Source organism: Galendromus occidentalis, unplaced genomic scaffold, assembly GCF_000255335.2.
Source record: "Galendromus occidentalis unplaced genomic scaffold, Mocc_1.1 scf7180000075992, whole genome shotgun sequence".
NCBI lineage: Eukaryota > Metazoa > Arthropoda > Arachnida > Mesostigmata > Phytoseiidae > Galendromus > Galendromus occidentalis.
Genome location: NW_003803982.1, coordinates 142,416 through 194,791, shown reverse-complemented (window position 1 = coordinate 194,791; position 52,376 = coordinate 142,416). Strand labels below are relative to the sequence as shown.

General features: G+C 52.8%; 1 protein-coding gene across 1 annotated transcript; it reads right to left on the bottom strand.

The window, feature by feature from the left end:
- Positions 1-13,968: 13,968 nt before the first annotated feature.
- Positions 13,969-35,757, bottom strand: Eph (Eph receptor tyrosine kinase). The gene is made up of 10 exons (XM_029113046.1): positions 35,670-35,757; positions 34,494-34,573; positions 26,230-26,577; positions 24,380-24,692; positions 17,357-18,260; positions 17,150-17,226; positions 16,809-16,847; positions 15,222-15,730; positions 14,450-15,088; positions 13,969-14,259 (listed from the first exon to the last, which is right to left on the bottom strand). The coding sequence occupies exons 1-10, from the start codon at positions 35,755-35,757 to the stop codon at positions 13,969-13,971; spliced, it is 3,288 nt and encodes a 1,095-aa protein (XP_028968879.1).
- Between the last annotated feature and the right edge of the window lie 16,619 nt (positions 35,758-52,376).

Below are 52,376 nucleotides of genomic sequence, written 5' to 3'. Positions count from 1 at the left end.
TCCTACACGGTCGCTGATGAGGGCATACGTGCACTAATGCACTAATTGGAGTTGCCTAACGTGATAGACACCTGCCGTGATGATTTCATCCGAGTCAGTGATTGTTATCTTTTTCTCCCTCTCTCCCCCCCCCTCACGCGACCTTCCCCGATGCGCGACATTTATTGTTGGACTCTGTATAGAAATATATGTATGGATCCGGGAATATGCACAGATTTGAGCCCTCTTCTACACCATACGACGACTCGTATGTGACAGAGGGCTCGTCCGAGGTGACCGTGAAGCATGGGAAAGAGCTTGTGAGGAGACGGAATACGGAGGAATACTTCGCCGCAAATTATGCCGAAGTTTAATAACTTCTGGGTGGCTTCTGCGCCTCGCAGGTCGCAGGACGGAAGTCCGCTGTCCGAAAGCACGCAGTGCCTGGACAACTCGGAGAGCTGGTCGCTTTTTTCGTTTCGCTTGACTTTCTGATCACAGAGCGTCGAACGTCCCACGTCAAATGACCTACAATAGCTAGGATGATGCTTGGATGGGGTGAAGGCGAATGTTCCAGGATTCTCCCGAATTCTCGGAGCTCTACCCGCAATCAGGTTCGTCGTAGACGATGCTTCATACAATCTGGGAATTCTGAGAACTTCGACCGAACTGTGCGGGAAGGTGAGACTCCGTGTGTTCCCTGAGTTGAGGAAAGCTCCTCTCCCGATCTGCCATTCCTCAAAGTTATCTCCATCTAGCCCAGCCGATCCTTATTACTCTGATTGCTGCACTGAGAGAAGCGGGAATCCACTCGCCCGAGCGCGATACGGAATAGCACAATGCACAGCATACAAGTGAAGCACGAGCGATGAGCCGCTGTATTCTTGGCGAGATCTCTCCGTGGAAATTGCTCTGTGCCCATGACGCGATTCCTTCGTGAAAGCCGCTCTGTATCCATGACATGATCTCTTCGCGAAAGCCGCTCTGCCTCCGTGATTTTCCTCCTTGAGAAGGCATAGCTCGCTCCAAGCGGGATGGGGTTACCTCGTAGCTCCTTCCAAGGCTTCCGGTCGGGAGGTCGAATCCCGACTCCCTCATTGGGAACACATTGACTGCGTGATGCCCCTCGCAGTGTAAAAGAGTGATCGGCAAGAGCATCCCCATCCCCGACGCGCTTCGATCAATGAAGCTTACAAGGTCAACGCCAGTAGCACCATCGCGAAGCCAACGAGACAGTTATCGGTTATCGTTAGGGCTAGGCGTTTGTGGCGGACTTTTTTCGGGAATATCGCGGACCTGTGGCGGATCTCCCCAGCAAAAATCGCGGACTTATGGCGGATGCTTTGTCGACGAATCGCGCTAACTCGGGAAAAAGACAAGGGCAGCTTCATGGCTCCGAACAAGCAAAACGAAAGCTCATGCTTATGTTTGTCTGCTGTCGTCAATTACCTTATGGTACTTAGGAGGCTTGAAGCTAGGACCAGAACTCACAGTGCGTCTCTGTTATTATTAAGCATATTGTACATGCTGAGATTCTTACTTTTTATACTACGTCTATCATCTCGTAGAACAGTCGCGTGTTTCCTGAGAGATCTCTCAGCCGAAACACTGTTGCCGGGTACACTCAGACAAGTCAGAGCGATCTTCGTCAATTCGGGAAAACGAGCCGTCGCATTCATCCACAAAACTATCGGATCAGACGAAGCCTCGAGTTTTCTCTTGGCCGACAAGTATAGTCGGAGTTCAGCCTTCCCTGGATCGTTTCCCTCAAACCACAGTATATTTTCGATGACGTAGCCGGCTTCGATCTCGATTGTTTTCAACTTCGCGGGGTCGAATACGCGACAGGCGCGGAAGAACGGATAAGGATATCTCGCCATCGATGGTCCCCTTGGAATCTATCGAACGGGATGCGGGGCTGTCACGGGAGGAGTCACACTGACCATGTTTATCCCGTGAAAAATACTCCGAAATTCGCGGAAGGTGGGCATTCCGGCCGAAAATCGCGGATTTCATGGCGGATGTGGCGGCCGCCACAAACGCCTAGCCCTAGTTATCGTTTATCGTCCATCGTCTAGGTCTAGGGACCGGAGCATGTTGTGTTCTCAGCAGAGATAGACCGGTAGTCGACAAAGAAGCCAATAAAGATGGTTCCCGCACCCCTTCCTCTGCCCGGAGTATTCCTTCCCTCCTCAACCCGGTAACTGGTGCCGACGGGACAACGCTGATCGGAATTATGAGAATTTGAGAAAAGATCGTTCCTTTCGACCGTTTATTACCATTTTTTTCTTTGGAGCAGTCTATCGAACACTACCCACAAAATACGGCTTCATGGATCACCTTCATGACAAGGAGTCTAGCTGCGCAGAATTTTCGGCGCACGGTCACTTCCGTGGATCCGTTTATCCTCGGCTTCACTACCGGAAAAGCTTCCGACTTCCTCTAGGAAGCATTACTCGTCCTCTCCCTGAATGTCCCGTGCTCAACGCGGCTCTTCTTCATGAACGAGCGTTACGTTGCGACCTAGGGAGCACGGCTTGTGAACCTCCCAACAATCGCTCAAGCAACGAGCGTCCGTGACGGGGCTCGACCAAGCTGAACCTCCGTGTCTGTGAGTCTGGGACCTAATGAGAACGTTAGTCCCGGCGAAACGGAATCAGCGACAACCTCCGTTAACCTTATTCACTCCACAGACGGGCCGTCAGCTGACCGGATAGAGGAAGGCAGAGCTATGTCACGGTCGTTAGACCACCTCATTAAGGTGCGCGGAGCGTTGTTCCAGGGGAAATCTGACAGCGAGTTCTACAGAGCAAGGGACTTTGCATACCAACACTCAGTATTTTCGTAGCGATCCAGCAAAGACAACGAGCGGATGAAGTTTGTGGGTAAGAAACTCCATCTGAGCCATAAAAAATATGCGCGACTGGGATATAGGGCTCGCTGTTCTCTCGGAACGCTTTGCTGTGCCGTGTATGGACAGACGCGACTGAGACAGGCTGTCAGGATTCTCATCTCAATGAGGGATTTACTTGACCTCTATGACAGAGATGCGGATAAGAAAAGCTCGCTCTACCGTCAAATAGGCGTCAGCCCTTCGGTAGATATATTTCACGTGCAGATCCGAGTTGCGGCTTTGTATTTTCGATTGCCCTACGAGAGGGATGGAGGACGGGCACCTGGGAATATGTTCTGTTCCGGGGGGCGAGTTGACACGAAGATGAGGCAGAACGAATTCTTTCTCAGTGAGACATACGTCCGCAAGTTTAGGATGCCGAGGTGACTAACTGACAGGCGTACTTTCTTCGCCTGCCTGCCAGACCGAGGACGGCTTGCCCATCACGGGCAATTACACGGCGGGAATCAAACCTAATGAAGCAGCAGCAACACCGCCCACTGAAAACGGACTTCCGCTCCCGGTACACCTTCGGTCGACATGGTCGGCTGACAGAAGACGCGCGATCATCCTGGGTGAAATATGCGGGAGCTAGTGTCAGTCCGCTCTCCTGAAGATCGAGAAGAGGCTTCGAACCCTCCATCGATCGCGGTGCGCGGTCCCCTGATGTTCAGGCTCCCTGTGCTGCTCCCAATATGGATGCGAGACTTTCACAGTGGATGGAACTTTTCCTTCCCCTATTCCAATTTTTTCCCGAAAGAGGCACAATTTTTCGCCTCAAATGTTCGGGAGCAACAGCGCTCCGAAAACAGAGAGCTGCCTCAGCCCTTCTGCCTTAGCCCCATGATCGTGGGGTGGAAACCTGAGGGCGAGATAAAGGATCTGGAATTTTTGTTCTTTCCCCGAATTATCCCGATCGATTGTGCTCCGATAAAAAAGTTTGCCGACAGCTATGACGCGGAAATTCTTCGCTCTCATCGAACAGCGATTGTGAACTCTCTCGACCTGCCTTGAGTTGCTGGCGTGTTGTCGACGGCATCGTTGGTGTGTCGGGGGAAGTCTTATCAGCGTAGTTTTCGGCACCTTGACGTGGTGATCATCGCCATCGGCTGCCAGCCGAAAGTTTCGCAACTTTTCCTCTTTCCCTTCGGCAGGCCGCGACGGGGGAATTTACGGCCTGTGTTTGGAAGCCGCAACCAAGTACTCGCCGAGATACATTTCAGCGTCAGAAAACTATAAGTCGTCGTACGAGTCTGGTCTCGCGGAGCGATTCTCACAAAGCCAGGTTCGACCCTGAGAGCTCCTCTGTGTTCCGGGGAGTTCGAAAAACTCTCAAAAGTATCGATGGCAGCGGGAGAATTCAGATCGAAGATTTCACGCTCGGTCGAGGAGGTTTATGAAGCCTTCCGAAAAAGTTCCCGTGCGAACCCCGAGCACATGTTGGCTTACAATGAACTTGAATCTCAAGGGCTTCCGCTAATTAAAAACGGCTTCGCCGTTCCCGAGCCCTCGCCGCTTTCTCTTCTTGTTAGCATGCTCGCCGCCTCCGCTGAATTCCCCAAGCCCCCGGCCAGCCCCAATTTGTCGTTTGATCCGCAGCGGAGTCGACGAACGACAACCCTCAGCATTGTACGAAAGAGTCCCTCTCCTCTCTGGAATTTGATCCAAGAAGAAATGCATTTTCGGTGGCAGACATTGTTGATGCACGAAATATCGAGTGAAAAACATGGATCGTTTCCCGGCCGCTTCGGCGCGAATATCGGAATCAGGAACGTGTTCATCCAACCCGAAGGTCCATGACATACAGCAAACACAAATCGGAATGGAGCATCTCGGCTATTTCTCCTACGTGGGTAGGCGTATCGCACATCACGCCAAACTTGATGATTGCAAGGCGGCAACCGTTCCTCCGAATCGGGGAGCTCGGCGATACAGCTCTTCCTTCTTTCTTTGTGCGGCTCGGTAGCTGGTGGAAGAATGAGTAGACGGACCGACGGAAAAGCCGGCTGAGGGACCAAGTTAGTTAGTTAGTCGACTACGTGACCTGTATGGAGCAGAACTCGTAGACAACTGTGTGGAACGGAACAAGCGAGCCTCGGACAAAGATGATCCAAATCATCACGGAGACCGTCGGCGGATACATCACTGAGCCGAGGAATGGTGTTGCAGAGAGGAACTTACGGCCTCCGACGTATCCAATCGGCAGAATGCGGAGGAGACCGCTCGGGCAATGACCGAAGAAGCGTATCGGTAGAACCATCCGGGAGTTTTTGTGCCGAGTCAGTGATCTCTTGACGGAACAGATATCTATTTTTTATTTTTTATTTTTTTCACTGGCTGAGAGCGACTCCTCTTCGATGATTATTGCGCGTGGCTCCAAAACACGAACCGAAATGGGATGCCTCAACGAACCCTGACAAGGACGACGCTTATTCTTCTCGGGTGAGGGATTACCCGATATTCCTCATTTTTCGCCGCCGCTGAATTTGCTATCCGTCGCCCATAAAAATGAGTTGACGCATCGAATGACTTCGCTGCTGCTCTCGATAGCCCGGGGCATTGAGGAGGACGGGGAAGACTATCGGAGTTTAGGTCCTCCATGGAACACCGAAACTACCTCGTGATCCGTTCTCTAGGCTGGGACGCCGAGGCCGCTCGTCGAATATCGAACTCGATTGAGGGGAGTTCCGCGCTTATTCCTGAATTTTCGATTGAGTCAGGATTCGATCTTCCGATGCGGGAGTCCGGCATGGTTACAGTATGCTCAAGGGGACTCCGATGCTTGAAGCTCCGTCTTCTTGAAGGGGTCCTGCGTGTGACCCACGATCCGTGGCATATTTTTTCTAAATTCGGATTACGGCAAGAGAAAGAAAGAACGTCTCTAATCCGAGGCAAATTATCGATTTCAGAGGGGGAGCGGTTTCAATGCGCACGACCAGTCAAGGAAGCACTAGTTCTTCCGATGCACCCCAGCGCAAGCTTGCTCCACGCCCCCAAAGGCTCCGCGGCAGCTTGCCAACATTTGCTTAACTAACCGTTCTGATTGCCTCCGCGGTACTCTAACGACTGTTGAGATTATTACGAGTTAGCTCACGTCCTTCTACGGAGGTGAAAACAACGTTAGGCATCTGTTAGGAACCGCTGACTCCTCCGCCGGATTGACGCTCGGAAGGTTTCCACGGCGTGCCGAGGTAATTTGTGGCTCTGATAGTTTTCTGGATATCCTCTGGTGAGCTGCAGTACCCAATCTGAGCCCAAGAATTGGACTTCCGTATTCCTATCCGCACCGCTGACCGTATCGGATACCCGTCAGTAATCCCCGTCATAGGTGAGTCGAACACCGAAAACGCTTCGGAAAATGAGCTCCCTGCCCGTCGCCTTCCAAACTCAGTGCGGTCATCGTGAAACCACAAGACATGGACGTTGCTCCTACGTGTTTTTCCTTTTTTTCCTTCTTCAATCTATAGAAGGTTCCAAGGCGAGCTTCCCGGGAAGCACACCGCAAAATACTTGGAGTTGCGGTCACCTCAGTGAAGAGTTTTTCCCATCAGGCGTCCGTCGTCAAAGGCTGTCTCCCGGTCTGGTCTGAGGCTCCCCAAATGGAGAAGTCATGTTGTCATTCTACTTCAGTGCTTTGATGGATGCTTTCCCTCTCTATCTTTTCCCTGAACGTTCGGATCTTTTGTGACTGACGCATCCTTCCTGCCTCCCCGCTTGTCTGCTTACTCAGATGTTTGGTCGCAACGTTCGCCGAATACAGACTCCAGACGACGACACCGAATGTATTAACGAAAGCACGACACGACAGACCGCCGATGGAGTCGACAAACTCGCAGTCACAAATATAGAGCTCAATCGCGGGTGAAGTTCCTTTCGAGAAACCCGCTTGGACTCTTCCGGGGACGAAGAGTTCAACATCGATCCAGAGGCTGAAAGCCCCGGGGAACTCGACAGTCGGAATAGTTCCTCTTAATTTCCTACCGATCTCAGCGATGGATTATTTCATTCTCGTCTCGCAGTACCCGACCGACCTCCCATCCGGGGAAAGGTCACCTCATCGCTGGAGTTCCAACGTAACCTCGTCGGTCTGGAAGTTCGTTCATGGAGAATCGGAGTTCGGTGCCGCCGTCGAGTTGTAGGGCTCACTTCAACGTGAGGAAAAATTTGAAACTCAGACTCACAGCCCGGTGAGAACGATGCACCCAGCTGCTGATCAGTCGTTTCTCGTTTCCCATGCCTTGGCGAAACAACAATCTCGAGAATAAACGAGAATTAGGAGGGGAATGCTCCAATTTCTCATTCCGACTTCCAGCGAAGTGTCTCAGCGGTGAAAAGAGTCACGCGACACGGAATAAAGTCTTATCACAGAAGGGGACTTCGAGATTCACCCTGCTCGCTCGGAACCTGTACGGCGCGGCGCCGGCGCCCTGCGGAGCAGTCAATTACGATCGGAGCAGGCGGGCGTATTTCGAGATAAACAATCTCCGATTGAATTGGAATATCAGGGAATCCCCTCTTCCTCAAATCATCGATGAAAAATCTTTCTCGATGACGTCTCTTCTGCTCATAATAGGAACCTTTCCTCCACGAGACAAAGTCACAGAAGGACTTCTTCGAAAAAAAAATCATATTCTGCCTACTTGGTCTTAGATTCAAGGTGCGACTTCTTATCTCGATCAAAACCCAGTGACTGAGTGCCTGCTCGCCTGCCTGCTTGCCCGTTCGCTCGGTCGCTTGCCCGCCTGAGGACGGACGATGGAGGATAAGATGTGTTCGTGTGCTTCTCCAAGGCCTGTCCTCGTAATGGTATCACAGCTGAGTCACTCGACAATGATAAGATAAAGAACTATCTCCCTAGAGGAAGAACGGGATCGTTTTTGGGGAAGAGCTGCCGAGAACCCACCGATACAAGAACAGTGAGAAACTTCAGGGAATACCGCGGGAATCGATGCGCTCATGTGGAAAACATTCAAATTCCGCGAGCAATAATACAGCCTTTGATGGTGCCGATGATGATTGCCTCAGCATTAGGTGAATTACTGCTGCACTGGTTCCTCCTCACCTCGACTCTTTTTCCCGATACACTCACCGTTCTCACATCCGAAACTCGCGACATTGTTCGGAAGATACGACTCGAGCTCAATCGATTCTTGCGCCTGTACCCAACAAAATCGTGGGTGAATTATCCTGGGATGGCTTACGAGGTCTGGGAGAGGAGGCTGAAATGACAACGATATTCGAAAGGAGACCCAGCATCCAGCTCCAACGGGCAATGTTCTTGTCGAGACTTTCCAATGATGATCCCGCGAGCTCCAGAAATATAATACTCGCTCGTGAAAACTCGAATCCGTCGCGAGAGGCGCGAGCAGATCTCTTCGAGCTCGCCGCTGCAGCCTGCGATCCCAACGAGGCTCTTCTCGCTCCATTGTGCCCCGTAACTAAACCATCGTTTTGCAGCTTGCAGCGTACCCTCCTCCAACACCGTCTGACTGAGAGCTCAGTGACTGCGATCGCCTTCCCGCGAGCGAGGAATCGTTGTTTCTATGGGTACAGGGCTGTCTGTCATACCTCGGGGGCTTGGCCCGCAAGCTGCTAACAGGGAGCGACTACGACGAGCGAACGCGCTATTAAAGGGGAGAACGAAAGGCAAGCAATACGAGCAATAAGCAAGAATAATGAAGCCCGCCGACCGGCTCTTTCGTCCGCCTCCGCCAACGTTTCCGTTGATCTTCGTTTTTCCTTTTTCATTTTTACAGCGCCCGCCGTGAACTCCTCTGCGCCGTCGACGCTTTTCGGCTGAGCGACGAGTACGTGGACGAATGACAGCCGAGGGGGTCCGAATTTAGCCAGAAGGCACAGAAAACGAAACTACTTTGCGCTCTTTCATCTCAGCCTGCAGAGCTGACTCGGCAATAATTCGGAAGAGCCGAGTCTAACAACGATTTCGGAGCATGCACTCGCACATTTCAAATTGATTCGCTGCCACTTCCAAATGAGCGCTCTGCGAGAAGTGTTATTCAAAAGCTCTTTCGAGTTTAGTCTAAAAGCGTACGAGTTCTCGTCAGCCGTTCCGCAATGCGCGAAGAAACGCTCGATGAATTTCAGGAGCGATGAAAATAGGGCGGAGAAGAACTATTCTGCAGTTTTTCCTTGCCATCCAGTGATAAGAAGGCTGCGCTCCAAGGTTGGATGACCGTCTCCTCGCCAATCAGATGATTCCTCGCATTCCGGGCATTGCCAGGTCACTAATTCTGGAGTGGACCAATGCGTCAAACGGAGAAAGACGGCTCTAGGCAACGGACTTCGTACCAGAAACCTGGAGCTCATCTTCGTGGAATTCGCAGCATTTTTCCGGTGGGAAATTCCGTGCGAAAGGGAAGTTCCGCACCAAAGCGACAGTGATTGCGTGCACGCGCGTTCTCGCGTGTTCGCGGGCACTGACGGGTAGAGTTCATCATCCTGCGACAGCGGAGCGTTGCCTTTATTTGTCCGTTCCCCGCAAGGGAAAACAGCGAAACGCGTAGACACTTATCACTTCCGAATGGCGCAGCATGTCGATTGAGATTCTCCTGACGCGTATCATTCTTGAACCGGGCCCCCTCTCTCCCTACGAAGACAAATACCAACACCGACCGTATCCGAGCTCAAACACGAGGTTGCCTTGTGGTGGGCCGAGGAAGAAAGTCTAGGCGGCGCGCTCACATTGAATTTGAGCTCGGAATCAGTCCGTCTGAGCCCGCGATCGTTTGTTCGGTACGTGATAAGTCGGAGGCATTGATGTCGGCAGGGACGAAACCATACAGTGGAGAAGAACTAATGCAATAGGATCCTTGTTTGCAATGGAAGCTCCATCATCGGGCTTCTCAGCAAACCTGGAGGTTTCTCGTCCTATTCATTCTCGCGTGCACCGAGGACGCTCTCGGACCGAGCCGAGTGTCCGAGAGGCTCGTTGGGTTGTCTCTAATTCAACCCAGCTGAGAAGAGGACTCTGTCCTGCCAGGAATCGGCTTCCGGCAATCGAGATCTCCACACAAAAACAGACCGGTGTAATAATCATACGAGCCCTGGCTGACTTCCTCGGGCCGCCAGTACAATATGAACGACTCCGCTACGGCGTCGAACCCCATTCTCTTGCTGAGTGAAGTTTCTCAACACCAGGATCGAGTTTTGGAGCTCATGCGTCTAAAACAGCCCGGAGAAAAAGCCTCCGCACCTTTATTCGCTCCATTGTTGATGCTAACTTGACTCGTGAGCTAGACCCTGACCTACTCCTCAAAGCACGGAACCTGAGAGCTGCATACATTTGCGACATCCTTGCTCCGTCACCATCAACGATATTCCCCGGGCTGGTATGTGGAGCTTGGAGCTCCCGCGTACCTATGAACGACTACGAATTGCTTCCCACGAGCGCTACGCCAAGCGAACGTTGCCAACTTGATAACCGCATGCGAGGGTTGATTTTTCGGAAAGATGCCTCACCGAGGCTCAAGAGACTGTTCCCAAAAAGAGCGCTGCTGTCATCGTGTAGCATCGAGAGACGGATAACTCAACCCTGGAGGGATTTGATTTCATCCCCAAAACCAGAAGGCGTCGGCCACCCGTTCTTCCGCTGGAACTTAGTGGAGAGAGCCACTTCGAGGAATGTAGCCACAGACAGACGCAGCAGAATTAAGGCATCAATGCAGATATGGGCTGTATCTGGAATTCTCAAATTTTGGGTGATCCAAGGTCCTGGGCGTTCCGTACACGGATCACAATCAAATAGTTGAGAGTCTGCCCCACTGATTGCTGCTCGCTGCTCATCGAAGTCTACGACCCAGCGGCCGGAGTCGGGGGATTTCAACATTGCGCAGATCCAATCGATTAATGACCAACGTCCACAGCCAAGCACTGGTAAATAATTCATTGCGTCGCTCAAAGGTCAGAGCAATCTCGATTGACTCCCCGCACTTTCCAGCTTATCAACTTGACCAATGTGATCGTTGAGCTGACTCAAGATCGTGATATGTTTCATGAATATTCCGCAGATGATGTCTGGGGCCTTGACTAGATTCGAGTATTCCGAGTTGGAATTTCGCGCACTAATATAATGCTTTCGGGAGGAAATCCCTGGTCGATTGGTAAGGGTGGAGATCTCTTCAGAGTTGTGCTGTGAGTGACAGAAATCTGTCGAGTGAGTCCGGGCTGCGGGGAACTCGATCAGGTCGCGGAATCACGCTGCTCCGGACGCGATCCATCGAAAGCTATACTTCAAGAAGTTCTCGCGTTCAGTTCGGCAGCGGATCGTTCGAATCGATGAATTCCTTAATCCGGAATCTAAATGTTTTCTGGCGATATATGCTGGAGAATATGATGGTCAAGACATGGATTTCTGTAGAACCAGTCTTGGGAGGGGCTTATACCAGGACAGCATGTAATTCCCGCAAGATTGACGTGTCGGGAAGTAGACCATAGCGCGGACTGGAAGGAGTCGATCGGGCGGGGAATTTCTCGTCGGCAATCTACCTTACTGGGTCTATACCATCGGGACGGACAAATGGGAACGAAAACACGAGAGCATCGCGAGAGTCGATGCACATAGCCTCCAAAAAGTTTCCACGGGCATTGATGATAGCCTCCATGGGGACGACGAGGATTCAGGGGGCGAGGTTCCTGCTCATAAACGACAAAAAATGGTGTATGTATCTAATTGAAGAATCTGATTGTTTAAGGAATGTATCATTTGTTTTATTCGTTGGCGCGTTTCCACAAGCTTCTTGATGGCATAACTATCTATGTATGTTCTTGTTGATGTTCTTATCATCATATGTTTCGGCTTCGAGGCTAATCGTCCGACGTCTGACAGTACCATACATCCTCGATGAGCTCCACCATTTCATTCAAGAGCTCCATGCCTTCCTTTTATTTTTGCATTAACTACAGCTCTCTTCCATCCCTTCCAGCTTCTATAAAATCGTTGTCTGAGAGCGTTTCTGTAACGGCTTTTCCGTTCATTCTTTTAGAAATTTCGACAACAATAGCTTCTTTCGTGTTTGAATTCTCGCTCTCTTATATCCCCGCCATGATAGGGAACTCCCACAATCCGTCTGAAGCCTGCGGTCTCAGCTTAGTGTATTTTCGGAAGGATGTGTGTTTTCCATGATGCATTGTTTCGTTGTTTCGGTTCCACATACGAATATTTGATTCAATAATCATTATTATTATCTCAATGAATGTTCTCTTTCGTCATTATCAGCATCGTCATCATCATCTATGTACAAGGAATATATACAGCGTCGTCTAGCTAATTTACAATACGCCGTCTCGTTGGTGGGCGCCAGTTGTGCGGAACAAAAAAAAAATCTACTCCATCCGATAACTCCTTCTGCTTTTCGTTGTTCGACTCGAGTACTCCAGATCACCGGCACCACGGCTGGAGCGCAAATAAATTACGTCTGTTCATCTTCCAAACACACTCCACCCAGCGGTCCTGTGTACGGCCCCGAGCGTCGAAACGTCCCCACGATTCTGTAGGATTCCGTTCCGAGGGCGATCTACGACTCGGGAAGAATTATTCCTCTCAGGAAAATACCGGGAGAACAAATTTCGAAGTCCAACGAGGTACTCAGCTCGATACCGCGCAAGAAACAACATGTCGACTGTCAGGATAAAAATTCAGAATTGTTTGAGGGAGCATCGGTTCGACATGGCGAATAGAGGGCGACGTCAACGAAAAGTTGGGAGAGGAGTACGGAAGGATAAGCTTTTCCTTTGTTTTTCATTTCCTCATCTTCCGTCTCAAATCCTCCTTGATATGGAATATGTGTAATGCCGTGCTTAAGGCATAACGCTCGATGTCGGTTCGCTGTCGCGAATTCTTAACATTTGTCCGAAGGACTTGCATGTCGTTTACGTAGGGAAGGAGATATGCAGCTTGCTAACATTGCGTTTGGCCGAGAATGGGGTGGGGCTCAACAGCGAACTCATTCGTTCGATCTCCGGAAAGTCTACAAGAGCAATGACCTGAAGGGTTCAAGTTGAGCAGCCGAAACATGGCGAGTCCTAACTGAGATACGGTTCAATCAACCCTGCCATGATCTAGGTATTTATCAGTCCTCAAAAGAACTTCTATGAGGCATCGCAACGAATAGTGGCTTGCCGACTCCCGGGTCGGCTTCTGTTGGCTACCGCGGCTGCTGTCGAAATCGCAAATCTGTCGACTACCGTCGTCGTGTTACTCGGCGTACACATTTCGGAGAATGCTTAAATGTCGATGCCTATTTAACAGTGGTTTGTGTGTTCTTCTCATCCCTGGACGAAATCCCATTCTCCTTCCTCTGTCCCTTCCCGTATCGATTGTACATCTGGAGGAAGTCCAGGTCCGGTAGCAACTACGATTCCACGCGACAGTAACGCGATGATTTCCGCGGACGCGACGACCTACACGATGGCGTTGACCATCCGGATTACCATCCAAAACAATTATTCGCCCATTCATTCGATCGGATTCTGTCTATAGATACAATAATTCGAACAATCTTTCAGATCCCCTCCCCATCCCGTCCACCAGTGGCCAGTCGCTGCTTTCCCGAAAGTCGGTCCTCATCCAGGTCGGAACCTTGACCAGAATGAGCGCAAGCGGCGAGGTTTCAGCCGAACCGTTCACTGACTTTTCGTCGAAGACTTTTTACATGGCAAAAGCTCCCGAAGAGCTCCGGTGAGGTTAGCGTTTCGTTGTAGGCGGAGTTCTCGTCAGCAACCGGGAGCAGGGATTCTACCTCGGAGCGATCCTTCCGGGATTTCGCTGATATTGAGCGAGCTCCGAATTCGGAGCTCCAAAGGAGGGGGGGGGGGTGGCGTCGTCGACGCGATGCCGACGTACGGGGATTTTTTTCTCCTCGCAGCTTCGGGATCTATCGACGTCGCCGTCTCCTCATCTCTAGCTCCCNCCCTCCCGGCTGCATGTGCGAGGTGACGACCGACGGTGAGGTACACAGATCCGGTGAAAGTTGCGGTTTGCGAGGTAGGTCGCGATTTCTTTCCGACAGCCAACACGAATCATGCATGGAATACATACATATTATATATAAAAAACCTTCAACAGCAATTATTATTGTCTACACTAGGAACCCGTCCTGGCCCCCTTTCGAGGAGGGCATCCCCCTTTGAAGCACATCGCCCGTGCTGTGCGCCGCTGACAGCCTCAGCTGGTTGGCGTCATTGAGCAGTTTAATGTTGTCCAGAATCTTCTTCTGGTGACCCACCAGTGCGACTCCAATCCGAATGAGATCGGACTGCCGCATGCGGGACACAGCATCCATTGAATTGAACCCTCCACGCAAGAAGTGGTCGAGGTAGCGGGACATTTTTAGGCAGGTTAGCCATTCTTCTACGCTCCGGGCGTTCGTCTGGAATATTGGAAAAATACGTCATGTCTCACAAGATGATGATACGGGGGCCAAGAGCATCGAAACAGGTCGGAAACAGGACCAGAGGAAGAGAGTGCGATCAAGCGCGCCGAGGGTCCTGACGGCAGTCCCGATAATCATCAGAGGGGGAAAATCAAGGTAGCGTCGCACGACCGCAAGGGAGACTCACCGCGTTGTGATGCAACTGCATGGTTGAATGGGCGCCGCCGAGGGTCACAGAGTTTGGAGTACAGCCGTATATGGCGCTCTGCTGTTGGTGATTGAGATTATTCTGATGTAGGGTCGCTTGACCTTTCACGACGACAGTTTCCAACTGGAGCGTCGAGCCGTGAGCCCGTTGCTTATTGTTATTCACTGCAAGTCTTCGCAGGGTTCCAGGCTGTTTAAGAAGGCTTTCAAGAGTCGTAACAATATTCGCGAACGTTGGACGCAGAGAGCGGTCTGATCGCCAACAGTCAAGCATGAGCATGTGCAACGCTTCTGGACATTCTTTCGGAGGTGGAAGTCGATAACCGGCCTCTACGCGCTGAATAACGTCTTGATTCAGCCAGTTAAAGTACGGCCGCTCTCCTGACGAAAGAACTTCCCAGCAGACGATGCCGAAACTCCAGACATCGCTCGCGGTCGTGAAGATCCGATACTGGATGCCTTCGGGGGCGGTCCAGCGGACGGGGATCTTCCCGCCGGATGTGCGGTATTCACCCTCGCTGCCGGAGTACGCCGTGTACTCGATTTCACGCGAGAGTCCGAAATCCGCGATTTTGCAGACTAGCTCAGCATTGACCAGAACATTCCGAGCTGCGAGATCCTGGCGAGAAAAAAAACACGAACCGGTTACCCCGAGACCGAGGGATTCACTTAGGGCCCGCGGGACATTTCCGCGGGACATTTGGGACGTTTCCGGAAAATCGTCCCTGAAAGGAATTCCGAAGGGAACTTACTCTGTGAACGAAACTCATGTCGGCCAGGTATTGCATGCCCGACGCGATTCCGTGTAACATTGCGACCAACTCCACCATATTGAACTGGCCGGGGTTCTCCCGCAAGAACTGATCCAGGGATCCGTTCTCCATCAGTTCGGTAACAATCATGACCGGCATGCTCTTGGTCACGACGCCCTCCAAGTATATGACGTTCGGATGATCGAACTGTCCCATGATGGTTGCTTCGGTGAGGAAATCGTTTCGCGCCTTGTCCGAGCTGTCCCGTTTGAGGGTTTTGACGGCTACAGGAACAAGACGGATTTCGCCGCGGGCTGTTTGTGTGCGCAGGAGTCCTTTGCAGACGTCAGCGAATTCTCCGGAACCTATGACACGCTCGATGCTGACGGCATCCCGGTCGATTTCTCTTGTGAATTCCTTCACGGCTTGCTGAGGATCTTCGTACGTGTGCGGATCAATGTACAAACGGCTGCCCAGAGTACCGCAGTTGGTGAACAATGGCGTGGTAACTGAAAAAAGACATTCATTTGCTCATCAGTGATCGATCGACGAAGAAGATTACGCCGGCGAAAAGTTCGACTACAACGACAACTCCGACACTCAATAAGACGGCAGATACTCAAGAAGATGCGTGCCACAGGCGGGCGGGCGAGCGAGCTCGCCCGCTACGACAAGCTAGGCGTGGCGTTCCTCACGCACGGATCACGCTATCCGCTCGACCGTATAACCGTAACTTGAAGTAAGCAGATAGATACAAAGGAAAGGTAAGCAGGCGAAAGCCTGCTCCGCTCATTATTCCTTCGGCAATAAGTAGTGAAGCATGCTACGCCTGTAAGCACAGAACGACGCGTTCAGGATCCCGTAGGAGGAGTGCGCGCCGTCGACAAGACGTATGGAAAGCTTGCACTCGGAGAGAAACTTAAATTGTCTTGTCGCTTCGGGACTCGACATTAAACGTTCGCGTAGCGGAAGAAAGTATTTGTCGCTCTCCTAACGCGTCAGCGGGCCTTATTCGCGTCGGAATGGTACATCCGCAGCTATTCGGAACATTGGATGTTCTTTCGAGCAAATAGCACCCGGTACACCCCGTAGTGTCGGTTCGTAGATCACTCGACATTAGATCAAGCTTGACGCAGTGTCTCTCTTCTTCTTCGGAACGAGGCATAATGCTCATTAATCTGATGACATCGCACCCCTGAGAGGTGGACTTGAGCGACGAGGAACAACAAGCTCGGTGCGCCGGTCGGTGCGGAGATGTATATTCCATTAGAGCTTCCAAACCATCAGCTCACGCGAAGCCGGGCACGAAACAGGGGGAACAGAGGGAAATGGAGGTTCGGCCGAGTACCGATGCTTTGAAGGTGTGACAAATCGCGATTTCTCGTATTTGCAACAAAGAGTGCACCTCGTGAAGAACAAAAGACCCCGGTCGGCGGCTCCACCTTTTCTCGTTCATTGCCGCCGCCGTTCCCATCTCGTTTTGTAAACACGGGTTCTTTTCACTCTCCGACCCAATAAGCAGCGTGCCAAAATATTTAAGCACATTGGGTTCTCAGCTGAATGTGTCGCGGGACAGTCACTACTTACACATGGGGGCCGCTATCATCAGAGGTCTATGATCCACCACTGTGAACGCGTTCGTTTACCGTTAGATCAGATCGTACGCAATATCAGGTAGACGAATTTACCGATAGACAGGGATAAATCCCGAACGAGCTCGTCCGTCTGGAGCCGCGGCTCGATTTCGGCTGGAGGATTTCGGACGCTCAAGATTGCCAGAATTGTCAGTCATGAGAATCATGACTCATGACCTATGTCGGTACGCGTCATGAACTGCACGGCGCGTTCTAACAACGATCTAGCATGCGAGGTAAATCACTGACGACGTCGATAGGAGAAGAAGAGAAAAAGCGTTAAAAGCAACTTACTTTTCTTACCTTCCCCGTTTCGGTACTCGAGGGTGTCGCAATCACTAGGCTGCTTCTTGTTGCATTCATCGCTGTTCCTGTCGGAGAAACGAGAAGGAATCAGCGCTGCACTCCCGGCCAGTGATCAGGAATGCGTCTACCTGAACGTCTATTAACGGCTCCCGGCACGGCCGGAATGGGATTCAATGAGTGGACTCAGCAACGTACCTTTTCACGTACAACAGGAACACAATGACCCCGATAACGATGATGGCAAGCGCTCCAACTACGCCCGAAAAGATGGTCATATTGCTCGGACTGCTCGAACTGCCTTCGGCCGATGGCGCGATTGCTCCACTGCCTCCACTGGTCGGATGCAGTTGCCCCGTGACCCGGTACAAAGGCTCACTGTAGTCGCTGAAGCCCCGCTGGGTTCGAACGCGTACTTGGAAACCGTACTCGGTGCGCGGCTTCAGGTTGCCAATCGCAATCTGAGTCATGTTCGTTTGAACGACCGTTTCGTTACGCGAAAACTGCCGCGGGAAATAGCGTACTTCGTAGCGCTCTATGTCCGGGAGACCCGGCCCTCCTTTGGGCGGTTCCCAATTGAGTACGATCTCGTTCATCCTGACAGGTCGGGCGTAGACCTTTGAAATTATGGACGGAACAGATGCCTCTGTCTTTATGAGAATTTCCGCTTTGTGGAGTTCGTCGCCGGCGATATTGGATACACCGTTTTCGGCATAAACTTCGAAACGGTATCGAGTCACCGGGTTGAGACCGGAAACAGTCACCCGCGTCTCATTGAAACCGCTCTGCGCCGGAGTATAAGTCGCTTGAGCGCCGCAGGCCTCGCACACGACCCGGTAGACGATGTCCCGCCTCCCGCCGGTGTCTTGCGGGGGTCTCCACACCAAAATGACAGTGCTCTGATCAACGAAGGCAAACGAAAGGTTTTGTGGAGCCATGGGTGGCTGAGTGCAAGCCATCGACTTCGGGTCGCTTGAAGATCGGTAATATCCGTCCAGACATTGGCATTCAGGGGAGCCGTCGTCTAAAGCTTCGCTGTTCCGTGGACACGGCTGACACGATTCATCTCCCACCGTCGACTTGAACATTCCACGAGGGCACGCTGAAACAGAAACGAAACTCTTTAGATTCCGGCTCCTGATCGAATCGATGTAGGTACTGACCGAATCCTGTTCCTCAGATCAGGACGAGACTACTCTACAAAAACATATGTATAGCCGCCCCCGTTCCAACTCGTTTCAAGGTCCCGTTCCGCAACAATTTTTCTGCCCACGAGCGCGATTCGGAGGTCAACGCGTACTGGCCAGGCCGACGAACAGACTGACCAAGCGACCGACCATCCGACCGAGAGCCGGACAGGGAGACATATTGCTCTGTTCACACTTGGTGGGTTTCGGGCGCCGAACCGAGTTGAACGGATGAGCTCACGGACATCACAGTCAGGTTGTTGCCGAATCGTATTCGCTCGTTCGAGCGGGCTGGGTGACTGCTTGGCCAGTGGGCCAAGTTCCCCCTCCGTGCCCCCCGTCAGGGCAGCCCCGTCGCGCTGGGGGAAGCCACCCAGGAATCCGCGAAGAGTGACAAATTTCATTACATCAATGATACCCCTCTTATATGTGAGGGGGGAGCTGAGAGGGGACGAAGCCAGCCATTGTAAGGTAGGACGCATACGACAGGACATCTGCTGAGCCCGTCTGTCGGTCGAGAGCCGGTCGTCGACGGGTCATACGGCGAGTGGAAATTCACTCATTCTTGAGAAGTTGTTGATGAAGAGTTTCGGATATAGGAAACTATCGCTTCCTGCGCTGGCGCTGCTACGAGAGATGAGTCGATTGACGAACCTTATCCGACATAAAGTTTCCTACAGTCCATTGAGGCGATCAGGCTCCGCATGGCCGAGATCGAAAGCTCAGCGAGTGACACGCTGTGGAGAGCCGGTATCGAACCAGCACCAGAGTTTGTATCGTGAACGTCGTCGGCAAAAATAGACGAGAGATCCATCTTACTCCGGACCAAGTTTCCCCTACTCAAAAACGGCACGAAGGGAATAGCCTTTACACGTATCTAATAACACTCGGCCGATCGGTCGGTCGGTCAGGAACGACAGCGAACCTAGCCACTCTCCGCCATCGAGAAACTTCAACCAGCTGTCATCTTGTAGGCAAACAAACTTCCCGAGTGAAAGGCACTCATGGAAGTCAAAATCAAGCGAGCGAATTCAAGGAATTCTCGGAATACGACTGAGGGGAGGGGATGGGAGAGCGACCTTGAATGAACACGACGTGAGAGGAAGCGAACTCGGGAAAGCTCTCACAAGATGTACTAGTCCTCCCAATGTTTCTGGAAAACACTCGACAGCCGTCTTTCGATTCGGCGAATCCAAAGAGCAGTCGAGTTCCCTAAAGACGGACCAGCTGCAAAAGTACGTCGATGGAACGAAATCGATTCATTGTTCCGCCATGATGAAAGAACTCGGAAGCCGTGTGGTGGGTCTGATCGCCCACAAAATCGGTAGCCGACCGGTCAGGCAGACAGGCGGAGTAAGCTTCCAGCATAAGATGGAAGCAAACGAATCGACGAGCGCACGTGGGAAGCGAACGACAGAAGAGAGAGCGCAAAGAGCACGAAATTACATAGGGAGAAAGGAACAGTTCGAGAAGCGGCTTCCGGGGCGGCAGCAGCAGCTGGCGTCGGAATGGGGAGTATGCGCCTGCGGAGGGCCGTTTCGGCCTCGGGCGACGCCTACGGACTCAAGCAAGCTCTTTCGGGGCATCTAGGCTCGGCGGCATGGATGGTCGTCACGTTGGAATTCACGCCGATGACGCGACAATTCATGCCGTGACTGAGCGACGGTTGCGGGTCGCTGAAGTACCGCGCGGTCTGTCTCCCGATGCATATCGGAACTTCGAGCTGAGGATTTTTCGCGCTGACGCGGCGGGATCGGTGATGATGGCCGACCTCTCCTGGGGCTCTGGGGCTGCCTTTGAGGGTCGTCTCCGGCTGAGAGCTTCAGAGGGTTCGTGAATCCGAAGGCTTCGAGCCCGCGGGGGCGAAACAAATGTTCTTCACCTGGTCGCTCGGTCCCTATCTGCCTCAGGCTCTGGGTTTCGCGCGTTCAACACGGAAAAATGTTCACCGGCTCGGCTGCCGGGCGGTGAGGCTGGCGGGGGAGCGAAGTCAGAGAGTCCGAAGCAGCGAAGTTTTTTTTTCTCTTCTGCATGTGAAGATAAGCCAGGATGAATTCGTGTTCTCGGTTCTCACCTCACCGTCGGCTGGTCTGTCTGTCGACCGACCGACCGACAGACGAACCGACAGTTCTGTCGACCGACCCGCCGTTCCACGGAGGAGCGCCCACCAAGCAACCGGGATCCGACAGTGGAGCAGCGCGCCAAGTTAGTGAGCGCGCGTTCTAAGCTCCTGCCCAAGTTTGTTGGCCGCCGCCGCCGCCGCCTCCTCTGCGAACGTATACGGTGCGCGAGTGTGTCTGGAGCAGCTGCATCCGCTATTCACTCGGCCGACTATTCCTCAGCTCCCAGTGAAAGAGATGCGCTGTCTTTGAAATTTTCCGCGGACGAAACAAGCTGATCCGTGAAATGGCATAGAGAGGGGCTTGCTTTGCCAGCCAGCCGGCCGGCTCCGTCGCTCGCTTCTTCGAGAGCAGCGCTACAGATGCGGCACCTAAAGGGTCGCTTGCGACACATGAGACACCCGAAAGTGCAGATGGGCTATCGAGGCTTGCCGGAAGCGTATCCGAGACGGCAGAGGAATAAGACGCTGGAGATGAGCGCAGGAACTGAGGGAGACGTCCGAGTTTCTCCCCGGCCTTCCCATGCGAGCATTAGTGTTGTCGTCCCTATGCCCCCCCGAAACTCGTAAGAGACGTACCAGCTGGCCTTCATCCAAATTCCAAAGGATAAGTCGACGTCGTCAGCCCATACTTGGGCTTAGTTGGGATTCGTGGGTCTTCGAAAATGATGGAATTCGCTCGGATATCGGAAATCGAGCCCAGAAAGCCTCAGATGATGTGATGATCATCCCCAGTGAGGGGGTCGATTGGGCGAACGGCGATACAGAAGCTCAGACAAGTGACCATCGGCGCGAGATGTCTGTCACGCTTCTTCTGTATCCGCCACGCAATCCATTTGCTTTGACGTAGATGGACACAAACCCGAATTCAGAATAATTTATCATCCTCCATTTTTCGGCTTGGCTGGCTGATACGAGAGAAATTCACGCGATGTCGGCGTACAGCGACCGAAGGTCCTCGTCCAGACCTGCATCAAGCGAGCGAGCGAGGTAAAAAATCGGCCTCATAATTTAGAGCTCTGAGCCGAAGTGCTTGGCTGCGTCTCCCGATGTTCAAAACGGGGAACTCCTGAAGTGTAACGCCATCGTCGCCGTTCGTGAGCGCGGTGTCGAAGCCGTGGCCGAGACACGGTCCGTTGGTTCCGACCCCGACCACTGAGTGAGACAGAGGCTTACCAAACGAGAGATCATGGCCATTTTCCTTATCTATATATAGATTAGCCACCTCCCTCATCCACTCATTCGTACCAACGTCAGTCGCCGTAGGTCTACGGTAATCCCGACACCACGGCCTCGATTGCCCATTGCGCTGCGGATTGAGCGACGCCGGGCTGCTGCTGCTGCGACCACGACGATCAGGCGCGGGGAGGAGGACGACGACGACGATCACTAGAACAACGTCGACGGTCATATAGCTCTCCGGGCGGTACCGAGAGTCGATACTCCAGCCGACTCGAACCGATAGCAGCCTGTGCGGCGATCACCCGAGCGCCAGCCGCGACAGTTTTCCGAGCACTCGATAAAGTCATTAATGATCTTGGCTTCTCTCGCCTTTTCCTTCCCTTCTGCTCAGGCGCCGCTTCTAGGGAGGAACTAGTAAAGCCACTCGTTTAACGATGGTACAGAATACGCTGTTCTTCGATCCTCTCTTCTCCTCTGCTCGACCTACAGGTGCGCCGGATTGTGTTCTTCCTCCAGGTTCGGGTCGATCGTCGAACTTTCCATATTCTAGAGATTTCCAAACGTGTTCGGGGCTGCGGAGAACGACCTGCGACACTGAGGGATCGACTCCGAACAACGGCGCCGAGCCGTTTCACCGCATTGTTCCTAGGGAACACGACACCGCCTGGCATAGCTATGCTCTAAAATCACCGGATGAATAGAAGCACATAGATGCCTGATGGAACACAGATTTGCTTGAACAGATGAGGGCATTTTTTCCCACGTTCCCATAAAAGAGACGAACGTTGCATAGATTCTGTGAGAGAGGTTACAACCCCGATCCCGGGCAGAGGCGAGAAATGCGTAAAATCCAGCTTCTAGTCGTTGTCCGAGGGAGTTATTGCTAGGAGGGAAATACGAAGATTCGTCCGACGATTCCTCGCGCCGTCCGCCAAGCTGAGCGTTCGCCGAGAGAACCCGCTGTTCGTATTTCTCTTCTCGTCTTGATCTTAATTAACTCTTCCGCGCAGACAGACGAATCGCTCTTCTATTATTAGACGTGGAAATCGGCTTAGATTCGGGCGCCGTTTGTCGAGCCCTCCTTCGATCGGTTTCATCATTCGTTGTCATCTCCTCTGGCCGTCTCTACTATCCCTCCGAATTTTTTTCCTTCTTCCCTCCTCCGCCCCGGTCGGAGATCCTAACGCTGTGGGACTACGGCGGGCGGGTGTTTTAGAGACCGGCCGCGGAGCGGGGTGACTGGTTCGTCGTCTTGTCCCGGTTCATATTCCGCTTGATTTGTCATTTGATGATATTTCGTTTCTTGTTCTCTTCCTCATTTTGCTCGCTCATCATGGGAGCGGGCCATCTGACAGTCTCTGAAACGCCTTCAGGCTCCCCGGCTGAGCAGCTTAGGGAGCGTCGGCGGCGGCGGCGCATTCTCTCGAATTTCTTCGACTCGTCTTATTCCTCTCAGGTTTTCCCCTCTCGATTTGTCTTCTCGATTCGTCTTCCGTTTCGATTCTCCTCTTTCCGTTGCCGTCGAAAGCTCTCTCTCGGACGGCGGCGAACAAGCGAACGGGCATTCAGAACGGTGGGGACAACGACCGACGCAAGGCGGGGCAACAAGAGCGGGAGGGCTCTGTAGGATGCGGCTCGTGGGCGGCGGGGGGCAGGCGCCGCGTTTTCTTTCGTTGCGCGTCTTTTTGATTCTCTCGCCAGCCGCGTGTTCGAGGACGAGAAGTGACGGGTGGTTGCTCAGGAACTCGTGTTTATATCTAACGTGCATCTGAGTGAGTGCAACAAGGCAGCCAATGCGCAGCCAGCTGTTTCACTTTCGGCATTCCCGTTCTTGTGTGCATTCCCCACTCTGTTCGTTGAGTCGGATCAAGAAGAGACAGATGCTTGCCTTGCAAGCGGGAGGAGCGCAGTCAGTCCCTTCCGTCCGTCCGTCGGTCGGCCGGTCCTTCAGCCGAGCGCGTCAAGTGCTCCATACGTTCTCCCTCGATTTTGATGGTATCGTTCGTCGTTTGCTCCCTCAAACTTCGTTCGCGTCCTCTATCCAATGGGATACACTTGCGTCCAGGTCGAGCTTCTCGGGATGACTCGTTCTTCAATCTTCTAGCCACAGTTTTCTCTCTTTATCCGTCAACGTCGATGAAATAATTATTACGGAGTCATGAAACGAAAATATTCGAGCTCGATCCGGGGCCGTGCCCCTGAAAAGTTCGAGAGCTCTCATGCCTTGCATGCAGAGATCATTCGGAGCGGAAAAAATAAGTCCGATCGCGAATTCCGTGCAGACAGATGATATGTGGGCGTGGAATTCGATCAATGAGAAGGTGCTTGACGGGAAAGCATTGGAAAGACTTGTTGTGGAGCCGCTCAATGATGCCAGACAGTCGTCCGATAGATGATGATTACCTATGCCCTCTTAAATGCTTCATGATGGAAAGTCTATGTAGTGACACCTTGAAGGTTGGACCCCGACACGGATTCGATGATCTCTTCTAATCTCTCATTCTAAGCTCCCATCCCTGTCCATCCCCATCTCGGACAGCAGTCATTGTCGTCATCTTCTTCCCGGCCGAAAATTCTTCAATCCCGTCTATCTTGAATTTTTATTCGTCTAGACTCTCACTATCAGCGCCCCTCATCTCCCGAGCCGCACGGTAGAATCCGAGGCGAGAATCGGCGGAATCACAGGAATTGAATGGCTCTCCAAAATAAAAGTTCAATCCAGACTTCTCTTACCTCTGCATTCCTTGCCCGCGGGTTCGAAACCGGGGCTGCACTTGCAGCCGCCCGTGGGCAGAGTCCATTCACCGTCCCCTTTGCAGACGAGTCTCGGCGTCTCAATCATCTGGGCGTTGGCGACGCAGCGACCTTCGCGCGCCACAATGGCAGTGATGTCGGCGGCGGTCGGAGTTTCAGGGAAGAAAGCGTGATTCATCGTCACGTTAGGGCACGTTATGTAGTAAACCCTCAGCGCGATGAGTGAGAGGCAAGCGCCCTCGTCTCGCACCGCGAAATACACGCCGCGCTTGGTCACAGGTATCGAGCGGACCTGAAAGAAGAGCCAGTGCTTATTCCTCCCGAGCGTAGATGTCACTGACTCTACGATAGATCAATCCTGAAATCGGCACGTGGGACCGCTCAACTTCTTGCATCGGAGCGAACTACGGAGAGAAGTTGCCGGATTGGTTTTCCCGAGCGAGTTACAGGATTTGGCTTACCAGTCACGGCTGACGAAATGCAAAACTAGCACCAGCACACTAATTAGCTCGACTAATTCCACCACATCTCTTTTCATTCAAGTCCGCAGGTCGCTCCGTTCATTCAACTTCAGAAAGGAGTAGCGCGACGCACCGCTCGCCTAATGTCGCTCTCTCAGTTAAGCTGATCATCGTCATGATCAGAACAAACGGAAAAAAACTTGATGAATGAATTCAAATGAGCCCCGACAGATGAATTGAATCTTCAAACAGCGGGGTCAAGCCGCGAACGATGATTCGGACAGATAATACGTGCCGCAATTGTTCTCGCCCGAGACAACGCAAACTGTCAAAGCGATTTGACCTGGAACAGCTGTTTAATTGTGCCCTACAGCCGAGCGTTTAGACGGAGCTCGTGAGGACTCCCACGAGCCGAGCTCCGAACAACAGTAGTAAATGAAAGAGAACCTTTCAGATAACCGTCGTAGCGGCGGTGACATGGTAGGTATGTCGATCTGGATACGTCACACGATAATATGCAAATTCGATGGGCCTTTGAACCTTACTTGTATTCACGATATCTTCCGATAGTTCGGGTGACCGGTGCTCGCGAACTCATGGGAATTACTCTCATATTCCGGTCGACCGACCGATCGGCGAATCGCTTCACATACGGACAACTCGCTGCAGGAGGCCTGCTGCGGTTCCAGGGTAGCGAGCCAGGCAAGCTAGCTGGCAAATAGGCGGGCCGGCTATTCACCGTAGAATAGTTCCCGATCCGTCCGAGCGAGAAAAGTTTCTGCGGCTGCCATGGGGGCGAACACTAGCAACGACTATCACGACCGAAAGGAAGACGATACCGATGGCACTTCTATGCCGCCGCCGCGACAACTACGAGCTACGAGCTTAGAGACAGATTCAGCAAGCAGATTGGGTTCTGCGAGCTTTCCAGGTGGTACACCAATCTCCCATCTCTGGTGTGACCGCAGCACCGTCTCGTTCCATCGGTGCTTTTTGTATCTTCCAGCTTTGTGCGACGATGATCGACGATAGATTCCACCTTTGGTAAGATTGCTATTCGGCAGACCCGGCCCTGCGAGAGGCCACACGCGGGCGAGAAGACGAACACGGTCCCACCGACTGGCGTGGAAATCTCTCGATACTGTCGGAATCAAATTCAGGGGCTCAAACGCCGCTGCGGACCGGACGGTGGACGAGGGGCATCTCGTCGATTTTCCCCGAAGTCTTTCACCGAGGTCGGCACGATGACGATGATAGCGACGGGAATAACTGGCGAGATCCCAGAGCAGCGACTAGGAACTACTAAGTGATGGAGACGGCCGGAAGCAGATTCGGCGTGCAGAAGTGCGAACTTTGTCAATCACTCACCTCAGTGTTAATTATAACTTGATTAGTCGATGTGAACCTCCCTTCATCAGCTGCGATTCTGTCGATGAGTTTGTAGCTCTCGGGCTCCCAAGAGGGTGTCTCCTTGGGACCCTCATCGACTTCATAGTACAGGAGAGAAAACGTCTCCTTGCAACTAACGGCCATGCCCGGGAACAAAGAACAGTCCCGCATGGAGAATTGCACTTCGATGTATATTCTCGACGCATTACTTCGTTCGATGAGCGGGGTCCACAGCCAATTGTTGACGTTGCGGTAGGCGACGTCACAGACGACATACGATCGCCAGTTTATGCCTTTGCCGAAATCCGTGAAGGACTCCTCGACCCACTGGAAAGAAATAAAAAGAATATTAGAAAACCTATGTCTGCTGAAGGCGACTCACTACGTATTCGGAATCGGTATCCGGAATGGAAACCTCTGATTTGGCTCCGTCGGCTCCATTGACTCCCGCTCGGTGGTCCATTGATTCTCGTTTCACCGACGATAATAATTTCTCAGCCATCAATTCATCATATCCAGTTGTGCTCCTTCACTCTCCGAGGGTCTGATGTCATCGCTCGGTAGCAGATTTCGAATCATTAGGCAATTACCAGCAGCCATGAGAAGCGTATAAATCGGGAAGAGTTATATGGAGAGAGACGCGCACAGGGATCAGATTCAGTCAGGAGATCGGACCGAGGCGAATCGATCTATTTCGCGGTGGTTGTTCTAATTGAAGTAATTTGTGGGGCGTAGCAGAGAGATCCGAGCAGAAGGGAAAACGACGACGCACGAACGAACGGACAGCCCGCCGCCGCCGCCGAACAATCTTAGCCTCGCCCATCAGAGCAGGACCACAGCCAGCGACCTGCGCCCGTAGCGGATCGGAGTTTGGACCATCGGTCCGTCCGTCGGTCGCCGCCGTGAGGACGAGGGCTCTGCTCGATTTTAACATCGAGCGCTCACGACACTTTTGTTGTTCAAGTAACTTCGACGGCTACGCCCAACATTTACCTCCAGAGGATGGAAAAAAAAGAGTTGAGTGGGCGGTCCGAATTTCGGGCTGCTCGATTCGTTGAGCAAACTTCGAAGTTCCTCGCCGCTACAGAATATCAATTGCGGAGCGAGAATCCTCCCCGGGCACGATAGTCTCGATGCCGGCGATGAGATCGCTACTTCAAACAAAAGGTTGGCCGCCATGGCCTGAAACTCTGAACGCACCGGAATATATCGAAATATTTATTCCGCCTGCGTTCTCGGTCACCACCGATCTGCTCCCGCTCCAGGCTAGAACGTTCGAGCCGGAAGCCATCGGGGGCTTCTCGACGGTGCAAAACACGGAGAAAGATAACGGCGAACTGAACGTTGACTCCGACATCGGCTATCGCCGCGGTCGTCGTTATCGAAGAGGTGAAGGCTGGGAAAGGTTGCCGACGGATAAGCGACCTGGTCGAGTCGTTCGATTGCTGGCCGGTACACACACATTGGAAGTGCGGCTGTGTCTTCCTCCGTTCAGTGTTCACTTGAGATGATAAATTGCTGTCAATGGACTTCTTCAATGAGGCATGAGCCTGAGAAGGAAAGAAGAGAAGCGGAGCGAGAGTCGACCTACTACATTCTCTGCCTTAGTGCACTCCGACTGATAGAGCGTTTCGTTGGCGCTCGTTGGTTCATCAGCTCTCGATCCGGTCTTGCTCCGCGGAAGGAACAGAGACTCACGCACGCACGAATTCCGTTCTCGCTCACCGTCGAGCGAGGACAAGTCGAAGGGAATAGCGGGGTGAAGCGATCGACGCTAGAGGGATATCGTAGTTTCCGTCGTACTCCCACTCGCATTTCTTTTGATTCCGGGCTTAGCTCGTTGTTTTTTTTCGTGACGACGCAACTTGTGATGAGCTCCCTGTAGAGACCACGGGCCTGCTCCGAGTCGAAAACAGACTTTCGCGATCGATTCCGCTCCGGACGGATGAAGCACCAGTGTTCTGTCGTATTTCGGAATCGATCCCGTCGTGTTTGACAAAACACATACACAAACACATACTCACAAATCAAACACCGCAGATTCGGAGAAACAGCGCTCGGGCACCAAGGTCAGTGGCTCCATTCGCTGCCTTTTAACATTCCAAGATCGCAACTCGTGCCTTTCACAATTTAGCTTCGTCCGGGGAAACAGCACGCAAACTATTCCTGCATCCGGCGACCAGCAACAAATCATTAGAGAACGCGCTCGGACCGAGTGGCTGCTGCCGGGAGGGCCGAGGGTGACCGGGACGAGCCAAGGGGGAGTGGCTGCGGAATAGTTGCGGCTGGGAGCCGCGGCGAGTGCACGAGTCGGGAAGCCATTCCTTTTGACTGGCGGAAGTGAGCACTAAAAACGGAATCCCACCTTCCGCCGACTGGTTGGCCGAATGCCCATTTGAGTCATTCGTTCCCCCATCTATTCATTCATTCGTTCGTTGGTTCGTTCATTCACTCACTCATTCCATGCCTGCTCTGCTTGTCTGGCATCCCGGCCGCCTCGTGGCTGGCTTCTATTCCCCAAACCAAAGCCCACATCCGCGCGGACTCTCGCACGCGGGACCCTCGGCCACCGCCGCCATAGCTCACATCCATTAAGATCGTAGATTGCTTTCGATTCGTCGATCCGTCCATGTGTTTTTGTGGAAAATTCGCAATGCCTCATCGGGATTCCCTCTCTCGGGACCATCATCAAGATGACATCGGCGTTAGGAGCAAGGGAAACACCTCGATTCTTGTTACGGGAACGAAATCGCGGCCGCCGGTTTGGGGTGTTTGATCGCTGACCTTCGATCAGGGTTCGTCGTACCATCCGTCGCGGAAGGAATATCTGAGCGAGGCCGCGGTTTACACCGCGCCTCTAATGGGTTTGCTCTTGTTTTGTGGAACACGAGCCCCTGCACATAGGAAAGAAGGAGCGGAATGTAATCATATATGAGCCACTCTTCTTTTTTAGCCTCCTAGCTAACGTGGCGAGGGCGGAAGGAGCAGTCACTCACTCGACGAGGATCTGGGGATCGGGAGCGAGGGAGACAGAGGGAAAAGGGCGAGGAAACATAGAGGACGAGTAGCTAGTGAATGACGGACAGGCCCAGGCTGCGAGAGAAGGCCGGCCTGCGAGCGAGCGTGCGGGCCGGCGGACCGGCTTACAGGCAGGCTTAGAGAAGCGTAAAGGAACTTAATATTCATCTGATCTCTTCGCTTTCGTCTTTTCTCCTGGCTGTCTGACCGAGCGCCCGACCAGACGGCCTGGCCATCCGCCTTCCGTCGACTATTGGTGTTCATGAAGAAGGACGAGATGAACAAGTAGAGAGTGCCAGTTGAGTGCACAGATGTTGCTGATATGTCCATCTGGTGTCAGCTGGTTGGATGTAGGGACGGACGGACGGACGGACGAACGGAGTGACCCACCGATGGTGGAGGGCCTTTCCGCGCCAATCTCACGACGCTAGAGCGGCGTTGAACCCGCACCATGGCGTGCCAAACCCCGGCAGACCCGCGACCCTTCGGAAGCGTTTCCCTCTCGTTCGAGTTCGATTTCCCGTAACTCAGTGTGCGGACTGGCTTCATCGGTTCAAAGCCTGCCCCTTCATCCTGATTCGAACGGCGACGGCGGGGTTATTCGGCGCAGCCCCTGCGGCTGGCGGCGGCGCCCTGACCGACTTTATGGGAAAAGGAAAAATTGCCATTTTCACCAGCTGCCCGGACCTAGAACGGCCCGTCACTCACACGGCCAGGCCGAGATCTTGATTCGATGGGAGAGGAGTTTACGGATCCTCATTTTTCCCCATTCTCTTGTCCTGCATCTCGACCTTTAAAGAGCTCGAGCAGTCGTATAACGTTGGGGTTTCCGAGGGGTGCAAGATCCGAGTTCACTGGAATCTTAGCCTCATTCGGAGTCGTCAACGTGACCAATACGAAGGAAGTATCGGGTTCCTCCGTGATTCCCTCCTCCGGACGAGCGGAGCTCGATTTCCCTCAACAACCGATTCGGAAAAACGGGGAGATGGAGAGAACAATGACACCATCCGAACTCCTTCGCTCGCTCGCCCGCGCGGGCGCCCGCTCGTAAGCTCACTACGTTATCAGTCTCCTTCCTTCCACCACTTTGGCCTGGCTAGCAAGTGCGACGCGGGCGGCAGTTGGAGCTGCGCCGAGACCGAAACCCCCCAGATGGGTGAGCCCGCACTCGTGAGTTGCGAAGACTCGGTCGCAGCGAGCTGGGACCAACCGGGAGCGGGGGCCGGAGATCGGCCGTCTATTCGCTCGTCCGTCCGCCAGACCGGTTCGCCCGGCTACCAAGAGAAGCCATCAGTGAAGATAAACAGACGTTCTGAGAACGTCAGCTTCCGCCTTCTCGCTGCCCGTTTCACGGGGAATTTTCGCATGTCTTCTGCTTCAACATCTGCGAGTCTCGCTGCTCCGTATCATAATGTTTCAGGACACTGCTCCCTCCGAGCGCGGCCGACTCGTTTTTAGTGCGAGACTTTCCGTTCCCATTCTTCATTTGCCTCCAGGCCCCGCTCCCTCCCGTATCCATTCTTGCGGAACAAAGGTTCTTCGTTTCCCCTTTGCGAATAAATACCGAATACGTACGCATAATATTGCGGCCAACGAGGGTCACTTCAGTCGGCCTTCACTTCCCGCAGACCCTTCTCCCGGGAGCTCGCGTCGTAACAAACATATCCATATATTCTCTGTTCTGCAATGCGCTCTACTTCAACAAGGCGTTTTTTTTTGTTCCTTGCATCAGGCTCTCTGCGATGGTTTCAGTAATAGCCCTCGCAGGTCTTTCCCTGGAGCGCGGCTGGTTTTGCAGCTCTCGCCGGTTATCCCCCGTCCTCGTTCTTCTGTTAATCGGCGTTGTGGTTTTATTGTCTCGCGGCGAGCTTACTCTGGTCGTGTAGTAATCTCTTGCCCCGTCTGCCCACGGCTCGTTCGTTGCTGCTTGTCTGACTTCGGCCGAGCGTACCGACGAGGCCAACATCACTACCGCCGCGGCTTGCTGCTGCTATTCTTCTTTTCTTGCCTGTTTCGTACTCGTCTTCTCGCCCCTTCTCGCAGAAGCTTCTGCCATTCAAACCACGTACACTTCTTTCACTCCCGTCTCTCAACCGCCGAGCCCTGTTCCTATCGTGTTTGTTGTCCCAAGCCACGTTTGGTTCACCCTTCACCCCTGTGGTGACTAGAGCACTTTTTTTCCTTTGAGTCTTTCCGTTTTTGTCTCCGTGGGGCCTCCGTCACCGTATGGAACAGGCCACCCAGCTCACCCTACGCGCATACTTCGACTTCACGAACTCTCAGTCAGTTGGAAAACAAACGGAGAGACCAACCGACCGGCTTGCGAGCCCCGGACAATGAGGGACCGACAGGGGCCGCAATGCAGACAGACGAGCCGAGGGAGCGGGGAAAAAAACGAAGGAAAAAGCATTCTCATTCTTTCAGTTGAACGAATAACGTTCACTCTCGGTCCATCCAAGTTCCCCGCGGCTCCCAACATACGACAGACGGGTGAGCGACCACCTCGAGCGGTAACCTCTGGGGTGCGTGCAACCATTTACTCTTCGACTGTCGCGCATCCCAACAGCGGCGGCGGGCGGTGTGCATTTTGTCTTCATCTTCGTCTGCGTGCGGACTGTCTGCTGCACGGTCCCCTATTCTCGCTGTCCGTCCAACTGTCTCTCCCGCGGTAGCAGCGATCAGAGCGCGGGGCAGACGCTTTCAGTTTGGCCCAAGCATCGCGGGTTCTAGTTTATTCCCATGATGATGACAGAACGGAGACCGGAGACTCTCTTTAGGCGACAAGATGTGATCCTCATGGAGCAGCGGGGCTAACAGGCGAAGGTCCATCGTCCGGTTGGTCGGCTCGTGTTCTTCCGCACGTGCGATTGCGCCCCGTCGGTAGTTCACCAGCTGATGTTGCTTCCGTGCAGGCCTCACTTGCATGCGACAAGCATCGGAGTCTCGGATTACTTCGGCTTCACGCTCGCAAAGCCATTAGAATGGTCACCGTCGGCGAGCCAGCGTCAAGTGCACGGGAAGTGCAGGCGACTACGAAGAAGCAACGACAGGGGAACAGTGCGAGCTGGAACGCGGGCGAGGAACAGGAGCGACAGACAGCGAGCATTAACGAATCGTGAAATTGCCTTTGTCGTTTTATTTTTTTTCTCTCTTTCCTGCGTCCTGCTACGTGATCCTGCTCGGTCCCTACTCGGGGCGGTCCTTGATTCCCCTTTTCAGATCGCTCGTCTTCTCCCGATTTTCGCTTGCCTGCCTACCAAAACGGAAAAGCTCCAAGAACGACAATGACAACAGGAACAACAGCGTCGAACGCGCCGAGATTCGATTTCGCTCCCGAGACTCTTTTCCCGCGTCAAAAAAAAGGAGAAACAATCTTCTTCTTTATAAAGCGCTTTGGATGCCGCTCGATTTCAATCTATTCTCCTTCATGTGCTCCTCTCTTCGGTTCTGTTGCCAGCAAGAAGTCGAGAACGCCACCGCAGCGAATTATCCCATCAGCACTGATTACCGAGCGAGTTGGAGTGGTTCATCGACGTCTTCTGTTTCGAGAGTTCAGCGACCAGCTCAAAAGAGGCAACTCCCACGCCGGATGTCAACCATGTAGTTCATCCCGGCCTCGGGTTTCCTGCCTCACAGGGAGGGGCCGAGTTTCAAAAGATCAAAAGAGATGTTTTGATGCGGACCCATCTACCGAAGTTGGCGACTTGAATGAGGGCGAATCGTTGCGTCCAAGCCGTTCCCCGACCGACTGCGACGAGGAGAAATAATTCGGGGAAGAGCCGCTCGGAAGCTCCCGACGCGCGCAACGCAAAACATCTGAGGCGAACTCAGCGGGAACGCACATTGATTTGGAAACAAAAACCCAAACGAAGCTGGTCTGGTTCCCGCAGCCAGCCGGTGGAGCGACCGGTCGGGGTGGTCGTGGCGGCGGGTTGCGATGCGATGAGTCATTCGTTCATCATTATTAGCTTCGACAGTTGCAGAGGCTCTTGCCACCGTGCATGGTAGCGTTTCCTATGCTGTGGGCAGGTGTCTGTCGCGGCTGGTGGCCCTACTCCGACCTGGCGGACCACATCTAATTGTCTTGTTGTTATCTCGAGAGAGGAACCCACTCGGTGGGACGACGAATGCTCCAATGACGCGAAGCCGGGGACGGACGAGTCGTCAGGCCGACTTGCAGGAAGAGGAGCTCGAGTTGACCGACTCGATGCAACGCATGTTGTATCGGGGCCTCTCACCAAAACGAGATGGGCTCACTGCGAAGTATAATCGATTCACGCAATACCGTCGGCGTCGCTTTTCCAGTACGTCGTCGAGAGACGGTTCGGTCGCCCGAAGATCATAAAAGCACAGCTCGGAAATTCCTTCATCCTCGCATCTGGAGGGGAGAACATCAGGCGCACGGATGCGTTAGCGATCCAAAAATGTCGCCTTCCGACAGGGAATCATACGAGCTCCTCCTCCTCCTCATATCGGGAGCTGCTGGCATATCAAATCTCGGAATTATGGTCTCTCTCTAGCAACTCGCTAGTGATGCTTCCAGGCGCGATATAGTATGTGTGTAGTAGGTGAGCCCAGCGAGAAGTTGCAAAGCAGCACACGATAGTCGAAGAATAAGTAGACCGCCCAGAGCCGGGAGGTAGAAGCCCGGCTTGAGGCGGCAGGAAGGTGAAGTGGGGAAGAAAACAAATGAGTCACAAATTTGGACCCAATGAAGAACAGAGGAGATATGATAAGCATAATAGGCTCACACAGCGAGCGAGGGTAGGTGAGACGAACGGAAGTGAATAGACGAAGCTTCCATGGCGAACGGGCGGCCACATTCTCCCACCGGCTCCATAGTGGGAAGGTTGCCGGTTTGATGACTGGCGGCTCTGTTCTGCCTCAATGGCTGACTGAGTGAATTGTTCGATATCAATTGCGAACTCATTTGTCCATCTCGTGACTATCCACGAGTTTATAGGATCCATTCTGACTGTAATCGACTCATCAGGAGAGTGTCGGTGCAGCTGGATCATCTACGTTCCCAAGTCGGGGAAGGAGATCGACTCGGGATGAAGTACGATTCTCGCAGAACCACTTCAATCAATCATTGAGCCAACGAGCGAGAGATGGACCTTCAGCTCTCTCCGAACGAGATCGGACTCCTACTTAGAATATAATACAATGCACTACGAGACATGTATCGTGCTAGGCATACGTGTAGGTGTTGATAGGGTACTTACTCCTGGCGTTCTCGCTTGCGGTCCGTACGGATATCGCGGCCAGTCTAACGAAGTTTCTGTCGTTGTATCCAATAGCACCACTGCAAAAAAAGAGAGAATTACGAATTAGAAATCGTACAACCCAGTTTCGACAGCCGTGATCCGTGATGTCTCATCCACGTGCGCGTCTTCCCCGCATAGACGGGATTCCCTCCCGAGTCCGCGAGGGGCATTCTATGCTTTTTCTGAAGCGATTCCTACTGTTCATTGAAAGTCGCTCGACATGGAACCTTCATCTAGCCGGGATACTCTAGGTGCTCAGTCACTCTGCCCGACCTTCGCTCGAATATGTTCTAAAAACGCCACCGAGCCATACATCCTGCAACGGAATGTGCACGGTGTAGCTTTCGCTCTGCCCTGACCTGACGCCCTTGTCGTGCTGTTCTCTGACTTGAACTACAGAGCAGAGAGTGGCATCAATATGCATGAGACGCCTGTTCTTCTTCAGGCGATGCCCCCCACCTGCCGGCCGGCCAGCCAGCCAGTCAGCCAGCAAGCTACGATGGCTTGCCCTACCTTCTCTGATCTGCCATGTACGGCATGAATATTCTACTTGTTCACTCTACTTTCTGTTTTTTTCTCCTCCTCCTCTTGCTCCAAGGGTCGCAGTCTCACTAAGAAAAAGAATTAGGCTACCTCAAGGTCGCGCCAGCACAGCAGCGACGAGCTGAAAATTCAGCTTACGCGGCAATGACTCAGCACGGTAACCTCGATTCGAGGATTTTTCTGTCCTAGAGGAAAGATCGGCAAGTCTCAGTCAGGAAATCTCAGAGGGGCTGTCGCGATACCACGATTTCGGAGCTGTCCTTTTCCACAAGATTCTCCGAGGAGTACTCCGAGCTTCCTCTCGAAAAATGTACCGCATAAGGTTCGCAGTCGAGAGCGTGGCATGTTCTTTGGTCGGGAGTCGAGATGATGGCATATCCTTTCGTATACAGCATCGCCTCACATTCCTGTCGGCCCCGAGGAGAAAGTAGCGGCCGCGGAGACGATTGATATGAATGCTCGGAGAAGATAATATTCCACGGGCGGTGTTCCGTATCTCGATAATTTCATCAGGAGCTCGGAGATACAGATCGGAGCAGCGACTTCCACACCCACGGGAGCGGAAACACCGGAGCAAAAACTCCACGTTACGACGCTGCGCATCGATCTTCCCGGGTTTCTGGCGTCTTATTTCTGGAACATTCTCCACATGGTTCGATTTCTCCATCAAAGATATCATGCTTCTTGGAGCGTTGTTCAGTCAGAGGGGGGGAGTTGACCTGCGCTAGGCTCCGTATCCCTCGCACTCGAGCCAGAAAGTCTTCCAGCCTAGATTTCAGACGCCCTGGAGGGAGTTTTTAGGGGTCGCAGAACTCGAGGGTTCCAAACTCGAGTTCTTCCCTCGTGGTTCTCGCTCACGAGCGCGACGACTTTGCGATGGCAGGGAGATCGGGCTCAACGTCATGAATGTCCCGGGGGGACGGGTCTCACAGCGCGCGTCATCATCGTAGTCAGTCAGACCGATGGGATCGGCAGAGAAGGTTCAAGGAGAAGGGGCAGGGACCCGGACTCGCGACTGCTCGCCAGCGGTACTGTCGAGCATGTGGTTCGAAACAGTTGCAGAGAGTCGCCTCGAGAGGAAAAAAAAACGAGTATCTCTCCTGAGAAGGAATTAAAATTACTTGGTCTGGGACGGCTTCTAAAGAGGTGTCTGAAATATTGCGAGAGAGCTTCTCTTCATTCTCTCTCAACGCGGCGCCTTTTCAGTTTATCTGCTCCGAATTTCCCGGGGCACGAGACCTCTCGAGGGTCGTCATGAGTAGCTGATGTGCGTAAGCTGATGAATATTGAAATGAATAAGAACTCTAGGTCGACATCGGGGGAGGCGGTCCCTGTTCGTGTGTTCATGGTAAGTAGATGGGCGCAGAGAAAAAGAACGAGATCCGCCGAGGAGAACCGGAGCTGCTTGATGAACTCACGGAAGCCTGCGAACATGTCCGATCTCTCTCTCTTCCGGACCGGGGAATGCATAGTTCAGCGAAATTTTCAATTTTCGCCGAGGTGCTCGCAAATCTTCTCCGTCCACGAAATCCCGTAATTCCCCGCCAGCTAACGGATGCCGCCAGAATCAGCTGATCGTAGCTCCGCAGGACTGACTGAGCTAGGACTAAGCAGGCTGGATTCCTCTCAACTGTAGCCAATTCATCCTCGATTCCCGGACAAAGGCTCTTGAGAGGAACGGAGTCCGGTCTCGCAATCACAGTGGAGATTGCAAGGATGGAGGACCGAACTAGGGCGACAACAATTGCGGCTGTTTGGCTACTACTTCACTGGGAATGTCGTTCCCCCATGGAGACGTTCCACTCGGAATGGTGTGACCCAACTGAAGCCCAACCGGCCGAGTTTCGGCGACTCAGAGACCGTTCCAAAGATGGATTCTCACACGCAACATCTCTCTCTTGCTTCGAGTCCTCGTAGCAGCGGAGAACATGGCCTTACGGAGTCTTGGGGCTTCTTGCTCTTTTCCTAGACCTCTCACGCACTTCTCTCTCGGTAATTCCCCCTTGAGCTCGCACGATTTACTGCGAACGATCCCGACAAGCGCTTTCCCTGAAAAGCAAGCCTTCGTTCCGGAAATTCGGAGCCAAGTCCGAAAGCACTTCTCGTCGCCAGCTCGCGACAGCCTTTGCGGCAGGGAATCCAGTGGGGAAACCTCGGATCTTTTTGATATGAATAGACTCTGAGACCAGGGATTAGGCGGGGGATTCAAGCTGAGCTTTCCCTATTGAGCCAAAAGAGTTTTCAGGCTACTACGATCTCTTTGTCGCCGACATATCCTCCACTGGCGAAAAAAAAACTCCACAAAGTTGGGGAACGATCGAATTCCGGATTATAAGCTTCAGACAAAACCGACTCGCGAACTCGTCCCGCACCCCATCCGAAGAACGAAGAATGATCAGTGGGTAGCGATCTTCAAAGGATTTTCGAGTTTATTTGTCAGCTCGAGACGGGTCGGCGGAGCGACTCAGCCGAGATGGAACTTCGTAAAGCCTATACTTCGATTGAGCATCGATTTTGACTGGCGAAACATTGTTGCTCGCTCACCTGTCTGGTGCACTCTTTTCCCGCCGAGCTTTCTCGAGGCGGCGCGGCGTCGGATTCGACTGAGTGGGCGAGCGGACGAACGAACGACCGAACGAGCGCCTGATTGCTGCTTGCTCGATAATTAATTATCTCCAACCAGCTCGCACTTTCTTTGAGTCGATTGGAGCGGGTGTGAGGAGTTTAGCGATTAAACTTGTTTCACCGCGGCGGACTGTTCTTCGTTTCCCCGGCAGCGGAATTGAGGGCGCTAAGGCCCAGCCGCGCGAACTGTTTTTGGAAAATCCGTAGCGGTCTCTGGCCGTTTGAGCATAGGCACCGCCAAGGTTCCCCCGAGGAGTGGGTTCCCAATCGGAGAGAACTCCAAACTTCCGTCAACCCGGCGCAATCCATGTGTCAGCAGTAGATCGGAGCCCAGAGCACGCATGTCGAGCGCCGTATCGAGGCCGCCACCGATCTCCGACCGCAGGCCTGCGTACCTGAGACCGGGGCTCTCTACATACACCTCGAGGCGAATGGTTCCCTGTCGTATTGAATTATCAGTTGGTCGAGCGAGCGCTCAGACTGTGTTCCTGTCTTGCTTTCGCATCACGTTGCCTCTTAGGCGCCCTTATCGCAAATAACCCTCCGTGAGGCAGTCATCTGCGAAGGCGAGCGAGCATCCTTCCGTTAACCCTTCTCGCTCTCGGTGTTTCCTGTTTGTGACACCACGAAGAGGAGCTCTCAGGAAGGGGAAAAGGAAATCCTAGCTGACCGACAGACGCGCTCGGCCACCTTGCCGGATGGCGTTTCCCTGTATTCGCCGCCCCGCCGTCGTACCTATCCCTCGTCGTCTGATTTTCCCTCGAGGCCGTTCCCTCGTAGAACTCCCGCGAGAGTGGTGCGATAGTGCAACAACCTCTGAAGGGTGCCGGTGACACAGCACCAGAGTGGGCGGAACTTCTCAATTGTTCTCTAACCCTGCACATTCCGTCGAGCTCGCGCGTAACTTTTTCCGCAGCTCGTCGCTTTTTATTGCTTCTCGACTGAATAGCGATCAGCTCGCTACTGTGCCTCCACCTCCCCTTTCCCCAGAAGCTCCAATCCAATCGTGGAACCTTGATCATTACGGATGACTATTATTGCAGACCTCCGGTAAATTAGAAATTTCCATCTCTGCACACAGGACCGATGCTCCCAATATGAAACGTATGTACGTTCTCCATGGGTCGGAAGTGAAGGATGGAGCTCTGGATAATTTCCTGGCATGCGGTGTTCCGAACAATCATGAACCCATGTGGGCTAGGCATCGACCCATCTGAGCTGAACATCACCAAACCCATGTCCTTTTGTCTCTCAAAATGAGGAATGGGTTCGTCCCGACTCCCGACCCATGGAAGGAAAGCTGAACATCGAGACCATGACAACGAGCTCCGCGGATCCTTCGTGAAGGGGAGTCGGTGCTAATCCCGCCCGCGCTCAAGCGGTCCCCAGCCGCTTCTTTTGACTATCTCGTCGATTTCGAACGCATCAATCCTCGTCCGCGCGATTGCTGCGGGGCGAAAGTGGGCATGGGCCTTACGAGCACGGAGGTAGAGATGCATACGAGAGCGGACGCCATGAAGCCGCATCGTAATTAGAGCCTTAGATTCCCGTACGAGGTTCAAGCAAAACAAACAAAGCGTTTCAATGAAGCTAGCACGGAGGCCTCGCGGCCACCCAAACATCAAGCTCGAGGTTCTTTGAATACATGAATTTTCCAAAGTATGAGCTTGCGATCGAGTCGGGCATGTTATCGCATACGCCTAGCGTCGAGGAGCAGAAACTTCAACTATTTTCTGTGGCTGCACGTTCCGCAGCTGCGACGGACGGTTATTGAGCTCTGCGCGTAACTCTCTGGTTTCGCGATTCGCGGAACAGGCTGAGCGTAGAGCTATTTATCCGAAGATGATCGAAATATCGCTTTTCTCCGGGAATAGACAAGAGCTTCGTGATTTGACGAGACGCGCTTGCTCGTGGCCCGGGATTGACTGTACGGAGACCAACAATCGAGGGGAGACCGACTGTCGGACGACTTCTTGGTGATCTGAGGGCTTGACAGCTCGGATGGGATATGTAGCCTCGATGGGTCTGTCAGGTCGAGCAACTTCGAGTTCGCGTTCTGCTCCTCACGACTTCTTCCGGAACCTTTTTTCCCTTCACCGTTCGCGCCTTGCTCTTAGAGGCAGCTTTTTTTCTGTCACTCGAACTCTCTCCACCTGCTGATTAAAAGTTTCCCCATTCTCCTCGGGTCTCCCGGGTTCGATCGAGGCACGCTCTCGGGCGCCATCTTGTGTTTTCTCTCTTCTCGGATAGCGAGCGACTTCTCGCTGCTAGACTGCTGAGTGTTTCTTCCGCGGCTTCCCTCGTGAGTTTATCCAGGTCTTCCGAGCTCCTCGAAAGCAATGCAGTGATCAGACATGTGAGTTCGAAGAGCCGCGCCGCTCGATGAGGTTTCGATCGGAAGAACTAGGGAGGGTTTTCCCCCTCTGACTTTTCAGCCTCATCTTGAATTTCTTTCGGACCCTCAGATGATATTTGGGAGAACGATCCCGGAATTCGGGAGTCGTCGGATTGCCCCGAGAAATGAACCGGATGAATGAATGCAGTGCGCATCATTCAGCAGCCGGCGATCTACCCGGAAAGTCGCCACAATGGTCGCACAATAGAGTCGCGGGTATGGAAAACGCTCAAATGCGATTGTCCAACGCCGGCCGAATGATCGCTAATGTCAAGCGCATCAATGGTCTTCTGCTAAATTTTCACGATCTCTTCCCACTTCCCATTGATCGCCGCATACTTTCATCCAGCTGGTCGTCATTAATCTTCCGTGACTCCCCGTACTCCGATACGAAGTCTGCGAAAATCTGCGAACGGAAACAATCACGAATCGCCGCGACGAGAACGGAATTGCCTGCAGAGGAACGCTCCGCGTCAGCATGGGGACCAGAATCAAGACAAGCTTGTCTTGAACTCGATGCATCGATTAACGATCCTGGTCCGTGAAATGAACGAGCGAGTCTCGCAACCCGGACGGAACGGTTCCCTCACGCTGGTTATCGAGAACTCCCGTGAGCTTTTCTCACAATAAAAGTACACTTCGCTCTTATCATGATGATCAATGAGAGTTCACGGAGCGCCTTCGCTTCGAAAAGAGCCAAATGGAATCCTATTGCCGGAATGTATTATGATCGCTTATCTGCGAGCATCTTATCGGCGGCGCATCGAAATTTCGAAGGGTGTCCACCGTGGGGGAAAAATGTCGGAATTCGAATCTCCCACGGAATTTCACGACTCGCCGGCAGATTCCCTCAGAAGTTCCAGGTCTCTGGAGTTGTCGATCGCGAGCTCATATTCGATAGGGAAGAAGACAGGCGACGATGCGAAATGAGTACGTTCCTTTCGTCTTTATATCGTAAGTCATCAAACGAACGGAGAGAGGTCTCCGTCAATCGACGACCAACAAGCCGGTCGACCCACCGAGCGACGAGCGAGCCACCAACTAGCCAGTCAGTCAGTCAGTTTCAAATGTCTTCGAAGGAACTCGCTTGATTGCTGTGGATTCTAGACAGTCGTCTTTTGTGGTCCGACTTTGACGTTTCGTCATGCTTCGGAAAGAAGAACTGACGAACAACAGAAACAGCAGTCGCGACAGCAACAACAACGACGGACGTCGGCAGACTCGGCAAAGGGAAACAGACAATCAAAAAGAATCTTCTGGACCCGCTTGCTCCGACCGCTTTTCCCGGGACATTCTCTCTTCTTCCGAATCGATGCGTACTCTCGAACGACGATGATGATATGGTGATGCAAATGGAAGCGCTTCTAGTTCTCAGGCACGAAAAGAGGCAGTCCACTCACTTAGGAGGGAGGGAGCAGATACTGTTTTGTCAACGATGTGTCATCCGACTCCTGAAACTATTGTTCAGGCAGTCCAGAATCTTCGGAAGTCTTTTGCGAAATCTCGTTCCTACGATCGAGGACCCATTCACGACGAGCCGATGAGTCAGCGCCCGGCAGAGAGACTATCATATCTCACCGTTGCGCGGCATTTTTCTACTCCCAGAGTTCCCTCCAGGCTTCTGAGGATTATTCCCGAAGGAGGCTCATTCCCCCAAGATGCTCGTCGCCATAGGAATTCCGTACCGATGAATTTCAGGGGGGTTCCGCGGAATTTCACGGCAGCATCTGACGTGGGGGATTCACGGAACTGACTGCTATTATCCAGGACATTCCGAATTATGAGCTCGACAGCACCCACTGAGCATTCGTCGCCGTCGAGCGAATGTGTCTTTTCTGCGACGCGATGGCAGCTCTGTTCATCATTGTCGACATTCCACATGATGGATATCCGAGAGAGGAGCATCAAGGCACGCGACATCGCTCTCAGATGGCGATAATGCTAGGAGGAGCGAAGGGAAAAACTATCTCGTTTCTTCCTACTTCTATCCCGTCCGGGGCATTTGTCTTCATTTGACGGAGAGCTGAACACAATGCGGACCCAAGAAGAAATACGAGAAAATAAAAACAACGACGGAGACTATAACGGCAATGACCGTTCCCGAAAACTGATGTCAGGCAGAAAATTATGCGGGAATGAGGTCTCCGATATTTTCGGTACGCGCCGAAAACACAAATCTTCGTCCTCCGACTTCCTCCTCGACGAGAACTGAAATCGTGAGATGCCGCAAGGCTTTCCTCATGTTTCGTACGCGATCACTGAGTGAGATTAAGGGAGTTCGAGGAGTCGAATCGTCCCTGAACTATCTCCGCCGACTTCTCGAGCTGACGCCTCAAATGGGCAACAGGCTTAGATTCGAAGCGATATGTGGATTTGGATGATCGAGAGCTCGTCTTTTGGGGACCCGGATCTCGCGCCTCCAGATGGAAGGTGTTGTCGTCACTGCTGTTGCCGCGAAAAGTAATCAGTTTGTTATCTCTTCAGCTTCATTATCGTCTGCGCAAGCTCACGTATCTTCTGTACCGCTCGGTATCATCCGCGTCTTCTTCATTCTTCTCTTCTGGCGAGAGTTTAACAAATTCCTCACTACCGGGGGTCCAAGTGACTTTCGGAGCCGGCTCGGTGAGCAGCCGGCCGATCCAACTAGTCAAGTCGCTGAGTGAGGCAAGAAATAGATAACGAGCCTACCAGCGAATAGGGAAAGCGCCGCTAAAAGGGAAACGCGAGAGATCTAACGGAGAGAATCTGTAGATGACCAGTTTGTCGCTGATCGGCGGCAGAACTTAGCACTCCATCTGTCCGTCGGTCCTCCGGGCCGAACGGCGAGTCGACCGAGCGACTAGTCAGTCAATGCGAAGAGATAAAACGAGAGATTTACAGCATCCCTTGAAGTCAACTTCAATGAGGAGGCTGAAGGAACATCAGGGGGCTCGCCCAGCGACCGAAAAAACGTGGTCTGAGGGCTTCCGAGGTGCCGACGTAGGTTTCGTGTTCGGTGACTTTCGGCCCGACGCTGATAGCAGGGAACGAACAACGGCGCGGCGCCGACTCCAGAACTCAGACCACAGGATCCGAGGGCCGATTGGGCTTTTCGGCGGAAGCCCTTCGGGCATCAAAACGCCCCCGGAACCTTGATGTCTGGGGTGTTCCCTTCTCCCCTTCACGGCACGATACCGTCTCAGCCACACGTCGGAAAGAGTGGCCTTCCAGAAGAAGAGCCAGTCATGCTCCGATCTTGTTTGTGCCCGGGATTATCATCAAGTCAAAGGAGCAAATACGAGCCGCGTCGGTATTCATGGAGCGATGCTGATCGCAGTCGACGACCCGCAATTACCCTATCCACAGAAAATTCCGTCCGATCGGGGAGCAGAAGCTCTCCGAAAGAGACAATCTCCTCCCGCTGATACAGTTCTCCGAGCTCGCTTATTGTGTTTCCTCTTACCAGAAAGCAGACGGGAAACGGCTCGGCAATAATTTGGACGGTAAACTCCGTGAGACGTTCAACTCCGCAGCTTCAGCAAGTGACCAAAATGTTTTAAGGGGATCGGGCGAGTCCAGGGAGGGGGAAAATCAGACAGCGCGAGAGGAATTTTCCTTCAGAAGAGCAAAACGTCACACGCGGCAGGAGGCGGAAAGCCTGGACGGGAAGACGCTTCCAGCTCCCTATCGCTCTTCCTTCCTCGGAACCGTCCTTGTTTCTCCGCGGCCAACCGACGCTGATAGCCTGTACCACCGTCGGTATACGGCAACACGAACCATTGACTCCGACTACAGCAGAACTTCACTGAATTCGCTCCCACGGCGAGGAGAGCCTTCCCCGGAAGAGTCTTTTCTCGAGATCAGCTCCGCGCTGGAATTACTCCCGTTCGTTTCTCTGCCGAACCTCCGAAGCGCCAACAGGTTTGCCTCGAAAGGATCTCAGGGAAGGGTCTCAAGCGCTGAGGTTCTTGCTCGTCTCTCGAGGGAAACACGGCCAAAAAAGGCACCAGGGCGGCAACTGACCGAGTGAGTCGCGAAGACGAGAAACTTGCCAGCTATCTACTTCTCAGTCAGCTAGTGATAGAAGCACCTCGCAGGCAGCCACCTCGATGGCGGCTTTCGTTCGCACAATCTATCTTCTTTTTATTCATTCAGCAAAAATCTCACAAATACTGTATCACCTCGCTCAGCACTCGCCGCCGTTCCTCTTCAGCTGAAGGTCCACGTCACGCCAGTACACTATCTTTCCCTCGATGAGCTAAGGCATAATACTCCTCTAAGGAATCGACGATGACGCTGAAGGCGACGGAGCCGGGAAGAACAAGAGACAGCTCACATCGGATCTCGGAAGCCGTCGATGACGATGGGCTCACATGGGATTCGCGCGGATAAGATCAGCAAACTTCTACCGAGAGAGGAAAAAACGACCGACCGACCGACAGTCTCCGGCTCCCTTCTGATGTATGTACTACACACTTGTATCGGTCGCCAATCTTCTGCCTGCCGAAGCCCATGCTCGCCGATATTCATGGCCGGGTCACGTGACATCAGGTAATTGCCCCCCCTCCGTTCTCGTTCGGAAGACTCTCCTCGCTGTCGGGCGAGTTCGCCCGGAGTTCGAACGTACCGTGAGCGTTTCAAGAAACTCCGGGCCCTATTAGATGATTGAGTGATTGTTTGTCCGCGCGTGTGTGTGTTTGTGATCGATTAATTGATTGCGCAAATGGACAATCGATTCACTGACAGTCGATCGCTCCGTCGAACCTGATCTTCTGGTGCTTTGTTTGCCGATAATTATGATCGCGTTTCGGCTCCGGTGCTTGGCCCGACGTCGAGGAACTGCCTCACTTACTGTCTCATGATGATGATGATCATGTATTATGATCCGCTGCCGCTAGGGACGGAGACGACGTTGCCGCTGCTGTCGTCGCAGTCGTCGACACAAGATTTTAACGACAGCGAGAAAGGACGAAGAGAAAAACGATTCGAGAGTAAAATCACCGCCTCCTAAATTGCGTGCGCCGCCGAGGATGCTCGTCTCGCTGGACGTTCAGCCATTGGAGCGAGTTCGGGACGGCCACGCAGTACGGTGCGAGCGAGTGAGTGATAAAGCGGTGAAAAGCCGATGAAAAAAACCCAAACGGGGTCATCAACTTCCAGCTTTCTTCAATTGGCCATAATGTTCTTCAACGCAGCTTTTCGAGACCGAGTTGCCTATCGTGATTAGGAACCCATGAGCCATCGATTTCGTAACTTTCCGGAGCTTCTGGGGCATCGACTCCTTTGCCCGCGAACTTCCTTCCCCCGACGGGTTTTGAATTTCCGGAGCTCGACAAATCGCTGCTGTTGTCATCCAGAGGACTGTATCGGGCTGAGCTCGCGGAGACTCATGGGAAAAATGTCTCCAGGACGCACCTGCCGCAGCGATTTTAGATATCGCAGGAGTTGTTTAATGAAGAACGCTGTCACCCTAAGCGATACTTCCATCTGTTCTTTGACACATCTCACCAGAGCTGACAACCGTCATGTAGAAAGATCTCAAGAGCCGCCGCAGAAATGTCTCTTCGGTGTCAAATACGCACTCCCTTGGATTTCCGAAGCCCGATCGTGGGGAAACCGTATCCGACGTGGATATTCAAGATGTGCATCCAGAATCAAGCCCCGAGCGAACGAGATGATTCGGGCTCGGAATCGACTCTGACAAGCGAGGATTATCGTACGCGCGGCAATTTTCGCACGTAGTCCGCCCGCGGATCTCCGAAAATTCAAGGTCCATTCGCAAGAACAGTGCGTCGTTATCACTGTAAGTGTGTGTTCGATGTTCATGAAGGCTGAATTCCGTGTCGGTCGACGTCGTCGTCGTAGTATCGGCTTTCGATGGAGTTTACGAAACTTAATGAAATGGCCGTTCGGCCATAAATCTTTCCCTCTTCAGCCAGTCGGTCAATATTGTATTTTAATTTCATCGGAAAGATACGGATGAGTAAGGACGCACAGCCGGCCATAGCAGCGAAAGACGTCGGCCCGCAAAGCAGGCAGGCAGGTAGGTGATTAGCGAGTTTTATTGCCTCTCGGTCGGTTCCTCTATCGCTCTTGCGCTTGCCGGACGCACAGACGGACGGACCTCCGTCCGTTGAATCGTTTCGTTCTCCGTTCGAACAGCGCTCAAGTGACGGGCGGGCGGACTCACTGGCTGCCGCCGGCTGATCCGTGGTTCGTCTACCCCGTCGACAAGTTCGAGGCAACGCGATTCCGCGTGTGCCTTTCGTTAGCCGTTCGGTCACTGCTATTTTGTTGCATTGTTTGCTTATGAATAGATAAACGTCGTCGGCGGTCACAGCGACCAGCAGATGGACAACGAGCGGGGAGATACAACGAAAGAAACGACGGAACATACGACCGACCGGAGGGACGACCGACCAGAGGGACAATTTTAGGGACGACTAAATAGACGAACCGCTTGGCAAACATTTGTCGGACGTTGTCCGCACCGTGTCTGTCGGTACCGAATTTCCGTGCAGCGGTTCGCCACCAGAGAAAAATCGACAGCTGATTGATGCCGACTCGAACGAGCTCGACGCCGAATCGAAGTTATTAGGGCTGGGCATACTCGACGCTAAATTGATGCCGCTGGTCAGAGCGGTTATTCGGGAGCGATTGGCTGCAAACTGGATGCGACTACGATGCAGTTCGACGCGGTTGTTTGCTACTCGGAGAAGTGGTGACAGCTTTTCAAACTCGCTTCAAAGTACTTAATCAAAGAGGAAGAACAACCGGACATACGGATTCGATGCTAAACCGGTTCCCGAAGAAAGAAGAAGAGGAAAAAAAGAAAAATATCATGGGTAAGGTTCGGGACGAGTGCTCGTCCGTCCGTCCGTCCGTCTGACAGACTCTCTGTCCGTTCGCTCGCTCATTCGCAGCCAAGCTAAATAGAGCATCGCAGAAAACGAAGACGATGCAAGACGCGAAGGAGCAGCAAGAGCCACAGCTACGTCAGGAGCAGCGAACGGCAACGACCAAGAAAAAAACGGAGGAAGAGCCGGAGAGGCTGTTTGAAAAAAAATTGCCAGAAAAGAAGAAGAGGCTAAAGTACCACCACCGAACGCCACGAGCGTCGTGGTTGACATTGGTCCCCCTCTGGTTGGTCGAGAGTCGCCACATAACTTGGGACGAAGAATGAAATGGAGTCGATGACGACAAGGAGAGAAGAAAACGAGTGCGATCCATGCGAGCGGACGATTTTTTGGAATGCGTTCGGGCTCACACTCACACAGATGCAAAAACGGAGCCTGATCCAGTTAGCCGATTCGTTCCTCCTGTCGGGAAGTGAGCGTCCTAATCCAAGAGCTAGATCCATCGTTCGACCCACAATAGAACGACTGCAATGGACGCCGCCCGACGCTCCCCTTGAAACGGAAGGGGACGAAAATGAGAAAAAGCGCAATGGCAGCATGCTCACCCCGAATAATAGGTACGCTACTTTTCCGACTTCGCCTCTCTTCAAGTGTGACCACCCGGCGTGCAGTACTGCGGAATAGTGTGATAATCGGAGCGGAAAGTCTGACCGGATTCTTTGTCTAATCCGAATAAATTCGCAGCGAGCGGGAGGGAGGACCCGTGGAACTTCTGGCTGGGCTCGTTCATACGATAATCCGGACTCGAGCATGATAATAATATTACTGCACAGTCGAATTCCGCTTTTCCCCCCGATTCTCACCGGTTGTCCTCCGGCCTGACGACTCACGGAAGATACAATCCTCCAGAACGTTGGAATCTGGGTGACTTCCACTGCCTCACGTCATAACCAGCTCTGGCCTCGTTCGAGTTCATCTTTGTTGGTCGTTTCACCCAGGTCGCTTCGCTCAGAGAGTCTCCGAGGGAGAAAACCTTCTCTACCCGCTCGACCTATCATCGGGGTCCTCCAGCTCGGCTTACCGTCACTCGGTGTCTCGACGACGACCGAGAGCCAATCCGACGAGGAGCGCTCGAATATGTACGAGCTGAACGTCGCGTTGGACAGATCCTCTGGCGGCGAATCCGTCGAACGATTTCTAATTCGAAGCCCATATCATCCCGCCAACAAAGAGTAGAAGTGTCGATTGCCGGAGCTTCCCCTCCTCCTCAGTGTTGAACGGCAGGCGCAAAAGTCCAAATGGTTCGGCGAACTGTTAAGATAAGCTGACAGCTTGACAGCAACCAGTTTCCAGTTGACTGCTCGACTCGAAGATGATATGCGGCTTCTCCTTGAGCAAATTGCATGAGTGGGTCATCTGTTCGTCGACGTCATCGTCTGCGGGCGGATAGACCGTCTGGATGGCTGACTGGTTAGCTGAATGGCAGGCAAGCAGATAGACAGACAGGCAGACGGACAGGAACAGTATGTGGGTGTGTGAGGATCTTCGATTGTGAATAGCAATTGTTTCCGTCCGCTGAGCCGATGGATGGCGGCGCGGATTCAAGTGGATGATCCCAGACTAATCCTTTTTCCCTCCGTCAGTGATAACTACTGCCCGCACCCGTCTGCTTGGTTCCTTCCCTAGTCGTTCTGAAGCGAACTACGGTCACGGGATTCCCCGCCTCAAGCGTCAACATTTTTGTCGTAGGTTCAGCGGATCCGATAGCCGGGAAGCCGATCGAGGCCCCTTGTCCCCCGATTTCCGGGAATACTCAGAGGGGTCTGTCAGCGTAGACAGCGCCCTTTATCGCGTGGCCTTTCCTTAATTTCCTCCTTCTGCGTTAAGTGCCATCAATCGCTTGTAATTACTGCTGCTGCTGCTGCTGCTTGATCGTAGCTTAACTCTGCAGATGGTGTAAGAGTCTCGAAAGAGCCGACCGATAGCGGCGGGGTAGAAAGGGCTTGATTTGGCAAAATAAGGATGAATGTAAGTGTGCGACTGTGTCGCTCGGTGAAATATTCACCCTAGCCAGCCGTTCGTTGTCTCGTTTGTCGTTCTCGTAAGGCCTCCTACACTCATTTTCTATTCTGCCCCCGCGACGTGGTCCCTCTCCTGATACACCGTCGTCGGGGGCGTCGTCGTCGAGATCCCTCGGACGATCCCGGATCGCCTCGGTACTCGAAACTCCCTGCCGGAGGCCGAGCATGAATCGGTTTTCTCAGTACACGACGATCCCAGAGACGGATTTCTCTCCTCACGGAGCTCTCAGAGCATAATCTGATGGCGCTCTTCTGCTCGTTTCCCTTCGCTCTTGTTGTTGTATAGAATCCTCTTGTTCGCGTAATATAAGTACCTGGTCCCGCTCGGAGCCGCCGCCACCACCACCCCCCATCAAGACGTATTGATCGCGCCGAGGAAGTCGGCGTTCCTCGCGCTGAAAATACTTTACTCGACCAGTTTTTTCTTCGGCGCCATTCCGCTACCGGCGAGTTGCGTCCCGGCCAGACGAAGCGGAGAGAAATAAACGGGGCGAGGGAGTGTGTAGTCAGAAGAGGGATATTTATGTCGAGCGATCAAAGCACGCGCTCTTGCTCTACAACGAGTTTCCAGGATGCAGGTGGTAGCACGTCTGGAGGCTTGCACGATAAAAGAGCCCGCTCGAGCGGATTAATCTCGAGATGCAGATGAGAGAAGTTCGCGTATTTTGATGCAGCGCTCTCATTTTGCTGCTGGTGGACGACCACGGAGCTCTCTGAACTCCTTTTTCCCGATGCTCATTCTACACCTTCGTTCGCAGCTTTGGCGTCGGGGCGGCAAACGACCAAGCGCGCCTGTTCAAGTATTCGTGTTGTGCGAAGAAGCTTACGCAGGAAGGAAGCCTCGATCGCGCGAGAGGATCTGCGGTTCCCAATCCCAGCCCGGTGTTCCTCGCATAGTTCATTGTCACTGACGAGTTCTTTTATTCCTTCGGTTTCATTCTGCTCCCGTACACGTCGAGCTCTGTTTCTGTCCGCTGTTGTTCCTGAGGACCTCCATAAACGATAGATGGAAGCGAATCGCGATCAAACTGAGAAACATTCCTGCGACCATCCCCTATGCGACATTGGCTCCGCGAGACACTGGTAAAAGTATTCCGCGAGGGATACTCTTTAAGATAGAAGTTAAAATAGAACCCGAGTTCTGATCGCCGAACGGCAGACCTTTCGTCCATTCGTCCGCGACGGGAGACGAGGAAGTCTGGAAATCGTTCGAGGTACTTAGCATACAATGTCTACCATTCCGCACTCGCGCGTTCTGGTCCTCAGCCTTCGCCAAATTAGCTTAGGCCTCCCATAGGGGCATAAGCGCCAGAACCGGTCGAATCGAACTCCGAACGACCGAGCGGGTTGTAGGCTCCGGATAAGAGGACGGTGGAGCAGGAAGAGAGAATAAAAAAACTGATAAAAAGGTAGCCCGCGGAAAATGAATAGAACGGATGTTCTGTCGTTCGCGTATGTATTCGGCCGGCTGAAGGAATACCCTCAAGTCCCGCGTATAACGATCCCTACCTTGCGTATAACGAACCTCGCGTATAACGAACCTCGCGCATTGCGAACCCTGCGCATAGCGAACTCTGCGTAGAGCGAACCTCGCGTATAGCGAACCTTGCGTATAGCGAACCTTGCGTATGGCGAACCTTGCGTATGGCGAACCTTGCGTATAGCGAACCTCGCGTGGAGGCTTCACGGTGGAGCCTCGCGTATGAAGAACCTCACGTATAAACGACCCCGCGAATGAGAAATTTCGTATTCACGGAAGCATCTTCATACCTTGTTCGAAGTTCGAAGGCAATGATTCCCATCCGAGAAATAATGATTATTTGATCTTAAGCATCAAGGAGTCACTGAAAGATTCGCCGAAAAGTCGGAGAGTTTAATGCATGAGATACATTTCAAAAAGGTTCTACAAGGAAAGGATCTACAAGGAAAGCCTGGAATGGGTCGCTATCGTAGTCGTCAAAATCACTGTGATCTGATGCTTGATTTGCCTGCTCGTTCGTCGATGGAGACAATCGAGCACTCGGTGTGAGTCCGCTCATGAAACCGTTCACCACCGCTTCCACCGATACCGCTTCAAATGCCTTCTCGACGACTTCGGCGATTTTCGCGTAGCTCATTCTCCTTCGACGTCCTGTATTAGTATAGGATGCATTTTCTTCGGACGACATCCATTCTTCCCACAACTTCCTCAGGTTGTCTTTGAAAACCTTGTTCACACTTAAATCCAGGGGCTGGCAAAATTTTGTCAAACCCCCTGGAATAACGGCAATCTTGGAATGCTTCTCCAATTCGTTCCGCACTCGCTCCGTCAAGTGACAGCGGGCCGAGTCCATTATTAGCAATGATTTGCTCGGGTCGGGGTTGGCGAAACGGCGTCCTCTCCAAACTTCGTTCAGCCATTCAATCATGACGGATTCATTCATCCAGCCTTTCTGGTTCGCTTTGATTACGACTCCCGGTGGGAAATCTTCTTCTGGAATCAGCTTTTTTTAAAAATGAGCATAGGAGGCAGTTTTTCTCCGGCGGCTGTGACACACAGCACCACAGTGAGGTTGTTCTTTTCATTACCAGTAGTATCAATTTTCACACTGTCTGAGCCTTTCGGTGCGACGGTTCTTCCATAGACTATATCGAACGGCACCGGAACCTCGTCAAAATTACCGATGTTCGACAAGTCGATGTTGTCGCTCGCTTCGGAGTAGAATTTCCGAAACGACTCAATCTTCTCGACGTGATCCTCGGGATCCGGCTGCCCCACACTTGTTGGCCTTCTGACGCTAAAGTCATTGCGTTTCATGAACTTACGGGCCCATTCATTGGAAGCTTTGAAGCTCAAGTCGCCGAGTTCTCGCATGACCTCTAGAGCCTTCCCCTGAATGTCTCTCACCATCACGGCTCGGTTTTTCGCTCTCTTCGCGAGCACCCACTCCCTGACTTTGGCTTCCATGTCACGACTGTATACCTGACCCCGCCGGAAAGCGCGTCGATTCCTACCGGTGGTCCTTAGCTTGTCCTCTTTCGCTTTCCAATCATGCAGCATGCTCTTCGAAATGCTAAATCTTCGTAAAGTTTCTGCCTGTCCGTGGATTTTATCAAAATCGATGGCTTCTAGTTTACGCTGGGACGTATAGGAGACTCTTGTTGGCTTCATTTTCGAGCTGAAGTCGATCTTGCAAAGATACGCACAGCAGACACTGCGAAGACTAGCCACCAATTTGAGCACAAAGAGTGTGCTTCGTCATCGCACTGGAAGAATCATCTTTGACAGCTCCCGTTGAAGAGCGCGAGAAGCGGCTTTAAGATTCCTTTCGATTTCGAGTGCCTGCCTATTGTACCTACCTACCAACATACCTATGCTACC

Excerpts from the sequence above, each read along its gene's own strand:
- Eph (XM_029113046.1), bottom strand. The coding sequence starts at position 35,757 with ATGATATCTTTGATGGAGAAATCGAACCATGTGGAGAATGTTCCAGAA. Across the intron at positions 18,261-24,379 it reads CGCGGGCAAGGAATGCAGAG|CGTGCCCTCGTGGAATGTTC; the intron begins GTAAGAGAAGTC and ends TTTCTGTTTCAG. Across the intron at positions 14,260-14,449 it reads TGCAGTTGCATCACAACGCG|ACGAACGCCCGGAGCGTAGA; the intron begins GTGAGTCTCCCT and ends CCAATATTCCAG.